The sequence below is a fragment of the Hibiscus syriacus genome, unplaced genomic scaffold, assembly GCF_006381635.1.
Source record: "Hibiscus syriacus cultivar Baekdansim isolate YM2019G1 unplaced genomic scaffold, ASM638163v2 tig00110221_pilon, whole genome shotgun sequence".
In the NCBI taxonomy this organism is placed as follows: Eukaryota; Viridiplantae; Streptophyta; class Magnoliopsida; order Malvales; family Malvaceae; genus Hibiscus; species Hibiscus syriacus.
The window spans coordinates 195,695-267,783 of record NW_024062635.1 but is presented as its reverse complement, the minus strand read 5'-3'; the positions used below and the strand labels follow the sequence as shown (position 1 = coordinate 267,783).

The 72,089-nt window shown below is 34.0% G+C and overlaps 1 pseudogene; it reads left to right on the top strand.

Moving 5' to 3' along the window:
* Positions 1 to 15,592: 15,592 nt before the first annotated feature.
* LOC120114238 lies at positions 15,593 to 48,729 on the top strand (annotated as a pseudogene).
* Positions 48,730 to 72,089: the final 23,360 nt, after the last annotated feature.

Here is a 72,089-nt window from a genome sequence, read left to right as displayed (position 1 = left end):
GAGCCTAGGGCTTATCAAGAGGTAGTGTCTAGCCCAGACTCTGAGAAATGGCTTGAAGCCATGAGATTTGAGATGGATTCCATGTCAGGAAACCTAGTGTGAACTTTGGTTGAACAACCTGAAAGGGTCAAACCTATAGGGTGTAAATGGGTTTTCAAGAAGAAAATTGACATGGATGATAATGTACAAACATATAAGGGGCGATTAGTCAATAATGGTTTTCGACAAGTTCATGGTGTAGACTATGACGAAACATTCTCCCTTGTAGCTATGATTAAGTCCATCCAGATATTGCTCGCAATAGATGCATTCCATGATTATGAAATCTAAAAAATGGATATCAAACCCACTTTCCTTAATGGAAAACTCAAAGAGGATGTGTATATGACATAACCAGAAGGTTTTGTCACTCCAGGAAATGATGAAAGGTTTGTAAGCTACAAAGGTCTATTTATGGACTAAAGCAAACTTCTCAAAGCTGAAATCTTCGTTTCAATGATGCAATCAAAGAATTTGGTTTTATTAGAAATGAAGATGAGCCTTGTGTTTATAAGAAGGCTGGTGGGAGCATTGTGTTTTCATAATCTTGTATGTGGATGACATACTCATTATAGGAAATGATATACCTACTTTACAGTATGTTAAGACTTGGTTAGGTAGTTATTTTTCTATGAAAGATTTGGGTGAGGTAACTTATATCTTAGGAGTTAAGATCAAGATGATTTCTAGGTCTGAGACAAAGCACATATATAGACAAAGTGCTAAAAAGGTTCAATATGGAAGAATCCAAGAAAAGATTTTTGCCTATGAGACATGACATTTCTCTTTTGAAGGAAATGTGTCCTTCAACTCCACAAGAAAGGGAACGGATGAATAAGATTCCATATGCTTCGGCTATTGGTTCTATCATGTATGCCATGATATGTACTTGACTAGATGTATCGTATGCTTTAAGAATGACGAGTCGGTATCAGGTAAACCCTGGTAAAAATCACTGGGTTGATGTTAAAATATCCTTAAGTACTTAAGAAGAAATAAGGATACATTTCCTATCTATGGAGGTGAGGAAGAACTTAGTGTAAAAGGTTATATTGATGCCAGCTTCCAAACTGACAAGGATAACTCATGATCGCAATCAGGTTTTGTGTTTTATCTTAATGGAGGTGCTATGAGCTGGAAAAGTTCGAAGCAAGACACGCTAGCTAATTCTACAACAAAGGTTGAATACATTGCAGCTAGTGAAGCAGCAAAAGAGGTTGTTTGGATCAAGAAGTTCATATCTAAACTAGGGGTTGTTCCTAACATATCAGATGCTATAGAACTCCGTTGTGATAATAATGGAGCCATTACACAAGCAAAGGAACCCAGATCTCATCAACGGTCCAAACATATTCTTAGGCTCTTTCATCTCATTCGAGAGATTATAGATCGAGGAGATGTGGAAATATGCAGAGTACACACGGATGACAACATTGATGATCCCTTGAAGAAGCCTCTTACACAGTAGAGGCATGATCGTCACACTGAGTCACTCGGTATTTGATATATGAGTGATTGGTCTTAGTGCTAGTGGGAGATTGTTAGAGTACGCCCAAAGATCAATCATATGATGATTGTAATGATACATTTTATTTACCGATTTTATTGAATAAAGGCATTGCCGCTATTATTTTCAGTTATATATATGTGTTTAACATAAAATAGAAGATAATAAAGTCTATATAATAACATAATTGTTATTATTAAAAGATCCCTACTCAAGTATTATTATGGGTATGGACAATAATACGCTTAAGACTAACATGTTATTGATTGATGACAACGAGTTGTCATTGACATAGAGATATCAGAATTGATACATGATTATATTGTTAGATAACAATGTATTGGATTGACCCACCATAAGCATATGCCTTGGAATATTATGTGGCAGTCATAACATTGCTCATGGTGATGACTACATGTATGATCCTCATACTTGAGATCAATGTTATCTCAAAATATATTGTTGTATGTTATGATGCAGTTAAACATGCTTCGTAATTGGTTGCTTTATAAAGACTGTTATTGAATATATCTCGATATATGTAGTGGGCGTGTATGATTTAGAAAAGATTTTACCTTCCTACATAATGAGAAATATATCACAGGCCACTTGATTGAGTGAGACTAGAAATGCATGGCCATACTCGAATAAGTTGATATGATATATCACAAATTATTCGTTAATTAAAGTCTACTCTAGATATCAAGAAACAATAGATGGGTTATACAAGTGTGACTATTCTAAGACTTGTGCCTATTCTAGATATAAAGGACAAAAGTATGCAATACATAATAGAGTTAATCACGAAGATGATATGTCGAATCATATTTTCTTGTAACTTAGGTGACAGTGATATATTGCTAGATGTCACTCGTTGTATGTAATATTAGAATTGTTCTAATAATTACTGCTAACGTTACAATAACCTACAAGGTTATACCCTAGGATTGAAATGAGCAAAGATGTACAATTTGTTGTACGTTACTAATATATATATCTATAGTTAATATATGTATATTTGATATACATATGTTTTAATTATCCTGAATTTTTAATTTAAATTAAATTAATTAAATAAATATTTAATTAATTTGAAATAATAAAATCTCTAATATATTAGGGTAACTTGGATATAAAAAGGGTGTAAGGTCTAGCAGTCGTTTTTACACATTATCTTCAGTTATTTTTCTCAAAACAGTTTTGGCAAAAGCAAATGTTGTTCTCAATCGGGTGAACTGAGTAGAGGCTGAGACATGGTTTCGTGGAGTCTTACGATTCGAACCGATCGACACCACCATTAGCTGATGTTGTCCTTGTTGTTTTTCAAGGAACCCACTGTAAGTATTCATATTATTTCCTCTCGATTTCGGTTTATCGTAATTAGATCGCTGGTGAGACCGTCGAATTTTTGTTTTCGCTGTGCCATGGGGTGAGCTGACGGTCCCAACAGTTACTCTTGCACAAAGTGGGAGTAATGAGGTGAACCAGAATACACATAATGCTCAGTCGAATGTGGAGCAATCTAATTTGAATCAGCACAATATGCCATTGCAAGATCTGTCGAAATAATTTTTTTCTTAAAAGGAGCGGGTGAGATTTTAAAAACCACATCAATTTTTAATTCCTTCTTGTGATTAATTTTTTATTAAAAAGTAATTTGATTTAAACAAGCCTCGTTCGTTTTGAAAAATTTGGGATTTCCTTTATGATAAAAAAAACATATGTTTCGAAGAGTCGCCACCAATCCTTGATTAGGGTGTGATTGGGCACCCAAAAAATGTTTTGTTATTTTAAATAAAATTATTTTTAATTAAAATAACAAATTGAGGTCTATATTACCAGAAAATGAGTTCGAGAGTCGATTACACGCGAGGAAGGATTAGCACCCCCACAGAGCCCTAAATCGGTACCTGGTTGATTAATTAATGTCTTTGCGATGAAATTTACAAATTCGATTTTAATTTGATTTAAGATCCCCAACAAAACAACAACATATGAATTTTACAATATTCAAAAGCACCCAAAATAAATTAAATTAAAATTACCCTGCCTTTTAGAAAGATAAAGAATATTCGATTATTTAAAAATATCGAGACAAGATCTTAGATAAGGTATAACAACCTTTTCTCGATAATTTAAATAGTCAAACATTTCATTTTCTTCAATTCCCAAATTTTAAAGTGATGAATCAATTTTAGGTGTCACTAATGGGATACACTTATAATTTAAAATCGTTAAAAGTGTACCTCTAATGAGATAAGACAACCCACTTAAAATAATTTTAAATTAAAAGGGTATTACCCTTAATCCGATTATGTAATAATGTCGAGTTATGCATGTGAGGGTATCATACATAAATAAATAAATGATAAAAAACCTAGATTAAGATGAATTCGCAAGTACATAATAATATTTTGGGACACTTATAAACGCCTTAATATAAAAATAACGGATATTCCTCCTATTACCAAATTAATTAATTAGTAATATAAAACTAGATGTAAGGGAGCCTAGGATTATTTACAAAATTATCACATATATGCCTATTCATTCCAGTGGTCTAATCCAAAGAATCAATATATTTAACCTTATAGCCAGGGATTTTAGCCAATACACATTGAATCATGAATCGGAATAGCTTTAGTATTTCAGACACTAATATTCATAAAACTGGAAATAGACTAAAACAGATATTATGAAAACAATATGCACGAATAAACAAGGTGAATATAAGCAAACACATGATGTAGACTAAAACGGAAATCAACAAAATTACATACCAAATGTAAAAATAAACAAAAATTTAACTTGACTAGAACAGAGGTCAAAATAAAAAATGCTAAAATAAAAAGGGTATGAACCGAATTAAACCAAATAAATAAACAGGAAAACAAATATGTAAAATATCAACATCGAGACAAATAAAAAAGGACCAAATTCGAACATAGTCCTACATGTGATTGTTTTGTAAAAGTATGCTGAAATTAAGGGGACTGAAACGTGGTTTTACCCTAAGGTAGCGGTGACTAAACCATAATATTCCCTAAAGTTGCGGTGGCTAAAAATTACTTATTCCAAATGTTTTAATATAAAATCTAGCTAAAATAACAATCCTAACCTAACTCTAAACTTTGCACTTCATTCGTCTTCTCTCCGCTCACGCAGCCTAAACCCATAAACAACAACAACGTCGCTTCTCTCCTTCAACCACCATCATCTTCTATCCATTTCATTCAATCCTCACGAACGGCGCTACCTGTCACCAAAGCCTCTATCACCACCGGTTGCACCACCGGTTACACACTCCGATCACGAAGGGTGAACCAACTAGAACCCACAGCCGCTTCTCTCCTCTTTCGTTCTGGTTCAACCGAGAGCCACAAGGGCTCACGCTCACGCCAACAACAGCGTCTCTGGTGGCTGCCTTTTACTCCGGTCGTTTGCTACAGAAATCGAGTAGCCACCGAGGCCACTCTTTCCTTCTCCCCCTGTTTCGAGAGCCTCAATGGCTACCCACACCGGCCACTGCAAACCAGTGCCCACCAATCCTCCTCTCCCTCATTAACCTTGGTCAAAATCTCAACACAAACGACCTCCATGGCCTAGACCGAGATACAGACCAACCATCGCATCGTGGTGGCCACGCTCCTCTCTGATCTAACTTAAACCTGAGACCCAGACCTTCCGAGAATCAAACGAAACCAATTGAATCTAGAACCCCCAAAACCAAAAAAATAAAAAAGAACTTAGGGATTAGCTACAACCGACGAGAGGCTCCGTTTTTGCTCCAGTGACAATGGCTCATCCAAATAGGGTAAGGCTTCTTTATTTTTACTCTTTTCTCTTGGTTTCGATATATTGCTTTGGGTGATTGGATGTTGCTTTAACGCTAGACAAAACCAATGACATATCTCACATGACGGAACTCTTGACTTAGTTTGTTGTTAATGGGTTCCTGATGCGTTCTTTAGTTGCTATGGATATTTTTATGTTTTCAGTGAATCCTCTCAACAATGATTTTTTTTTATTTTGAATGGATGTAAAAAAAAAAAAAACTCATGAAGAATCGGAAAAACCGCTTTGATAATCCCATTCTAGCTTTGCATTTTCTTTGTAAAAAGAACGATTACATTGTTTTTTTCTTCGTTACAACGAATTACCTCTCCTGCTGTTGCTAAATTTCCCTCTGTAGCCAAAGACCCATGTTCGAATAGTAGCTGATAATCCCCTATATTTTTTTTTTTGAAACTACCCTCCTCTTATTGGTGATCGTTCCACCTTTTTAATGGTTTCTGAATCCTTTTTTTGTAATGGTGGTTCTATGATTGGTGGATGGATTAGTTTTAGGGTAAGTAAAATTATCCCCTGATTTTCTTTGTTAGGTATTTTCTTGACTTTGGCTTGTTTCACTGGTATTGCTTCTGTTTTACACTATTCGGCCACTGTTAATGATGATAACTTTTGGTGGTGACTTGATGGCTCAGAGGTAGCTCGTCGGTTGGATTAAATTAGGATTGTGAAACTCTATTTGTATTGGGCCGGTTTTGGTCCTCTTTTTATGCCTGATCTTGTCACTTATGTTGTAATTCGGGTTTGGGCTCATATGGGCTTGAATTGTACTTGGTCTACAAAATAATAAAACATAAATAATATTGATATTATTAATAATAATTATTATAACCCGGATAAAAATGGGTGTCTACAAGATCGAGGACTCTTTCTTCAGGTATTGGAAAATATAATCAATTGTCGAACCCGTGTGTCAGTTCCAAAAGAATTGAGGAAAATGAGAGCACCTGAATTTTGAGGCGATATAGACGTTGATCCAATGGATGTCGATCGTTGGTTGAATGATGTTAAGAACATTGAATAGGATTCCTAGTGACGATCAAGGAAATTAGAAGGTGTTGTGTCTCTACTGATGGAGCAAGTCAGTGTGTGGTGGAATATAGTCGCCGCACGAGTTTCCCCTGAGTATATCACATGGGAATTCTTTCTGAGAGAATTCAAGGAAATGTACATTGAGGATGTGTTTATCAGTGAAATGATGTAACCATTTTTGAATTTGAAGCAGTCTAGTAGAATGGTATATGAGTATGAATGTGAGTTCCACAGGTTGAGACAATTTTCATCGGAGTTTTTTCTGATGGAGAAAGCCAGAATTGATAGGTTTATTTCTGGGTTGGATCCTCATTACAAGAGAAATACTAGTGTCTCACCATTTGACTACTTTTTAAGAAGCAATAAACAAGGCTAAAGTTATGGAAAAAGTTGACCTTGAAGATATGGAGGTGAAGAAGGCTCAGACAAACAAAAGGTTTGGAAACTCCTACTCTGCACCATTTTTCAAACACAACAAGGTCTAGCAGCAGAAAAGTTATTCTTTCTTAGCATCCACAGGCAGAAAGAGATTTTTGGGAGGGAAGTCCAAGCAGACTCAAATAGTTTCAATAAGTACCCAAGGTTTGGGATTCCGTCCTATTCCAGAATGTAAGATTTGTGGAAGGAAACATTCTAGTCGATGTTGGTTCAATGAAGCAAAATGCTTCAACTGTGGGCAAGCTAGGCATTATAAAAGGGATTGTCCAGAGTGCTACCCATATTAGTTTGTAGCGGGACCTCATAAAGGCAAAGGTGGCAAAGGAGACAAACCGAGTAATCTGAGGATGCATCCAATCGTGAAGGCAAGACTACTGCTTGAATTTACTACATCAAAACTAATGATGATCGAGATACTCCTGAGATTATAGCATGTATCTTTTATCTCTTTGATAAACCTGTTTTTGTGTTAATAGATCATGGTTCTATTTATTATTGTATTAGTGCAAAGCTGGTTAGAGGTAGGGGAATATCTTTAGAACCTATTTCTAGTGATATTGTGGCAATCAATCCCCTGGGCTACAGTACGAAGATTAGTCGGATATGTAAGGATTATCCGATAAAGATTCAGGGAGTAGAATTTCCTGTAAATCTGCTGGAATTACCTTTTAAGGAGTTCGGAATAATCTTAGGCATGGATTGGTTATCTCCCTACTATGGTTGGGTAGATTGTCGTATAAAGAGATTGTTTTTAAAGGATGCAAAAGGTTCAGAGATAATAATTGTTGGAGAAAGGGCAAATCCCTTATCTAATGTGATTTCAACCATTAATGCTAAGAAATTGTTGTCACAAGGATGCAAGCAATTTTAGCGAATGTGATGGATACAAGAGCTGCTAAAGTTAAGTTGGAAGACATTCCAACTGTACGAGAGTATCCATAGGTTCTTTCAGATGAGTTACATGGATTACCTCCATACAGAGAGGTGGAGTTTGGTATTGACGTATTTTGAGGTACAACGCCTATTTCGATGGCTCCTTATTGAATGGCCCCGACATAGTTAAGGGAATTAAAGGCCCAATTGCAAGAGCTGCTAGATCAAGGATTCATTAGACCAAGTATTTCAACTTGGGTGCACAGGCGTTGTTCATGAAAAAGAAAGATGGATCAATGCAATTATGCATATATTATTGGCAGTTAAACAAAGTGACTATCAAGAAAAAGTATCCTCTTCCAAGGATTGATGACTTGTTTGATCAGTTTAAAGGAGTAGCAGTTTTCTCTAAGATTGATATTCGATTGGGATATCACCAGTTAAAGATTAAAGAGGAAGATATTCCAAAGATAGTTTTCAGAACATGGTTTGGGCACTATGAGTTCGTGCTAATGTCGTTTGGTTTGACAATTGCTCTTGCAGCATTCATGGATTTAATAAATCGAATATTTCAGCCTTACTTGGATCGGTTTGTGATGGTATTTATTGATGACATTCTGGTGTACTCGAAGACAAAGATAGAGAATGATGCTCATCTTCTTATTGTGCTCGAGATACTTAAGGAGAAAAAGTTATATGACAAGCTGTCCAAGTTTGAGTTTTGGCAGTCAGAAGTTGCTTTTTCTTGGTCATGTGGTCTCGGCAGAAGGCATAAAGGTTGATCTTAAGAAGGTTCAGCCAATAGTGGAGTGAAAACCCCCAAAGAATGTTACAGAGGTTCAAAGCTTCTTGGGACTTGCTGGTTATTATCAAAGGTTCGTGAAGAAATTTTCAAATTTCTTCTCCATTGACCAAGATCTTGAAAAATGGTGTTTCATTTATTTGGACTGAGAAGTGTCAAGAGAGTTTTGAAGCTCTAAAGAAGATTTTAACGGAAGCACCAGTGTTGGTACAACCGAAATCTGGTAAAAAGTATGTGGTATATAGCGATGTATCTCATAATGGTTTAGGTTGTGTACTTATGCAATAAGGTAAGGTTGTAGCTTATGTTTCCCGACAACTAAAGACGCACGAGAGAAATTATTTGCTCTAAAGATTTGGCGTCATTATTTGTATGGTGAGCGGTGCTACATCTACATGGATCATAAGAGTCTGAAGTACCTGTTGACTAAGAAAGAGCTGAACTTGAGACAGAGAATATGGATAGAACTCTTAAAGGACTATGACTTGATCATTAATTATCATCCCGGGAAGGCAAATGTTGTAGCAGATGCACTTAGTCGGAAAACTTTTGCAAGCTATGGATGTGTGAGTATTTTTAAAAGAAAACGGTGCACTGTTTACTGAATTAATGATAAAGTTGATGCTTCTAGATCGGATAAAAGAGCTACAAAATAAAGACGAGAGATGCTTGGAAAAGATTGCACAAGTGGAAAAGGTGGGACTAAAGACTTTGAAGTCAAGTCTGATGGATGTCTGTATTATCGAGGAAGAATATGCATTCCACATGATGATGAGTTGAAGAAAGATATTCTTTCTGAGGCACATAATAGTCTACTGACTATGCATCCAGGTGAGAGCAAGATGTATCAAGATTTCAAGAGTTGTTTTTGGTGGCCTGGTATAAAAAGAGCCATTATTGAGTTTGTTGATGCATGTCTGACATGTCAATAAGTAAAAAACTTAACATCAAGTGCCTTTTAGATTATTGCAACCGATTTCTATTCCAAATTGGAAGTAGGAAAGAGTCACTATGGATTTTGTTACAGGGCTACCTTTGACACCAAATAAGAAGGATTTCATTTGGGTGATAGTTGACCGATTAACTAGGTCGTCACATTTCATTATAGTGCGAATGGACTATTCTTAGATAAGTATGCAGAGTTGTATATAAACAAGATAGTTCGACTATATGGAGTGCCAATATCGATAATATCTGACGGAGATCTAAGGTTCACATCAAGATTTTGGAATTCTTTGTATAAAGATTTGGGTACTCGATTGAATTTTAGTATGACCTTTCATCCACAAACAGATGGTCAGTCAGAGTGGATTATTCAGATATTAGAAGACCTGTGGAGGGCATGTGTGATTGAGTTCAAGGGATCATGGGAAAAGTACTTGCCTCTAGTAGAATTTCCCTACAACAACAGTTATTAATCGAGCATCAAGATGGCTTCGTATGAAGCTTTATATGGGGAGAAAATGTTGAACACCATTAATTGGTTCAAGTTAAAAGATCAGAATCTTATTGGCCTAGATTTATTGAAATAGGTTGAGGATAAAGTGAGGATAATTCAAGATAATCTCAAGATGGCATCTAATCGGCAGAAGTCCTATGCAGAATTGAAGCAAAAAGAGATTGAATTTCATGAAGGCGATAAAGGTTTTCTTAAAGTATCGCCTTGGAAAAAGATATTGTGTTTGGGGTGCAAAGGAAAATTAAGTCCTAGATTCATTAGACCTTATGAGATCTTAAAGAGTGTCAGACCGGTGACCCACCAGTTAGCATTACCTCCAGAATTGGACAAAGTTCACAAAGTTTTTCATGTGTCGATGGTTAGAAAGTATCGATCGGATCCTTCACATGTCATTGCACCGGAGAAAATTGAGATTTAACCAGATTTGACTTATGAAGAAGAACCAGTTAGATTTTGGCTTGAGAAATCAAAGAACTACGTAGCAAGATGATTCTTCTAGTCAAAGTGCTTTGGCAAAATCATAAAGTCGAGGACGCTACTTGGGAAAGAGGTGGGACATGAGGAAGCAGTATCCACACCTCTTCACATCAGGTATATCTTAAAATTCGAGGATGAATTTTATTTAAGGGGAGAGTTGTAATACCCTAAGTTTTGGATAATGACCAAAATGAAATTGTGAAAGTTAAGTGACCAAAGTATAAACTTTGGAAAAGCTCAAGGACTAAAATGGCAATTTTTAAAAATTACAATATGGCCCCGTAAATAAATGGTTTACCTCAAGAATGAAGTTTATATGGGAATAAATTTTGTACGGATTTTGTATTAAATTTATAAAGCGATAAAGTTTGAGAAAAAATTCGGTAAATCGGATCGAATAAAAATTTTAGAAAAACATAAAGGATGATAAATTAGACCTAAAATATTATTTTCACATTTTAAAATGTTGGAAAATAATAAACCATTATATTTGAGGATTTAATTCCATGTTAAATCTGGACAGTTGGATTAAAGTGGCAAGATTGTAATTTTTGGGAAATTTCAAGGGAAAATCGGTAAAGTGTGAATTTGTTTGTTCATCTTTGACTTTTGGAAGATGATAAGGTTGAGGTGTCTTGGTTTGATGATAAATATGAAGTTTCATTAAGGGTAAATTGGTATTTTCCCAATTAAATGAAATTAATTATCATTAAAGCTTAAATTAAAGGTAAATTAGCATGAAATTAATCTAAAATTTCATGCCAACTTATTCATCTTCTTCTCCATTTCTGTGACACTGTACGCTTCAGGATATTATACGAGACGAAAGGTCCATCAAGGACAACAAGTGCTGGAAAATGTTACGGGATAAGTTACTGCTCAAGCGAACCGCTTCTACCTGGACATCCTCGTCCGCATCCCGACTTCCAATGTTAATGTTCACAGCAGTCGATCTCTTGGCTTGGAGGCATTGGCGGAGGAGAGACCATTGTCGGCAAGGGAAGCGATGGCGGCACAGGAAGCGCGGAAGCTGCAGCGACTGCGGAGGAGCCGGCGAAGATGTCATTGATGGAGTTGTTGGGGAGACGAGGTACTCGATGGACGAAGCCGGTGACAAGGAGGAATACGATAACGAAGCGGAAGAGGAAGATGTTGTAGTGGCGTCATCATGGAATGGAGGGATGGAATATACTTGATGCGTTTGCATGGTTAAGCACAAAGGTTGGGTGTTCATTCCATGTTCGCATACGTTTTGCCGGCTTTGTTCGAGGGAGCTCATGGTTCAACCAGGGAACTGCCCGCTTTGCGCTGGCTACGTCTTGGAATTTCTTGATATCTTTTGAAAATTTTCTTTTCTTTTCTTTTCCTGATTATGGAGTACTCAAATAGTGTGTAAAGCAATAGCACTTCCTAATACGTCACGGTCGAATTCCAAAAATTACATGGATCATATAGATTATTATTCAAATTTTATTGTCATGGACGACTCCTATCTGATCATTCAAGCAAATACGTGCATAAACGAACGTGGAACTACACATAAACGTCGTTGATCATAGCATTCTCATTCACTTTGAGAGGTACAAGCTTATGCTTTCCCTACGCATACCATGTGAATATACAACTGGTTAACAGAAGTTTCCATACCATCTTTTCTAGAAGGTTTTCCTTAAAGCCCCAAGCCTTACCACAATATGCTATGTCCTGTTATTTACTACCAGAACATCTGTTAAACGAAATTATTGAGATTATGCGTCGTTATTGGTGGACTGGAACATCGAATAAAAGAGGATGGCCTCTTATGGCACGGACCAATATTTGTAAACCAAAGAGGGTAAGCGGTTTAGGTTTCAAGAATCTCAAGTCTTTCAATCCTGCAATGTTAGGTAAACAATTGTGGCGTCTTATTAAAGATTCGTCTTCATTGTTTTCTAGGCTGTATAGGGTTAAATACTATTCAGACGGTGATATTCTACATGCTAAACTGAAAGACAAAAGCTCCTATGTCTGGTGAGGGCTACATAAGACTTTACAAGAATTATCACCAGCGTTATTTTGGATAGTGGGTTGTAATAGCAAGCTAATTTGTTCTCAGATTCGTGGGAGGTACGAAACGGGTGAACCTTATAGGTACCTACAACTTCTCACAGTTTAGGAATATGTGCTGCGGAGATCTCATGCACCGGGACCAGTCGCGTTGGGACCACTCCAGGTTGTGATATCCTGTCGGGATCATATGTGGATATAGTGCTACAAACTCTGATAGCGCCATGTACGAATGATAGTATTATTTGGGTGAATCATGATTCATTCGATTCGATCTACATATTGGTGGCTCTAGAAATGATATCACAACACAATTCACCATCCTCCTTCTAGAAGACGATTGCGAAGTTGAGTGCCCTTCCGAAGGTACTTATTTTCTTGTGTCGACTTGCAAACGAAGTCTTACCAGTTGGTAGCAGAGTACTGGCAACCGGGTTAGATGATGGAATTTGTCCGTTATGCAAGGTAGAGGTCGAGACAACGATTCATGCATTTCAGGATTGCCCATATGTGAGGGACATTATCCGAATAACAGATATATCAGGTGCGTTCCTTAATTCAATTTATACTTCTATGCTATTATGGCTGGAAGTCGCATGTGCTATGCTTGGAGTTGATTCTTTTACATGTGTTTTTGGTGCTTCTTTGGAATGTTTGGAATAGTCGAAATTTACTAGTGCATGAAGGAATGTTACAACCGGCTTGGGTGATTGTGGCCAACGCCAAAGCTTTGCTTCGTGACTTCATTAATGCTCGCCGAAATCAAACCCCTTAAAGGGTTAGTGTTCCCAAGGTCAACCGATGGAGGTTAAGTTAAATGCTGATGGTGCTTACAACCCAACGATTAAAATGGCAGCGGTAGGTGTTATTGCTCGCGATGCAGGTGGTTCGGTTCTGGATAGTTTGGCTACTACTTCCAAAGGTATCTATGTACCGGTTTTGGCTGAGTTGCATAGTCTAGTTGCGGCTATCAATCTTGAAATTGAGGAGTAATGGCGAGACATTATTATTGAGTTGAATTCTACTACAATTGTTAATCTTTACAATGATACGTTTGGTGATGAATCTACTGTGGGTGTTCACATGGCAGCTATTCGAGAGAAATGTACAGTGTTTAATAGTTGCTTTGTGTCTTATGTCAGTCGGGAAGCAAATAAGGTTGGTCATAAGTTAGCTAAAAGAGCCCTTGATTGTAATGTGTCCAATTTTTTTAGTATGATGTATCGACATTCATTGTGTCTGATGTAAGACATGATTATTTGATGGTTGATTAATGGATTTTGGGCACTCTTTTCCCCTTACAGGAACCCAACCTTTAGGTTGGTAGAAGGGATTTTTAATGAGGCATATATTTCGTAAAAAAAAAAACTCTACGATCACATATAAACACACTTCCTCGTGATAAAATCGAAAAAGAAACCTTCCTTCCCCTAGTTCCATTATTGATATTCCTCAAATTTGATGCCATACGTTCGCCAATATTGTTCTCATGGCTTGGAAGTTTATTTGACTAGATGTGAGAAACAACCGTACCAAGCAATTTTCAAAGGATATATCATTACCATCCTCTTATATAGTTAATTCTAATGCTTCTTCTTCATCCTCTTCTAGATTTAGATGAAGTAAATCCGTTTTCCAGACCTGCCATTCAGATTACTTATTGTTCCAAATTGCAACGAAAATCTTGAAATTTGAGAAAACCAGGGCAAAACCCTAAAACAGCCAAGCGGCCGAGAGAAAAGAATGCAAAAACCCTTAATTTACAAAAAAAAAAAACACGTAGTAAGATTTAGTTTAAATAGGGTTAAAAGATGTTGCCTGTAACAAATAGCATCTTTAAGAATATATATTATCACGTCACTATGATATTTATTATCTATACTTGAATCTGTATTATTTATTGAATTTATGCATTAGATAACAATTTATTCAAAAAAGTATTAAAATAAGTTTTCTTTTAAGTAAAATTAAATATTTTTAAAGCTGTACAAAATAAGCCATTCAATTTATTAACATGGATGTATCATTTATTGATTGGTAATTTTAAATAAATTGTTAATACAAAATAAGTTTATTCTTATGATTTGAATAGTGGTGGAGTTTATATTTTATGCTGGAAAGAATTAAAGACATGTGATAATTAATTTTTTAAGTGTGATTTGTCTAAACAAGTCTGTAATAATATTTAGTAAATATGTCAAATGTAAAGATTTATTATGTATTGGAATTGAGAATTATTGTAGAATAGCTACATATTGGAAGAGAGATATCTACTTTCTACAATGTTGAAATTGGATTAGAATGGATATATGTCTTTGGTTTGAAGAGATAAAAAATGCAAGACTATTCTAAACATTTGAAACAACAAAATATATTGTGAAATTGAAATCAAGAGATTATATCAATAGTGCAAGACAAGTGAATAGAGCAATTTGTGTAGGATGAGATCTAGACATATAAAATTAGTCTATGCTGATATAATTTATTCTTTTCAGACTATAGTTTGCTGTTAATGTATTTTGTAGTAGATTTTTACTTTTTAAAATATATACACATTCATTTAAAGATATTAAATATTATTTTAATACAATATTTATCTTTTCATATCTTATATAATTTTAAATATATTAATTAAATCGATTTTTAATACGATACATATAAAATTTGTCAAACCAACAACCCGTTAATCTAGTGAGATAAGTTAAAGGTGTGAGGTTTTAATTGTAACGATTATAAATAGAGTAAATTAAATTAGGAGGATCGTCATTACTTCTATAATATTCTATTTAAATTAATAATTAATAAATTAAATATCAATAATTATAAAAATAAACTAGTCATATTTATGATTATAGTCGATAAAACCTTAAAATATAATATATATATATATAATACTTTGTTTCATCGTATGGGCTTGAAACCGCAATTGACTAATATCCTATGATCGACCAGGAAAAGGGGGGAAATGAAAATGCTCTACGCTCGTCGGGTATTTTTTTTAAAAGCTTCGTGGACTGATGCTTCCATGGCGGATTCTCTGTGCCTCCTAGTAGCGTAGTTCCAGTTTGTTAAAAATAAAACCCAGTAATGGCCCTTCTTCGAAGACCACTTCTCCTGCTCCTTATAGTAAATCATCAATTCTTGCAATTATGGATTGCTTTCGGGTCGGTCAATGAAGAAGACCAAAAACAACAAGAATTCTACGAGGAACTTCTCTTGAATCCATTGCCAGATCGCAAAGTGTAAACCCATTTCTATTTTCAAAGCTCTGCCCCTCCTACCTCGAATGGCCGCCACCACCACTTATTTCCAAAGTCATTCTCAGTTGATACTTTCCCGTTTCGTTCTTCATTTTATTTTTCTTTTGGGTTGCTAGGAAATCTTTTTTTTTTTTTTAGAAAGCATGCATTTTTTTCTGGATATTGCTTTATTCCCCTTGTTGCTTTTGTTTGAATGGTGTTAGAGAAGTTAGCTTAGTTTAATTAAGTGGATTTCTTTTGTTTCTGAATCTACTATTAGTTTAAAAACAAAGCAAAAGAACCCCAAGAATTGAGTATTGGACCACTGTATGCCGTAAGGTCTTGGGTTTGCTTGATTTTTCTCTACTTTTACCCGGATGTTGAATTTACATTTAGGGTTCGGAACCAATGTATGGTGTTGACAGCTCAGGCTGAGTTAATTTATAGTTATTAGACTGCATCAAGTTACCAGACAAAGGATTTTAAAAGTTTGATATATTAGCTTTTGTTTGATGGTGAAAGATTGATATAATATATTTTGTGGTTAAATATAATCATTATCTCAGGAGCATTCAGCTTGGCCTAGTTAAGAAAGTTTCACAAGGATTCTTTGTTTTTCGTTTTCCTATTAGCTTCTACTGTAAAAATGTCACTCAAGCTGTCTGGTTTATTCCAATGTAAGATATCGTTACTTCATTATTCTTAGGATTCATGAGGATGAAATATTCTCACTCAATGTTGTCTGCAATTTTATGTCTAACATGAAGTATAAACTTGGCTACAAGTTTATATGATAAATATTATGCACTAATTATACATGTGTTGCTGTAAATTTTATTTCTTTGTTAGGAAAAGACAATAGTTTTATAAATAGTTTTTTGTAAATTTTAAGTAACTACTGATTAAGATAAGTGGCTATGTTGTATATGTTATAGGTTAAAGTATACTCTAGGTTTTTTATAGGACCACTTCCTTTCCCTTGCTCCAAAGGAAAAATAATGGATGAATAGTTGTCTTTGCAGTATTTGAAAACAGTGGATAATTATGAACATCTTTGAGCAGGTTCAGAAATTTCTAGTTAAGGAAATGGAGCTGTCTTTCACGCAAGGGTGATGGAACTATGAAAGCTGGGGCGGATTTGATTCCATACCAAGCAGCAATGCAAAGCCCCCTGGGGTTGAGTTATGGGCTGTCTTTGATGTCCCACAACATCTGATTGATGCTTTGTGGAAGAATTTAACTCACTCTTTCTGGTCTTTTCTGCGCCTCAATCAATTTCCTAGAATCTAGTACAGCTTATTCTGCCCCAGAGTGGAGTTTTCCACCTGCTTTGGGCAATATGAGGTATGGTACATTGCCCCGTGAAGCTGTTTGCACAGAGAATATAACTCCGTGGCTTAAATTGCTTCCTTGTCTGGACAAAGCCGGGATTTCCACGTTACTAGATGGGCCATCAATTTACAGAAGGTTTCATCTTACCTCAACCAGATCTGGTTCTGAGGGGATGGATCTAGGTATCATATTAGAACAAACACTTACAGTTGTCCTCCAGCCTAATAGTCAGAGGGCCAGTCTGGTCGTGATAGTGAAAAACATATTCAACCAAGTTGGTCTCTTAGTTCAATTTTTTGGAAGCAAGTTAGTGGAAAATGTGTTCTTGCATAGACTAGTAATGTGTACCTTCTACTTGAAAAGGGCTTACTTGAAAAGGGCTTAGTTGCTGAACAGGGACAAGTTGGTCTCTTAGTTCAATTTTTTGGAAGCAAGTCAGCTGAAAATTTTTTGACATCTGAGAATTTTTGGACTAATCCCAGCTTTGAGTTGTCTGCTAAACCAGACAGGATATTTATAGAAGAAAGCAGTTTGCTTAGCAAGAGCTCTTCTGTTTTGTACAAGTTTGAAGTTGAGAAATACAGTGAATCTGAGCCATTTGATCTTGGCTTAACTTGGAAGATTCCTGTAGTATGGTTGTGTCAACAAGCGCCATTACATGCTAGAAGGTTCTTGATGGGAAGTGGAAATGAAAGGGGCGCCATTGCTATTTCCTTAAAATCTACACAGTCGACTGAAGGTTTCATGGGTGCTCATTCCAATGATGAAAGGTGTGAATTGCGAGTTGATGTTTTTCAAGTTGTGCCTTTGTATGTTATGGTATATTTCCATTCTCTGCAAGTGATTGTTGTAGACATCAATTTTTTCATTTAAAATTATTATTATTAAAATTATTATTATTATTATTATTAGTATTATTATTAGTATTAGTATATTATTATTATTATAATTATTATTATTATTTATTATTATTATTAATATTATATATTATTATTATTTAAATATTACAAAGCCCAAATCACAGCCCAATTACATTCAAATATCAAAACCCAAATGGAAACCCTGAATCAATTTGGGTTTCAGCTAGGGTTTTCAAACCCTAGCCCCCAGCCGCCATCCACATCATCAGCCGTTGGATCTGGCAAGATCCAACGGCCCAAAAGGTTCCAGATGGAAAACCCTAGGTTTCTAACCCTAGCAGCCAGCCGTTTCCAGATGCGGCGCCACCCCTGAAGCCACCCCCGACGACCGACTCTCTGATGCCAGATGGTCCAACCAGTTGCTGCCGACGCTGCTGCTTCCACGACGCCGACCTCGTCGAGCTTTCCAGAGGCCAGCTGCCTCACCAAATCAGTGCTCTATGGTGAGTCACCGCCATAGCTTGGTGACTCACCAAAGATGCTAGATCGGACCGGTCCGAGAGAGTACACTGTGGTGGCTATAAAAGCCGCCACTGAACCTGCAAGAAAAAAGGGAAGGACAGCCACAACAAAAAACGAGAGAGATGCAGTAACGAGGAACACATCAACAGAAACCAAAACAAAAAAAAAACTAAGAGAAAAGAGAATAGAAGCATTTACCGAGGAAGGAGCATGGCCATCGGAACCTACACGAGCCACTAAAGACGCCGAAATACCGAACGTATTTCCATAGATCTAGGTAATTTTACAGCTTTTTAGAAGAAAAAAGTTTGGAATCGGTCTTAGGGTATTCATAGCTTTAGTTTGGGGGTATTTGGGAGTTCCGGCCACCGCTCACAGTGGCCGGCGATGGTGGTGGTCAACGGCCGCTATCTCTCTGTTGAGAGAAACTAGAGAGAAGGAGAGAGTTATTTTTGAGAGAGAGAAGAGAAAACAGAAATGAGAAATTTGGCCCGTAGGGCCGGCCATTTTGAATATTTAAACTCCTCTCCAAACGACGTCGTTTTGGGGAGGGTATCTGTGTAATTTCCATCATGGGTAAACCATTTCCGCAGTCACTATAGTTTGTAATCCTTACGATTTAGTCACTGAAAGTAGTTTTTGATTATTTTAATTTAGTCTTCTAATTTTATTTTATTTTAATTTAGTCCTTATCAGAATATATATATATATATATATTTAGGTAAATATCAAATTTAGTCCCTCATGGTTTATTAATTATTATTTTAATACCGATTTTATATTTTTTAATTTATTTTAATTTATTATCCGAATTTTATATAGTTTTATTTTAGTCACTAAATTAATAAAATAAGAAAATAACATGTTTAAACCCTATAATTTTGATTAATTATGAATTAGGTTTTTAATTTTAATTTTACTATAATTTAGTCACTAATTTTAAATGTTTTCATTTATTTTATTGCTTTTGAATATATCGTTCTAATTGTATTTTTATTGTTTTAATTGTTTATATATTTAAATATTTTTCTATTATTATATAGTCATAAATATATATGATAAATAATAATTTATATTTTTTTTAAAATAAATTATTTTAATATTTTTCAATATCGAAGAAAAGGACAGTCTTAATATAACTGGATGTCCTATTCTGGTATTTTAAAATTAAATATTATTAAAAATTATTATTTAATTTTATTTAAAATCAATTTTATTAATATCAAAGAAAAGAGCTGTCTTAAGGCACCTAGAAGTTCTTTTCTAATATTTTTAAATAAATAAATAAATATTATTTATATAATTTTGAAATAATATGATTATAAATTAAATATATTTTTGAATTTTTAATTTTAATACTAGAGACAATTTATAATTAAAAAGTACCAATTTTGGGCGTTGTAGGGGTGTTAATCGTTCCCTAAACGTAACCGACCACGAATCCCTTTTTATTATTAAAAAGAACGAATTTTTGGTTAAAACACAGATCAGTTTATCTTTTAATTGATGTTTTCTTAAAAACTCTTTTAAAAGATATTTTTTAGGTATTCGACCTACCTGACCCAAAAGGCCGATGGCGACTCCTAAATTATTTTCAAAACCATTTATTCACATCAATTTCACCGCCAAATTTTAATATTTCGTGCCCGGACGAAAACCGGTTACGACAGCTTGGCGACTCCGCTGGGGACCGGTCAAACTTTTAAAAATCAATTATAAATTGTCTCTATTAATTAAAAATTAAAAATTTATATATTTAATTTTTTCTTTCAAATTTTTTATTTATTTATTATTTTTATAATATTTATATGTTTTATTTTATTTGCAAGTATTTTATTTCATTATTTATTTTTTTCTGTTAGAAGTTTGAATATTTCTCCTCACACACAACACTTGCATTGCATAACATAAAGCTCTATAATTGAGTTTGTCCCTTTTAAGTGGGAGTGAAAGCGACGTCTTCGTGAGAATTTATTCTCCGTGTCAGACCTAGCAAGTAACTTTCGGGGTTCATATGCTCTATGTCTTCGTGAGAATTTATTCTCCGTGTCAGATATAGAGAAATGTATCCCCTCGAATTGAACTCGATCCGCTTAAAGTCTGTAATGGACTAGGATTGAGGGTTTTGACAGCCCAAGGGGTTATCAACAAGGACAATTCGAGTACCTTTACTCCTAGAACTAAAACCCTACATGTAATAAAACTTAGAACTCCTCCTGATCTAAGACAGTACTAAACCTCTGTCTTTAGGTGTACACAAAGGAGAAATAAGCTTTAGCTTTTATTTTTTTTAATTTATTATTTTTTATGAATAAATGCATGCGAACTAGAAATCATGCGGTTAAGTTAATTTTTCCAAACAAAGCATGGAACTAGAAAGCATGAGGTTAGGATTTATTATATACCATGATAACCATTTTATTTTATTTTTTTTATTTTCCCATGTATGTTATTTTTGCTCTAATTTGTTTAAATTATTTTCTTTTGTTTGCATTGCATGATCATGACCAAAAGTGTTTACTTGAAAGACTGTTCATCATATTGGAAAGAAATCGTAAATGGACAAAAGTTCTATGATCAAACAAAATATGATGCGGCCAAGAAAAGACATCCTGAGGAATTTTGAAGATAGAGAAGAGCTATTCACCCAAGATTGTATGCCCATTGAAGCAAAAGGAGATACGAGAAATAAGAGAGCAGATGACCAAGATGATGGATAGAACATCTGTTTTGGCCAAAGGAAAAGAGATTCCTACACAGAAAGAGAGAGAGCTCAATGAACCTAACCCTGCAGTTTCAGATACACAAGGGACTTCGATTCTTAACCAATTTGAGAAATTAAATACAGTCATCATTCGTATTCACAAATCGTTTGGAGATACCAAAGAAATGGTGACGACTGTACAAGTTCCCAGAAAAGAGAAGAAATCATGTAATCAGAAATCATCAAAGTTTGGTCTGCTCCCGACATCTAAAATTCAGGTTCAATCCAAGACAAAAGGCGGTTCTCATCTTGATACTATCCCCATATCATATAAAGAATTGTATGAGAAGCTACTTGAAGCACGAGAAGTGGATCCATATTATATAAAACCATTCCAACCTCCGTATCCGAATTGGTATAACATCAACGTTCATTGTGAATATCACGCCGGAGCTCAAGGACATACCATCGAGAATTGTCTTGCCTTCAAACGCCGAGTCCAAAGTTTCTTAGATCATGGAACCTTACAATTTATGGTAAATGATCGATCTAGTTTGGTAACCGAGGGTCCTGATAGATTAATACCAAAAGTCTTCAAAGGTAAGAATATCATTAGGGGCGCCCAGAGAGAAGAAGATTTGTTGAAGTTTGAAGCTCAAATATGTCATTTGAAGATTGAAAACGATAAATTGAGCACCAAAATGGGAACCATACATGAAGACTTCCAGAAGGTCAGTCAAGCCTTTCAAAAATGCTGGTATAGGAAATACCCCAGAAGAGTGGATAGCAGGGGGTCACCAAACTGAAAAAGAGTTGCAACATACATGAAGATCTTGTCCAAAAAACCTTTTGAACACAAATGTTCTCTCGCAAAGGAAAATGATCAACTCCAAGAATTAACATAGGAGATGAAAGAACCCCAGAATGTCATGAAAGAAGCTGCAGTCCAGACAAGCAATATGGCCCATAAGCTGATAATCTAACTTGGTTTTAGAGAAGAAAATGGGAAAGTTATTCCCTATATGTAAAGTTTTGTTGAAGTTAGGATTAAAAGTTGTCCCCTACATGTAAAAGTTTTGTTTGATATACTGAAGCTTTTGTGTTCAATGAAATCTGTTCTAAGATGATCACTCTTAAGTAACACCTTTTCATACATGCATTTACATTTTGTATCTGTGCATTTTCATTTTGTATTTTTACTTTTTATATCTTTGAATTGCACATTTTTCATTCTTATTTTTCCATTTATGCATTTTTCACATTTTTATTTAAGTACTGTCATGTACTTTAATTATAAAAACATGTTAATAATTAATGGAAGGTTTTTGTAACAGTAAAACCAAGGTCGTTCATTCATTCATTTTACTTTACCATCATCATTGAAAACAATGGAGCAATCTTATGAGGGACTACAAGACCAGTGGCCAAAACAATTAACAGGGTTACCTCGGGATACAAGGAAAGAAGCGTCAGATTCAGTACCAGATGAATCAGATCAAATTATTCAGGGAATGGAATCTGATAAAGAAAAGATAACTGCTAAAGAGAAATCGTGTTACCAGATTGAAGAGTCGAGACAGATAACATACCCTGGGGCATCCCACTCAAACCCAAAAGAATAGCCTCATTAATTATTCACAATATGAGGAGAAAGTCAAGAGGACAGAGAAAGCAATCAGAAATATGAAAGATGTTAGTACCTACCACAAAGAATTAGAAGCAAGAGAGCTTAGCTTAGTTCCAGATTTGATTATTCCCCATGAATTCAAAATGCCTGATTTTGAGAAATATGATGGCACCAGTTGTCCCTTAATCCATTTGAGAATGTTTTGCAGAAAAATGGGAGGATATTTAAATTCTGATGACCTGTTAATTCACTCTTTCCATGATAGTCTTGTTGGCCCAACAGTAGTCTGGTATAATCAGTTGGCCCAAGAACAGATCAAGAAATGGGTAGATCTAGCTGATGCATTTTTGAGACAATATCGGTATGTTAAAGGCTTAGCTCCAACACGTATGGATCTTCGAAGAGTAAAGAAGAAAACCAATGAAAGATTTCAAGAATATGCCCTAAGATGGAGAGGAATAGCAGCACAAGTTCAACCTCCCATGTTAGAAGAAGAAATATCACGTATGTTTCGGGATTCTATTCCCTCCTTTCTGCGAGTTAATACAGGCAAATCCGACGAACGAATTCGAGAATCTTGTGACAAGTGGAGATTTAATTGAGAATGTAATCAATGAAGAAAACTCAAAAGTCACATATAAAGCCCAACAGATCAAAAAGCGAAAGCTGATAATGTGAATGTATGTCGCATCCAGAATCCCCGCAACTGCAAAAGAAAAAGAGTAAGTACTGTTCGGATCGACCAAAGAAAGTCATGCGATCAAGAAAAACTTTAGAAGTGTTCCAAACTTCTATTACAGACTTATACCCTCATCTGGTTAAAGGTCAGTACATCACACCAAGACCAACTAAAGTGACATCAAATCCTTCTGCTCAGAGCTATGATCAAGATAGAGTTTGTAATTTTCACTTGGGGGTATCCGGGCATTCTACAGGAAATTGTAGGCCACTGTTAAAAAAAATTGAGATGCTTGTTGACAAAGGGGTTTTGACACAAGAAAATAATCAAGAAATGGGGGGCAAATAAGGATGAGAATCCTGATCCTATTACATACCCAACATTAGAGGAATAATGAGGCATGGATGTATAAACAAGTGGAAGTGTTATCTACCACTATAGTACCTTTCTATTTTCAGCATCTTGTTTGAACTTGTTTTTTGTTCCTTTCTCCACCTGTTGTGCAATAAATAAATGTGTGTTTCTTTTATGGTTATGAGCAAGGAGTCAAATTTTAATCTTGTGATTATTGAGTATCAAGTAGATTAAATGTTCTTTTAATTTTTCAAGAGTTATAGATCTATTGGCAAGTGGTAAAATTATATCTTCAATATCCCATCCAATGCCAATTACTCGAACCAAATTCTGACACTACATTTATCTGAGACTCTGAAGAAATGTCTCTACCTGTTTTTGAGACACAAACTCTAGATGTTTACCTTCTCGGGTAGAGTCGATTGATTGATGATACTACATTCCACCATATACATGACTTCAAAAGTCATACATTTGTCTTTTCGAACACAAAACCATCATAAATCAAAAGACCTCAAAAGAACCAAACTTTCAATTATCCATGAATTTTACTGCAAGAAGAGACGAGATGAGGTACCATGGACCAACTCATTGAAGATGATTTCGGATGATTAGGGCATACTAAAGAAGAAGGGGAAAGTGATTGATTGAAATAAATATATCATGCAATAATTACATTTTTTCATGTAAATAAAGTTAATCTTGAATATTCATCCCCCTGTGGATACCTCTTTTTACAAAGGTTTCTGTGTATGAGATGATGAATGGCATTGTTTCATTTATCCTTTAATATATATATATATATCCTTTGTTGTCCCCATTTGAGCCTGAATAATTTTTCTTCTAATTCAACCCTAACCAAGGATCACTCTCTACATTGGGGGGGCAAGGTAAAGGATATTGGCTCACAAGAATAAAGATTGTCAATACAGTTTTATTACGAAGACAAGTTTCCATGAAGTCATGAAAGTTTTGAACTACCAAGTATGTCAAATACAGAGTGCTTGAAGATCAATCCAATCAAGAATAATGGAAAACCTCCAAAATGCAAAAGGAAAAGGAGGTGATCAAAGCAATTGAAGTATTATAATCATCCAGCAAAGAAAGAAAAAAAAGAAAGAAAAAAAAAAGAAAAAAAAAAAAGGAAAATTGAATCAAGATGGGTGACTTATTGAGCCTCAAGTTACAAGGTTGATCAAGTACAAACAAGAAGAGCAAGAAATGCTGGAGATATGATAAAATGGAAATGAATCCAAAATTTGGCAGTCTAGAGGGATCCAGTTGATGGAAAATTCCCCAGCAAGACAGATCCAAGTCAAACAAAACAAGATTGATGTCATCAGAATGAATTGATCATTGGTTTGATTACCCTTAAACACTTATTTGGGCCTTTTTATCCCTTTATTTTGTAACCATAAGCCATGGCCTACGTTACGTACCTGAAAAGTCCATTCTAATCATACATAGATTTCTAAGTAAAAGATGATATCTTTAGAATTCATTCCGCCTTCCAAGATTGATTTTTATTACAAAAATTAGTTTTTAAAATCTTTAATGCATGATATGAAAAATGATAAAGGTGGTTCAAGATATAAATTTTTAAAAACATCTTGAAACCAAAGGAGGATTCGAGTTGAAAACCTGAAAAGGCGGCTCGAATATTGAATGGTGCAACAACGACATAAGAGACGATCTTAAGCTCTTAATAAGCACACACATCTCAAAAACGTTCCTGAGATTCTGGAAACGAGAAGCATCTCTACAAGATGAGCATAACAACCATTTCTTCAAGTTAGTGGAAGCCCGAAGCGACATACTGAACCAACTTGAAAGAACCTACTTTACCAAAATCAACCTACACCTCAAATCAGTCATAATTTGACACTTGCCATAGGACTATGATTTTTGATGATTTAAAAGTGTAGTTGATTTATTGATATTCATTAAACTCCTTGTTTATGATTCGATATATTGTGAACCTGAAAGGGGTAATACTTTGCAAAATTCTTTCATTCTTCAATAAGAAAGGAGAAAAAACATTTTCAAACAGTACAGTCTCAAATGAGGAAGGTTCTTGAAGTAATTGTTATCTATTCTACCTCTATTGAAGAGAAGAATAAGTCAGGCCAAAGGATGAAGCATTCTTGAAAGTAAGTAGTCCAAAAAGCCTGAAAGTTTGGAGAATTGAACTTATGATGCTCTTCCGTGAAATTATCAGCAACTTATCAAGAATGATTACCTTATCTAAAGGGAGATACTGAAGCCCATTTCAACTAAACCTTTCTATGGTTCGGGAAGAGTGGGATATGTAGGTGTCTATCTTGAAGCAGCATGAGAGACAGTCACTTTAGTAGCCATTACAAGAAAATGTGCTAAAAAAAAAACTTCTAGTTCATCCTGATGATGTTTATTTCTTCCAGTAAGGTTGTTACGATGGATGCCACTTACAACAGGTCGAATTCGCAAAACTACTCATCAATTGCTCCACCGATCATCATTCAGTTCTTGCACATCTGTTTCAAAAGTATGCCAAGACAGTAAAAGGCAACTTCTGCATCATTGATCCCAGAGAAAAGAGACAGGACATTGATATCACTGGGAAACATATCTCTAAACAGATCCTTATGTATGGTTTTTAAGGAAACCTAGAAGCATTTCCACCTCATCAGGTTCAAATGAAGCAACTTTATTCCTTCCAACACATACTAGATTCCATTTTCAGCACTCATCAAGAACATACTTCTGAACACTCGAAGTTGGCTCATTGTCATAAGCTTCAAGAGCTTTACAGATCCTTTCTGTCAATTTGGTACTTCTTGTACATGTTTATAAACGGTTCAACTTTGTTCTTGGATCACATGAAAGCCATCATTTCTTTGTCAATGGAAAAACATCAGCACATGGAGGAAGCAGAATAAGAGAAACTCTGTTCTTAATTGGCAGAATTATGAATATAGTCCTTTTCAGTGTAGTATGATGGAAATGCTTCGAATCTACAAATTCTGGCTCTACATCGAATAAGCATTATGATATCCTAGTCCAAACATTAACTGGAACAAGAATAATGTGCTCAATAGCATCTTCTGGAAGTGTTCTTTGAGTTATCTGATCTGGTTAGACAGAACCAATCATTGAATTTGGAAGATGAATGTGCTCAATAGCATCTTCTGGAAGTGTTCTTTGAGTTATCTGATCTGGTTAGACAGAACCAATCATTGAATTTGGAAGATGAATGTGCTCAATAGCATCTTCTGGAAGTGTTCTTTGAGTTATCTGATCTGATTCGGTAGGAACCCCAGAACCGATCATTGGAATTGAAAGATGAACTGCATGATCATCTTCATTAAGAAGCTTCTTTTCAAGCTTCCTCTGCTTCTTCCTTTTCCACAAATCATAGCCCAAGTTTCGCCTTTGCTTGTAATTGGGATCATTGCATAATGACTTCCTATCTTCTACCATAAGAAGTGCATCAGTAACCTTAGCCATTTGATCAGCACATATAAAATCTGTCAATTCTGCAATTGATGAAGAATGAGACATTGACTTGAACAAATATTTCCAATGAGACATAAATATATGAAGAATGAAAATGGTGAAACAGTGACAGTCTAGCTGACTATACATAATTGCTTCGTTCATCAGGCAGTTACATTATGATCATGTTGTTGAACAAATGTTTACTCAGCAAGCATGTTTTCAAATACCTAATCTTCTTAACCGTATGTCACATGATAGTATGTTCTTTGTTAAGCTACATTACGGTTGCATGAATAAAGATGGTCCCCAGGTAGACTACTCGTTCCAAGGTTCAGTTCCTCAAGATCTCAGCTTTAAATTTGGCCTTTTGTGTGTCAGTGATAATTGAAAATATTTCTTTGAGGTTCCTGGCAGTTAGTTTCAACCATACTGTTGGGATTATGAAGTTGTTTTTCACATCAGTTTTTACTTGCTTGATGACGTTCTTCTGAGACTTGACTCACTTACATTACTGTTATTCCCGTTGTTACTGGGGTCATTATTGCTAGCCAGGCAGAACTGAGTTTTTATCTATTTTAGGTTATCATGTGCGTTTTATCCCCAGCAGCAAGAATTTCATGAACCTCTTTCTGTACATAAATCCTATAGCGGATGTGTTCCTACTTCCTACAAAGATCATTATAGAAGAAAATGTGATCAGTATCACATTTGTCTTTGCCTGAGATGATATCAAGATCAGTTAGTGTCTCCTATTCAATTCAACACTAGCATATCTTAAGAAATTGACCAACTTTTGGTCATACCAACATCACACTTGAATCCCCATGGAGTTTTGTTCTCAAATGGTCTTGGGACATTATACAAAAGTTTTAAACACTATGCAAAGAAGTTTCTTGACCGGCAATCCAAGCAGAAGCCACATGAGATGATGAATGTGTTGTCAAATGTTTTATGAACCAGTGATTATGGTGTTGAACCAGGGTTGCAATCATATGGTTTCCATTTATTGACCCAAGATGAATTTTGTCTTCTTCAACTTCAAGATTAAAAGTGAGATATAATGAAGACTTCTTTCCACAGAAGGAGAGCTGAAAATTTTGACAACAAGAAACTATTGGAGCCAACTAAGATCAAACAATAGGTTGTTGTTAAACATCTTTACATGATATGGTTTGAGTTGCTTTGTTCGAGATCCAATTAGATGTGGAGACATGAAAGGAATTGGAATAAATCCTCCTTGTGATAGGTTTCAAGAGTCAAATCAGAACAGGCTCTACTCTCCTAATTAATCCCTGCTGAGTCAGGCATATCTACATCTACATTCTTCAAAGATGATAGATTCTCTTTTTAAAGATGATAGATTCTCTTTTCAAAGATGAAAGCTTTATGGGATTTCTACACAAGTCCAAGCAAATAAAGTTGGTTTTATCCAAGACAAAATGGGGCATCAGGGTCATAATTTTGACTACGACAAGAGTTCCACAAGTGAAACATTTCTTCTAAGACTTTCATGAAGCAAAGAAGACATAAAGATACAAGTTGATCAGATGGTTATTCAGAAATGCAAGCTTGATAGCATAAGTTGCTACACTGATATCCAGAGGTGACCCTGGCAATAAATGATGAAGTGGAGGAAAACCGAGTTCACCATTTTGAAGTTAAACGAAGATCGCATCAACATTCATGCATCATATTTAGACATTTGTAAAATAGGAGTATTTTCATTCATTTTATCCATGTTGAATATTTGACAGGAATTTCAAAGATTTTAGCAAAGTTCAAATCCATCATTTAATGGATCAACATTCCAGGTCGAGTTCATAATGAGAAGAACTCATCTGAAGAAGGAAGAAGAAATTCATAATGAGAAGAATTTGTTCAACCTTTTGCTCAAATCCATCATTCGATGGATTGACATTGCCAGAGAAGTTCATAATGAGAAGAACTCATATGAAGAAGGAAGAAGAAGTTCATAATGAGAAGAATTTGTTCAACCTTTTACTTGAATCCATCATTTGATGGATCATCATTTCCAGAGAAAGTTCATAATGAGAGAACTTATCTGAAGAAGGAAGAGAAGTTCATAATGAGAAGAATTTGTTCAACCTTTTACTTGAATCTATTATTTGATGGATCATCATTTCCAGAGAAAGTTCATAATGAGAAGAACTCATCTGAAGAAGGAAGAAGAAGTTCATAATGAGAAGAATTTATTCAACCTTTTGTCTGAATTCATCACTTGATGATTATTTTGCCAGAGAAGGTTCATAATGAGAAGAACTCATCTGAAGAAGGAAGGAGAAGTTCATAATAAGAAGAATTGTTCAACCTTTTGCTCAAATCCATCACTTGATGGAGCAGCTTTTCCAGAGAAGTTCATAATGAGAAGAACTCATCTGAAGAAGGAAGAATAAGTTAATAAAGAAGAATTTGTTCACTTTTTGCATAATTCTATCACAGAAGGATAGATTAGCATCAGCCTTTCTAGAGAAAGTTCATAATGAGAAGAACTCATCAAGAGCTTATTCAACTTTTTGAATGACTCTATCACAGGAATAGGTCAACATCATCCCCAGCGGAAAGTTCTAATGAGAAGAACTCTTCTAAAGAAAGAGAAGAATTTATTCAACATCTCCATATTAATCAAGTGAAGAAGAGATGGATGCAATCCACAAGAATGAAAATTATCTTGAAATTGGGGCATGTTACCCAATCAACATGTTATTTTGAAAAATAATGAGAAAACGATTTCCATAGTTTCTCATTCAATCTTTTCTAAAAAAAAATTGTTGAAAAGTAAGAAAACGATTTCCTTAGTTTTTTTACTTAGTAAACTATTTCCCTCATCTGTAAGTCCTTCAGTGCATGATGTTTCCAAAAGCCTTCGGGAGCTTTTTGATGTTTTTAAAGCCTTCGGGTCATCTGTAAGTCCTTCAGTGCATGATGTTTCCAAAAAGCCTTCGGGAGCTTTTTGATGTTTTCAAAGCCTTCGGGTCATCTGTAAGTCCTTCAGTGCATGATGTTTCCAAAAAGCCTTCGGGAGCTTTTTGATGTTTTTAAAGCCTTCGGGTCATCTGTAAGTCCTTCAGTGCATGATGTTTCCAAAAAGCCTTCGGGAGCTTTTTGATGTTTTTAAAGCCTTCGGGTCATCTGTAAGTCCTTCAGTGCATGATGTTTCCAAAAAGCCTTCGGGAGCTTTTTGATGTTTTCAAAGCCTTCGGGTCATCTGTAAGTCCTTCAGTGCATGATGTTTTCAACATTTCCATCTTGTTCAAACAAAAGCCAAATGAAAAATTATTGTCTTTTTCGTCTTTGCTCTATTCTTGTTAACACAAGAATGAGCAAAGAGGGCAGCTGTAGACATCAATTTTTTCATTTAAAATTATTATTATTAAAATTATTATTATTATTATTAGTATTATTATTATTAGTATTATTATTATTTAATTATTATATTATATTTATTATTATTATTAATATTATATTATTATTATTTAAATATTACAAAGCCCAAATCACAGCCCAATTACATTCAAATATCAAAACCCAAATGGAAACCCTGAATCAATTTGGGGTTTCAGCTAGGGTTTTCAAACCCTAGCCCCCAGCCGCCATCCACATCATCAGCCGTTGGATCTGGCAAGATCCAACGGCCCAAAAAGGTTCCAGATGGAAAACCCTAGGGTTTCTAACCCTAGCAGCCAGCCGTTTCCAGATGCGGCGCCACCCCTGAAGCCACCCCGACGACCGACTCTCTGATGCCAGATGGTCCAACCAGTTGCTGCCGACGCTGCTGCTTCCACGACGCCGACCTCGTCGAGCTTTCCAGAGGCCAGCTGCCTCACCAAATCAGTGCTCTATGGTGAGTCACCGCCATAGCTTGGTGACTCACCAAAGATGCTAGATCGGACCGGTCCGAGGAGTACACTGTGGTGGCTATAAAAGCCGCCACTGAACCTGCAAGAAAAAAAGGGAAGAGGACAGCCACAACAAAAAATGAGAGAGATGCAGTAACGAGGAACACATCAACAGAAACCAAAACAAAAAAAAAAACTAAGAGAAAAGAATAGAAGCATTTAGGAAGGAGCATGGCCATCGAACCTACACGAGCCACTAAAGACGCCGAAATACCGAACGTATTTCCATAGATCTAGGTAATTTTACAGCTTTTTAGAAGAAAAGAAGTTTGGAATCGGTCTTAGGGTATTCATAGCTTTAGTTTGGGGGTATTTGGGAGTTCCGGCCACCGCTCACAGTGGCCGGCGATGGTGGTGGTCAACGGCCGGCTATCTCTCTGTTGAGAGAAACTAGAGAGAAGGGAGAGAGTTATTTTTGAGAGAGAGAAGAAGAGAAACAGAAATGAGAAATTTGGCCCGTAGGGCCGGCCATTTTGAATATTTAAACTCCTCTCCAAACGACGTCATTTTGGGGAGGGGTATCTGTGTAATTTCCATCATGGGTAAACCATTTCCGCAGTCACTATAGTTTGTAATCCTTACGATTTAGTCACTGAAAGTAGTTTTTGATTATTTTAATTTAGTCTTCTAATTTTATTTTATTTTAATTTAGTCCTTATCAGATATATATATATATTATAATATATATTTAGGTAAATATCAAATTTAGTCCCTCATGGTTTATTAATTATTATTTTAATACCGATTTTTTATTTTTAATTTATTTTAATTATTATCCGAATTTTATATAGTTTTATTTTAGTCACTAAATTAATAAAATAAGAAAATAACATGTTTAAACCCTATAATTTTGATTAATTATGAATTAGGTTTTTAATTTTATTTTACTATAATTTAGTCACTAATTTTAAATGTTTTCATTTATTTTATTGCTTTTGAATATATCGTTCTAATTGTATTTTTATTGTTTTAATTGTTTATATATTTAAATATTTTTCTATTATTATATAGTCATAAATATATTGATAAATAATAATTTATATTTTTTTTAAATAATTTTTTAATATTTTTCAATATCGAAGAAAAGGACAGTCTTAATATAACTGGATGTCCTATTCTGGTATTTTAAATTAAATATTAAAAATTATATTTTTTATTTAAAATCAATTTTATTAATATCAAAGAAAAGAGCTGTCTTAAGGCACCTAGAAGTTCTTTTCTAATTTTTTAAATAATAAATAAATATTATTTATAATTTTGAAATAATATGATTATAAATTAAATATATTTTTGAATTTTTAATTTTAATACTAGAGACAATTTATAATTAAAAAGTACCAATTTTGGGCGTTGTAGGGGTGTTAATCCTTCCCTAAACGTAACCGACCACGAATCCCTTTTTATTATTAAAAAGAACGAATTTTTGGTTAAAACACAGATCAGTTTATCTTTTAATTGATGTTTTCTTAAAAACTCTTTTAAAAGATATTTTTTAGGTATTCGACCTACCTGACCCAAAAGGCCGATGGCGACTCCTAAATTATTTTCAAAACCATTTATTCACATCAATTTCACCGCCAAATTTTAATATTTCGTGCCCGGACGAAAACCGGTTACGACAATTGTTGATCAACAACCTAAGGTTGTTTCAGATATTATTGAGAAGATACATGTTTCGCCTTCCAAAGACAAAGTGTCTCCTGGTGTGATGGAGTTGGTTCTGAAACTTCCTTGCAGTGTGAGCTCAACTGTGTTAACAATAGAGTTTGATAAGGGCGTTTTCCATTATCTTTATTTAGCTAGTAGTTGATGCAGTTTAATAAGTCCTAGTCGTTAACACAAGTTATTTGTTTTTACCTGAGAAGTTAATTCATTATTAAGGATTTGTTAGAACTTGAAATATGGTACTGTTACATAAAGGTAATATGTTAGACTAGGTGATATCAACATTGAGTATGGTGATTGTTTCTGCTACTGGTGCATTGGAGAACTTTTTTAGATTAAGAGTTAAGATGGAAAATCTGTTTTTGTAAAATCTATTTCTGATATTAACAATAAAATATATCTGAGCTCAGAAGTTGTCCATAAATGTTTTTAAGCTTGAACCAAAATGTTCAACAATTTCATTTTATTATAGATAACATTTTAACACAGACCTAGCCCAATCTCTAGTTTCTCAACCCACTGTTTACTCAGCTTGATGCATATGATGAAACTTATTAATGCCTTAAAACTAGATCATCTGTATGTCTAAAAAGAGGAATAGTTCATCACAGGTTACGCTTATCATCTTCACAAGAATAGTATTTCATCTTATTAGCTGTCTTATAATGTATATTTCATTGCAATGTTACAAAACCTTGTATTGCAGGAACTGTTGCTTCAGTAGAAATTGGACAAGTAGCTGCTGACCTTATATACCATTATCAGTCTAAGGCATTCTCCGTTTTTGGATGACACCATCTATTTGAATGAAGTTAAAAATTTTGAACTGAATGAAGTTAAAATTTTTGAACTGAATGAAAAATAGCATGCTTCTTGCATGATGGGCCAAACTTTACATATTGATGAATATCCCCCTGATGCTATTCAAGGATTTGGCATACCATCAGCTATTGTAAGCTTTCCCAACTTACATGCAAGCATGATTTTCCTTGAAAATGACTCTTTGAACAAGTCACCCTTGTTGTCAAAGTTTCAGGTATTAGCTTCTCGAGATTTCTGGTCTTAAACCTGATCAAATTGTGTTATTCTCATTTGGCATTTGCTTGATCTGTCATGCAGGAAAAGAGTCATGTCCACAGAAGTATTATTGGTACCTTTGACAACTCCTGATTTCAGCATGCCTTACAATGTTATCACAATCACATGCACAGTGTTTGCATTGTATTTTGGATCGTTGCTCAATGCACTACGAATGCAAATTGCTAAGGATGAGAGATTTCTTAAAGATGAAGGTAAGTTTACTTAATGAAATATGTCATATATGTGCTCATGACAATGTGGTTTTCTTATTTGTTGTTTTTGTTGAGTTAATCGATTGACGGAATTGGCCAAGAGGGGAGTGAATTAGCAATTAAAAATTTGGTGGAAGCTTTTGCAGAAAATTGAAAGTAATTGCACCGCGATTTAGAGTGGTTCGACTTTCTCAATCAAAGTCTACGTCCACTACCTTAGCTATCCACACTAAGGATTTTCCACAATTCACTAATTTGTTCTTTCTTTGAGGCTAAAGAGATAACCTTACACCCTCAAGAATATACTCCAATTCTTGAGAACACTCTTTCCAAAGAGAGATTACAAATTTGCAAACTTACAAGGAAAATCTCACAAGGTAAGATGTTTGCACAATTCTAGAACAAGAAAAGAACACTCACAAATAATTACAAATGAGCACAAATGATGTTCTTTGAAAGCAAGATGAATATTGAAAAGAAAATTGACTTGATTTGCACAAACTTGGTGTTTGATGCTTTCTTTCTTGTTTCTCTATAATTTCTTATTGATCAAAGGCTTCAGAACTTGTTTAAATACACCTTGAATCACTTATGAACGTTGGGCATGATTAGTGAAGATCATATAGTCGTTTTAGTGTGAAAATAATTAATAAAACAGCTTGGAGTGTGGGGGGAATCGGTACCCCCTATGGGGAATCGGTTCCCTAAGTGTAAAATTTAAATATTTCGACCGTTATACAAGGGGGGAATCGGTACCCCCTATGGGGAAATCGGTTCCCTCCGAGCATTCTGGAAATCTCGGAGCCAAACCATTCAGGGGGGAATCGGTACCCCCTTAGGGGGGAATCGGTTCCCTCTGAGCAATCTGGAATTTTTGGCTTTGAAATGGTTCGAAATATTTTGTAAAATTATTTTGAAATTGTTTTAAGATTAAAACTTAATTTTACACTTTGAGTAAGGATTAAAAATGATCTTTGAAAGATTTGGAGTAATGTTTTGATATTCGAATAATTCTATCGAATATACTTAGAAAATCATTTAGAAAATTTTAAAATTCATTTAACTTAATTTGTTATATCGAAATATCAAAATGTTTTCAACAATCATCCCCTTTTTGATATAACAAAAACATTTTAGTAATTTTAAGATTTTGAAATCAAGTTTTGAAATTATTCCCCCTTACTTTAACACTTCTCTCATTTATCATTTAAAAACACTTTAACATTTCTCTCCCTTTTTGTTAAATCAAAAAGACATTTTAAAGAATTTAAACAAGGTTTTGAAATTAGTTAGCCAATTGATTATATATAATATAAGCTGCTAAGATCATAAGCAAGAGAAACGTTAGCCATTAGTTTTCATAATCAATATTCATAATTAATGTGAAATGGCAAAATTGGTCATAATGCAACTGATATGTAAATGATGCAAAAATAAACATTAAGCTCAAAATGAAAGTGAAAATCAAACCAAATATATAAGCATATAAGTTCAAATATCCATTTATCCAACAAATTCAAACACCCAAAATAAAACAATCCATGGACATCAAAATGTTTCACAATTAAAAGTTCTGAGTTCAGGACGATAAACCCATTGACCCAAAGACCGAGTTTGATAAACAAATTACTAAGGAGATAACCATAAACCAAGGTTTCTATATTCTTGGAAGGAACAATGTTTATGGAAACTCACTAAAAATGATCTGTGGCAGATAAATCTTCTTTTTATGTTGGATACAATATATCCACCATATATCTATGTTCCTAATGGAGGAGTACCTACCTCCGGATGGTCTAAACCACCAAGAGATCAAATAATGAAGGAATCTATCACGATGAGTTCTTAGGGTACTCTCACTATCCTTAGACTTATAGGGTGAATCCACAGTCTCTTTTTCATTAAACCTGAGATATCTAGTCCAAAATGGGTAGCGATTGTGCTGGAGTCAATAAAAATGAATTGTCCTAAAAGATAGGATCAAATTCCTATAGTTTCAGATCGGAGCTCGTTTTGGACACATACCATATTGGAATAGAAAAATACGGACTAATTGATGATAAACCAAAGGTTTGAGTTAAAAGAGTTCATCAAACTTCTAGGATTTAAGAGTAGGAAGATATTGGAAGTCCATATCTTCTATAGCTTGGATCGAAGGGATACACTCTTCCCATATTTTATATGACTCAAAACAAGTATGGTACATATGGTATAGATCTTGTCCATAATCAGGTACGTTGAAACAAGAGTTCATAATGGTCATATTTTGGTTATTTGGATTGGGTGGAGGAATAAGAGGTCGGTTTTGACTTGAGCGACTAGACAATGTCCTAGGTCGTTTAGGATTTGACATGGTTTAAGAATCGGAATAGAATATGTAACCTGCAAATTTAAAAAAAACACATGTATGTAATTCAATCAATCCCAAAACTCAATTGAGTCATCAATATTTCAAGGTTCTCTAAATCAATCCTAATGGGCAAAGTTTTTTAAAACTTTTGAAAAATACGGTTTTGAGAAACAATATAGTTTTCATAACAACAACATAATTCAATCAAAACACAATTAATGCCCGATCTAAAGTTCATCTTAGAACTAATTAAAACTAGTTCTATGTTTATAAATTGATGAAATAGAAGTTTTGGAAAAATACCTTGAAGGATTTCGGATTTGAGTGAGATTAGATGAAGTTTGCACATTTTTTTTTTATGATTCCAACAGGTTTAGAGGATGATATTTGAAGTGAATTCCGATTAAAAACATTGATTTGAGGCAAGAATGGAGATTTGAGAGAGTAGAGGTAAGAAACGGCGTGAAGGAATAAGAGAGGGTTTGAGCAAATATTGGGTTCTACCCTTTCTAAAACCAGAACCCCAGGGGGGTATCGATTCCCCTGTGGGGGGAATCGGTTCCCCTTCAAAGGGGGAATCGGTTCCCTCAAGGGGGGATCGATTCCTTCTGCACCAAAATGCTAAAATTCGATTTTAAACACCCAAAATGCTAAATTAATTTCCTCTAGTGGTATTGGCAACTCATATATTGAAAATTAATCATGTTCAAACAATTCAATTAATCTTTAAACGATATTTGAACATAAAATTAATTTTTTATCAAGAATCATAAACTCCTCCTAACTAATAGCAATGAATGCAATCAAAATTTACTATTATAAGCATTTTTCATTTATTATTAAAAGTGCTAAAATTATTTTAAACACTCAGTGAAGATAGATTGGTCAAACTTAATTCTCTCCTAAGTGTTCAAAATCGTTCCTTGTCTAAAGGTTTTGTAAAGATATCCGCTAATTTGTGCAAAGTATCAACAAATTCTAGAACTACATTTTCCTTAGTGACATGGTCTCTAATGAAGTGATGTCTTATTTCAATGTGCTTAGTTCTTGAGTGTTGGATGAGATTTTTAGTGAGACAAATAGCACTAGTATTGTCACACTTGATAGGAATGATACCTACTTAAATTCCATAATCAAAAAGTTGTTTCATCCATAAAACTTGTGCACAGCAACTACCAGCTGAAATGTATTCGGCTTCAGTGGTAGATAATGCAACACAATTTTGTTTCTTTGAAAACCAAGAAATTAGCATATTTCCAAGGAATTGGCAAGTACCGGATGTGCTTTTCCTATCTAATTTGCATCCTCCATAATCCGCATCAGAAAAAGCATGCAAGCTAAAGCTAGAGTCTCTAGGATACCAAAGTCCTAAACTAGGAGTGTCCTTAAGGTATCTAAAGATTCTCTTAATAGCTAGTAAATGTGATTCCTTAGGGCATGATTGAAATCTAGCACATAAGCAAACACTAAATATAATGTCCGGTCTACTTGCAATTAGATAAAGTAGAGATCCAATCATTGACCTATATAATTTAACATCTACACATTTACCTCCTTCATCTAAGTCAAGCTTTGTTGAAGAGCTCATTAGAGTGTCATGAGGTTTTCCATTTTCCAGTCCAAACTTCTTGAGCATATCTTTGACGTACTTAGCTTGATTGATGAAGATGCCATCTTTTCTTTGCTTGATTTGGAGTCCCAAGAAAAATGAGAGCTCCCCCATCATGCTCATCTCAAACTCACTTTGCATTAGCTTAGAAAATTCTTGGCAAAGAACATCATTAGTAGAACCAAATATTATATCATAAATATAAATTTGAACTACTAATAAATCTTTACCTTTATGCTTCAAAACAATGTAGTGTCAACCTTCCCTTTTGAAAAACCTTTTTCAATTAAAAATTTGACAATCTTTCATACCAAGCTCTAGGAGCTTGCTTTAAACCATAAAGTGTTTTTGTCAATTTTAAAACATGATCCGGAAAATTTGAATCTTTAAAACCTGGAGGTTGTTCCACATACACTTCTTCTTTTATAAAACCATTTAAAAATGCACTTTTAACATCCATTTGATATAATTTAAATTCATTGAAACATGCAAATGCTAATAACATTCTAATTGCTTCCATCCTAGCTACGGGAGCGTATTTTCATCATAGTCTATGCCCTCTTCTTGAGTATACCCTTGAGCAACAAGTCTAGCCTTGTTTCTCACTATATTACCACTCTCATCAAGCTTATTCCTAAATACCCATCTAGTACCTACAGTAGTTTTATTACTAGGCCTTTCAACTAATGTCCATACTTTACTTCTCTCAAATTGATTTAACTCTTCTTGCATAGCCATAATCCAATGTTCATCATTTAATGCTTCTTTAATATTCTTAGGCTCTATGCATGAGATAAATGCAACATAATTATAAATATTTCTAAGAGAAGATCGAGTTGTTACCCCTTTAGATGGATTACCTATAATTTCACCATCCTTAACATAGTTGTACTCTCTTGGATAAGATACTTCCCTTTCTTCAATGGTTGGATTCTTAAGAGGATCATGAGTTTCCTCATTTTTTGTTTCTTCCTTTGATGATGGTTCTCTAACGTCATGTCTAACGTCATTTGTATTTATAACACCTACATCATCATTCACACAAGAATCCTTCCTCGGAAGGGGATTATCATCGAAAAAAACATGTATAGACTCTTCTACAACTAAAGTTCTTTTATTAAATACACGATAGGCTTTAGAATTTAAAGAATAACCCAGAAAAATTCCTTCATCACTTTTAGCATCAAAATTGCCAAGGTTTTCTTTACCGTTGTTTAAAACAAAACATTTACATCCAAAAGGATGAAAATAACTAATGTTAGGCTTTTTATTTTTGAAAATTTCATATGGAGTTTTCTTTGAAATTGGCCTAATAATTACTCGATTTACAATATAACAAGCAGTATTTGTGGCTTCCGCCCAAAAATATTTTGGTAAATTATTTTCACAAAGTATGGTTCTAGCCATTTCTTCTAAAGTTCGATTATTCCTCTCAACAACTCCATTTTGTTGAGGGGTTCTAGGTGCTGAAAAATTATGGCTAATACCGTTAGAGTTACAAAATTCAGTAAATCCAAGATTTTCAAATTCAGTTCCATGATCACTCCTAACACTAGTTATAGAGTAACCTTTTTCATTTTGGATTACTTTTGAAAACGTGATGAATTGTTCTAATGCTTCATCTTTAGTATTTAAAAATAGAACTCAAGTATATCTAGAATAGTCATCTATCAAGACAAATGCATATTGTTTTCCACCCAAGCTAGTAGTTCTAGTTGGCCCAAAAAGATCTAAATGGATCAATTGTAAAACTCTACTAGTTGATACATCATTAATGAATTTAAAAGAAACTCGCTTTTGTTTTCCTTTAGCACAAGCATTACATATTTTATCATTATCAAATTTAAGCTTAAGCAACCCTCGAACTAAATCACCTTGAATTAGCTGTTGCAAAACACTCATACTAGCATGTCCTAGTCTCCTATGCCATAACAAATCATCATACTCATCCCTAGCAACTAGACACAAAATAGTCATATTAATAAAATCTAAATGCATCATGTATATATATATATCCCTATTTTATGACCAACAAGCATAATCGAAAATAGATGCAATGTTAATCAATTTTGCAATCATTTAAAATAAAACATTGTATCTTTTATCAAATTTATTTTTCAAAAGATTATGCTTTTAACCCATTCACATATAAAACATTATGCAATGTTGATTATATAGATTAAGAGAACATGCATAAAGTTTTTGAAAATGTTATGCATTAAAACTTTATAATATTTAAACAAAAAATCTATGCATAAACATTAAGAAAAAAAATTTAGGTCAAAATTTTGCAAAACCAAAGTTATTGAAAAATTGATATCAATTGTTAAATAGATATCAATTACTTTTTAAAAACAATTTTGACCAAAAATTAATATGATGAACTAGAGTTTATAAAACATTACCATAATTTACCATGTTCATCATACAATATTTTTCAAAATACATGAGATAAAACATAATTCAACATTTTAAAACCTCATGCATGCATAAACTAAATGAGCAACCAAATAATAAAAACATTAAGTTTAGAGGTTACCCATTCCCTTTTTATGTGTGGCATAGAGCATCTTAAATATCATCATCTTTATCACAATTGCTCTCACACACCTACAAGAGACATTTAAGTAGATTTTGGTATCCAAATTGCTTTGGATCCTTGAACATTAGTTTCAATACCTCTTGTTCCTTTTGGAAACATACTTGTCTAATTTAAATCGTTTTCCTTTCTTTAAAGGACAAGTATGTACCTTATGACCATGATAATGACAATGTGAACATATTGTCATTATTGAACTAGATGAATTATTTAGAATGATCTCTTTTTCTCTTGTTAAACATTCAAGTTTATCTTTCAAATTGAAATTTTCTTTTTCAATACTTTCAAATTTCATTTTTGAGAGTTCTAAATCCTTCTTCAAGATTTCATTTTGATTTTCAAAATCCATTTTCATTTCTAGAAGAAGTTTGTTTAATTTGAAAATTTCTTTTTCAAAGTTTTCAGATTTTATTTTTGAAAGCTCTAACTCCTTTCTCAACATTTCATTTTGATTTTCCAAGTCTGTTTTAGCTTTCGAAAGAAGATCATTTTTAGCAATAAATTTAGAAATCAATTTATTGTATTTGGAGTTCATGGTCTCAAACTCTGAAAATAATTTATCATAAGCATCTTGTAACTCATTAAAAGATTTTGAATTTGATATATTTGAGTTAGAAGATACCTTTGGCTCTGTGAGAGCTAATAGAGACATCACTTTTATTGGTTCTTGTTCTTCCTTGTCTCTATAGATCTCCTCATGCTTATCCCACATTTCCTTGGCACTTGAACAAGAAGAAACTCCTTTATATACATTAGGATCAATTGCACAACACAACATGTGCATAGCCTTTGAGTTTTGTTGAGCTTCCTTCCGTTCTTGAACACTCCACTTCTTTGTCTTCTTAGTAGGAGAGGAATATCCTTTCTTGATTATCATCCAAGCTTCCATATCAAATGCTTTGATGAATATCATCATACACCTCTTCCAATGACGATAATTTGTTCCATTGAAGTGTGGAGGCACGTCAATAGGTCTGGATTCTTCCATGGAGAATGAACCGGAAGTGGACGCCATCTTTATCGATTTAACTCTTCCCGGATCAACTCAAGAGGAGATTAAACCTTCAAATGAGTTAGGCTCTGATACCAATTGTTGAGTTAATCGATTGACGGAATTGGCCAAGAGGGGGATGAATTGGCAATTAAAAATTTGGTGGAAGCTTTTGCAGAAAATTAAAAGTAATTGCACAGCGATTTAGAGTGGTTCGACTTTCTCAATCAAAGTCTACGTCCACTACCTTAGCTATCCACACTAAGGATTTTCCAACAAATTCACTAATTTGTTCTTTCTTTTGAGGCTAAAGAGATAACCTTACAACACCCTCAAGAATATACCCCAATTCTTGAGAACACTCTTTCCCAAAGAGAAGATTACAAATTTACAAACTTACAAGGAAAACCTCACAAGGTAAGATGTTTGCACAATTCTAGAACAAGAAAAGAACACTCACAAATAATTACAAATGAGCACAAATGGTGTTCTTTGAAAGCAAGATGAATATTGAAAGGAAAATTGGCTTGATTTGCACAAACTTGGTGTTTGATGCTTTCTCTCTTGTTTCTCTATAATTTCTTGTTGATCAAGGGCTTCAGAACTTGTTTAAATACACCTTGAATCACTTATGAACGTTGGGGATGATTAGTGAAGATCATATAGCCGTTTTAGTATGAAAACAATTAATAAAACAGCTTGGAGCGTGGGGGAAATCGGTACCCCCTATGGGGAATTAGTTCCCTAAGTGTAAAATTCAAATATTTCGACCGTTATACAAGGGGGGAATCGGTACCCCCTATGGGGAAATCGGTTCCCTCTGAGCATTCTGGAAATCTCGGAGCCAAACCATTCAGGGGGAATCGGTACCCCCTTAGGGGGGAATCGGTTCCCTCTGAGCAATCTGGAATTTTTGGCTTTGAAATGGTTCGAAATACTTTGTAAAATTATTTTGAAATTGTTTTAAGATTAAAACTTAATTTTACACTTTGAGTAAGGATTAAAAATGATCTTTGAAAGATTTGGAGTAATGTTTTGATATTCGAATAATTCTATCGAATATACTTAGAAAATCATTTGGAAAATCTTAAAATTCATTTAACTTAATTTGTTATATCGAAATATCAAAATGTTTTCAACAGTTTTAAATCATAACATTAATCTCCTACAATATCATGGCAATTTCCCTTTAAGGCTAGTTGGTCAATACCACCAAAGTCCAATTTGAAAAGTTCAATGTGTAGAAAACAGACTGTAGAAAACAGAATAGTCTGTTATGTTTTCTTATTTCATTCAGTAGAGTATATTACATATTTATATACAAAAAATGCCTCTAAACTAGGAAACTCTAAGTTAGGAAATATATTAATCCTAGGAGATGCAATCCCTTGAAACAAGGGATTGAAAAACAAAGCATAATTATAGAATCTCTTAATTTAAGGAATTGAACAACTCATTTCTATAATTCCTACAACTTTACATAACCTACACTCCCCCTCAAACTGGTGTATATATGTTGTATATACCCAGTTTGAATGATAACTCATCAAAAGTCACTCGTGGAAGGGCTTTGGTGAAGATATCTGCCAGCTGTTTCTTCGTCGGAATGTATTGTAGTTTTGCAACTCCATTGTTAACCTTCTCGTAAATAAAATGTATGTCTATCTCAATATGTTTTGTTCTATCATGTTGCACTGAGTTTTTTGCTATACTCATAGCTGATTGACTGTCACTAAAAATCTCAAAATTCTTTTTGTCATCTAAGTCCAGTTCTGTGAGCAGTCTTTTAATCCACATTCATTCACATATTCCGAGAGCCATTGCTCTAAACTCTGACTCGGCACTACTTCGAGAGACAACGGCTTGTTTCTTACTTCTCTAAGTCACCAAGTTACCCCAACGTAGGTACAATAGCCACTAACTGACCTTCTATCAGTTAATTCACCTCCCCAGCTTGCATTCGTATAAACCTTCACTGTTTTGTCTTGATTTTTTCTAAATATAAGTCCAGCTCCTGGGGTAAACTTCAAGAACCTTAAGATTTTGTTAACAACTTCCAAATGTTCTTCTCGAGGATCACTCATATGTTGGCTGAAAATACTCACTGAATATGTAATATCAGGCCTAGTTAGTGAAAGGTAGATCAACTTCCCAACTAACCTTTGGTAGGTCTCCTTGTTTACTGGATTTCCAATCATTTCCTTGCAAAATTTCAAGCCTGACTCCATTGGAGTTTCAACTGGTTTGCAGTCGAGCATCCCAGTTTCTGCAAGAAGATCTAAAACATACTTGCGATGGTTTATGACCAGCCATTCCTCGAACCTTGCAACTTCCATACCCAGGAAATACCTCATACTCCCTAAATCCTTAGTTTCAAACTCTTTTGCAAGGTTCATCTTTGGCTTTTCTATTTCTTCTATATCACTTCCAGTTATAATCATATCATCTACATAGACAATTAAGAGGGTTATCTTACCACTCGGTGCAATTTTTCTGAATAATGTGTGATCCGCTTGGCTTTGTTTGAAACCATTCTATGTCATGGCCTTAGCAAATCGATCAAACCAAGCCCTGGGAGACTGTTTTAAGCCATATAAGGATTTATTGAGCTTGCACACAGTTTTCTTAGTGACCTTTCCTTCTAATCCGGGGGGACCTCCATGTATACCTCTTCTTCAAGGTTCCCATTCAGAAAAGCATTCTTTATGTCCAGCTGATGTAATTTCCAATCCATGTTAACAGCTACTGATAACAATATTCTGATGGTATTCAATTTTGCAACCGGTGCAAAAGTCTCCTGGTAGTCGATGCCATAGGACTGAGAAAAACCTTTAGAAACCAGCCTTGCCTTGTATCTTTCCACACTCCCATCCGAATGATATTTGACTATGAATATCCACCTGCATCCAACATCTCTCTTCCCTTCTTGCAAATCTGTCAAACTCCATGTCTTATTCTTTTGCAACGCTTTTATCTCCTCTTCCACGGCATTTTTTCACTCAGGAGATTGAAATGCTTCTGTCACATTTCTTGGGATTTTCGCACTGTTAATGCTGGCAGTGAAGGCCCTGAAATTAGACTGTAATTTCCCATATGCAACATACTTATTTATGGGATGAGCAGTGCATTTTCTTACCCCTTCTTAATAGCAATAAGAAAATCATCAAGATCAACAGTAGTAGCATCTTGGGAACCATCATTACCTTCTGTTCCAGCTGTAACAGGATCCGAATCTGGTTATTGGCAAATGCTAGGCTGACTAATTTCTTCAGCAACATCTTTCCTTCTTCTTGAGTAAACACTGAGTTGTTTCGATTGGGGAGTTATGGTTTCAGGGTCATTGTTAGGAGCATTTTTGGTAGTGGTGGAAGGTGTTTTGCACGGACTAGAGTGTTGAGATAAGGAGGAAGATAATTCATCAGAGTTATTTAGGTTATTCCCATTATCCTCACTAGGAATTGGGACAGTGCTAGACGGCTTTGGAGAGACAGTAATAGGTAAAAAAAGGATAGGTTGTAAATGAATATCGGTTTGGACAGGCTGAAATTCCTTGTAACTCTCCCCCTGAATTTCTGTTCCTGAAAAATAAGGTTGGTTTTCAAAAAATGTAACATCAAATGAGACATAGGTCTTTTTTGTGGAATGTGAGTAACACTTGTAACCCTTCTAACTCGAAGAATAGCCCAAGAAAACACACTTTATGGACCTAGGATCTAATTTCCATCTGTTGTGGATATGAACAAAGATTGTACACCCAAACACTCGTGGAGAAAGACTTGAGTTTAAATGTTTAAAATGGGGATAAAGCTGAAACAGAACCTTAGTAGGAATTTTGAAATCTAAGGTCTTACTTGGCATTCTATTGATGAGGTAAGTGGCTGTAAGAAGAGCTCCCTCCCCCCAAAGATACTTAGGAGCATTAGCAGCAAACATAAGAGACCGAGTAACCTCTAGAAGATGTCAATTTTTCCTTTCTGCTACCCCGTTTTGTTGAGGTGTGTTGACACAAGAAGTAAGGTGAACAATGCCTTTTTCCTTGAAGAAATACCCAAGGGTTTTATTCAAATACTCACTCCCATTGTCACTCCTTAGAATTTTGATTTTTGTGTCAAATTGGATTTCAACTTTTTGATAAAAAAATTTAAAGAGAGACTCAACCTCAGACTTTTCTCTCATTAAGAATACCTATGTTGTCCTAGAGTAACCATCTATAAAAGATACAAACCACTTATACCCAGAAATACTTTTGACAGGAGAAGGGCCCCAAATATCACTATGGATGATGGAAAAAGGTGTTGTTGGTTCAAATTTGGCTGCAATATATGGTTTTCTGGTGTGTTTGGCTATTTGATAAATTTCACAGGAAAACAAAGAAGGATCTTTATTTATAAATAAGTTTGGTAACATTTTGGAAATATAGAAAAAACTAAGATGACCTAATCTAGAGTGTCATAACATAATTTTATTGGTATTGAGATCAGAAGATAAAACTGGTTTTCTAAGAGCACTGGATAAGGCATGATTTTGAGATGCTTGACCTCTAACGGTGTACAATCCTTTGCCCAGCCTAGCACTGCCAATCACCATCTTCGAGTTCTGTGCCTTAAAAATACAACCACCAGTACCAAACACAACATTACAACCATAATCTTGAATTAATTTGCTGACTGACAACAGATTGCATGCAAGTTTAGGAACATAGAGGACATTATGAAGTAGTAGATTTTTGTTTAATGTAACAGAACCACTCCCTTTGACTGTAGTGAGAGAGCCATCTGTTATTTTTATAGAGGTCGGTAAGCTGCTTTCACTATATTCCTCCAAGAGATCAACGTTTCCTGTCATATGATCTGATGCACTCGAGTCTATTATCCATTGTACTGAGGAAGTATATGAATGATTACCTTCAGTAGCAGTATAAGCCACATTGGTAGGTTTGGCTGTCATACTGCTCAAAATCTGTTGCAGCTCCTCTATCTGTTTCTTGCTAAAACTGCTGGAGGAATCATCTTGAGAGGCAATATGGGCCTCTTTTTGAAACCAGGACCGTGTGAGCTGCCAATCGGCTAGTTTTCCGTGCAACTTCCAACATTGATCTATCATATGGCCTGGTTTCTTACAATGTTCACACCAGGGGCGATTTTTCCTCTGTTGGTTCCTAGAGGTGGAACTAGTGACAAGTGCAGAAGCATCTGTTCGCTAAACTGGTGGCACCATCAGAGATCGTCGGCTTTCCTCCCTCCGAATCTCTGAAAAAACTTCTCGGACTAAAGGAAGGGGTTTGGTGGAAAGAATCCTTCCTCTTGCTCCATCGAACTCTCCATTCAGTCCAGATAGAAACTAAAAAATTCTCCTCTGATTTGTCTGCTTGTTGTAGAAGTTGTTGTCTTCCTGGCACTTCCATTCATTCTTTTCATATAAGTTGATTTGCTGCCAATACTTGTTGAGAATTCCAAAGTACTGTGCGACAGTAAGGTCTCCTTGTCTGAGATCTTTAATGTGATTCTCAATCCCAAAGAGCTCCAATGTATTGTCAGCATTGGAATAAGTATCTCGCGCTGCATTCCAAATTTCTGCAACAGTTTGGTATAGCATGAAATTCTCCCTTAGTTCAGGAATCATGGAATTTATTAACCATGACATTATCATGGTATTTTCACTCTGCCATGTGCTGTACTTTGGGTCTGTCTCTTCTGGAATCGGCATTGAGTCAGAAAGATAGGCGATTTTTATTCTTCCTGTGATATATAGCCGTACAGACTAGGACCATGGTAGGTAGTTGTTTCCATTTAGTTTGTAGGAGGTTATCGGTGAAAGAGAGAAATCTGAAATCTGAAAATCAGATTCATAGGGGCTGATCTGGGAAGTGATTTCAGATGCTGAGGGATCCGGATTAGCCATGAAAAAAAAATAGAGTTGAACAGGAACTGATTTAAAGAGAAGTGGAAATCGGATTGATCGTTCTAACCTGATACCAGTAGAAAACATACTGTAGAAAACAGAATAGTCTGTTATGTTTTCTTATTTCATTCAGTAGAGTATATTACATATTTATATACAAATAATACCTCTAAATTAGGAAACTCTAAGTTAGGAAATATATTAATCCTAGGAGATGCAATCCCTTGAAACAAGGGATTGAAAAACAAAGCATAATTACATAATCTCTTAATTTAAGGGATTGAACAACTCATTTCTATAATTCCTACAACGTTACATAACCTACCCAATGCAACTTTGGTAACATCTTGTAAAGGTCATGTATATCCACTTATTTAGTACTTAAGTCACATGGTCAGATGAGTATGTTTGGAGATGAACTTGACATGAAAGGTTTGGAGATGAGTAGGATTGCACTGATAGTAATCCTTCTTCAATTTTGTGGTACTCTAAAGTTGTTTAAAAGATTGCATGCATGGTGTTTTTGAAGGATCGAACTTGGTAAAACATACTGAAATTAAAAGAAGCTTCAAAATAAATGAAAAAAGATGAGAGAAAACAGTGGTTTCTTTTATCGTTGTAGCTGAATTCATCTGTACATTGCATGCCATTGCTTTGAATGGTCCTATCCTAAGGATCCATCATCTTCATCCATCTCCCCACCATATCTGAAGAAATTTGGTTATGGAAGGTAATTAAAGGGAGATCACAATCAACTACCTTAAACCAAATGTGTTATGATTTGGTAAAACAGTATTCATGTTGTGATTGCAGCTTTTGATTTTTCGACTAACTCATCTTCCTCTTTCTAATGTTTTCTTTTATTTCTCGGCTTGCAGCTGCCAAGAAACCTGGTCAGCTACCTCTGCTGCTGTCAAAGTTTTCGGCAAAGCTTAGAGGTAGGAGTTCGAAACCTCCTCATTCATCCCCAGTTTCATCATCCTTCATTAACTCTAAATTAGTACTTGATCATACTCGTAGTTGGACTCGCCGTATGTTGGCAATACTACTTTTTATGAAGATATAGAAGTTTCAGTGTACAATATGAGCAAAATGGAAAAAAAAAAAGGGATTTTGTAACAGTTTGGGCTATTGATTATTTTGTTTTAGTCTTTGAAACTTAGAATATGTGAAGAAATTAACTAAACTTTGTTGTGCGAAATTATGCTCATTTGCATCAAGTCGTTGAATGTAAGGGCTTGAGCAATGATATATAGGGTTGGATAAAGAAAATTGACAAGATTTTGGAATCTGTCATGTTTTACTATTATGGCTTCTTGATTATGTTACGTATGTTACTCAGTAGTATAATAGCTAACCTAGAATGACATATGAATATGATAAACACAAGCATTCTAGAATATATGGTAATAAATAGTAGGTACATGCATTATCATAATCAAGTGCCACTTACGGTTCTTATAACCTATCAACATAGAAGTAGTTTCATACTTCCGTAATTCATAACTAAGGCCTAGCAGTGGCCATACGTTAAGTCTCAAACTTCATTATCATATCAATCATGCATCATTATGAGTACACACAACCCTACACAACACGGTGATAATACTCAACGTCACACAATCATCAAGTACTAGTCATACAATAAGTAAGCATCATTGTGTAGTTCAGGGTCACATCAGCATCACGGAACTCATACCCCTCTAGCTTACGACATACATACTTTGGGTAAGACATGGGTCACAAAGCATCAACATCATATGCCCAAATGACCCACATTGCCAAGTACCTAGGGTGAGATATGGGTTACAAAGCATCAGCATCTAACACCCGGTTAGTATACTCCTCTTGAGTAGGATGTGTATGGATCACGAAGCATCAAAGCAACATCCAACTAGCATTTAAAGTGATGTCGCACTAGCTTGGATATATCTAGATATTTCTTAAACAGTTGGACGATCCTCACATACACAAGTAACTCGGGTGTCCTCGTTGTTTCCCGAGAAGTAACAAAGACATGTCTTATGGAATCTTATCTCATAAGGTTCTTATGATTATCACACATAATATTGTTATCACATTATTATCTCCTTTTTATTATCAAGCTCTCTCATAGAGCTAAACATCTAGATACACATCAATCAATGCCACACAATGGCAAACATGGTAACTCGGTAACTCATTATCGAAACTTACCATAACCAGGAGAGGTCATCCCCTCACTCACCACTATCTCGCTTGCTCTTTCATCTAGAACGTTATTCAAGAGCTTATTAGTCTTTTAGTGTTTTATGCCCTTAAGGTAATTAATATTAATCTAGTATATTATTTTTAGCTCGACACTCAGTTTAAGGTTGGTTCATTGATAACGACTCCCTAGTCGCTCTCATTACACTTACATCGATTTATCCTTGAACCGATAGTGATTTATAGCATTCACGTGGTACTCGATTTCTTCTTACACTATTCACGTTGTTTATTGTCTCACCCGTTAAAATGTCATTCTTAATGATCCTTCATTTGCAATTACCCGATACATGCTCAATTGAGGGGTACTTGGAAGTATTTCGTCTCTGTAAGGTTATCCCGATCATAACCCACTCCTAAGAGTGTATCTAGTCATTTTTACCCATTTAAGCCTCTCTTAGGCTAAATCACACTATTACAGGTCATGCCTCATTCATGATCGTTTATTACGTGCACCTTCATTGGGTATTTTTGAAGTTTATTTCTCATTAAGGGTATTTTGGTAATTTATGCCATCTAGAGGGTATTTGAGTCATTTCATAAATTAGTATCCTTATCTAAGTCTAGTTGTATATTTCACAAAAATCTATAGACATTTGGATGCAACAAGCAATGTTTTGAATCTTTTGGTATTAAACACTATTGATACTCCACTAAGCAATATAGGTATTACAATAGTCTTGATACTAATAGTTTTGGCACTACAATATTATTGGTACTAATATTACATATTTGTAAGAATAGTACAAATACTTTAAGAATAATATCGGTACTATAAGAACAGTGTAGATACTAGTATCGATACTATAAGAACAATATCGATACTACAACCTAGAAAACCTTGAATAAGGCTTACAAATCACCCAAAACCCTTCTAAACATTCTAGTTTAACCCAAATCAATAAATAAAGCTTAAGGAGTCTCATAAGGTTATCTAACACCATAAAAACACAACCTTTACAACAATAACATCATCTAGGACATAAATCAAGCAAAAACCCTAACATGTTTAAAAACTAAAATCTCAACAAAACATCATGATTATGGAAGCTGTAACACCACAAAGGACTAGAAATACACTACCTTGATGCTAGAATCCCGAAATAAAGCTTCTTGCTTAGCCACACCCACTTCGTCTAAGACTTGGATGCTAAAGCCCCATTTTTTATAGTCAACATGGAGACCAAGGGTTTCCTTAGGACTAAAATGGTTGTAGAATGGATTAGAGACATATTTAAAGTTTAAAGTAACTATAAAAAAGACTTAAGGAACTTACCTTTAATCTAGAGAGCTTGGGGGAAGAAAGATGCAAGGAGGACATAGAGACGGGGAAATAAAAGCCCCCATCATTTTTCTTATAAAACCCACGTCAAAACCAAGGAAACCCTAAGGGAAATCAGCCTCATTTTTAGAAATGGTGAAATTAAACTTTTGGTCCTTCCTTATTTTTTTACTATGCAAAAATCTCATTTTTCAAGGTCGATCAAACCCAACAACTTGACTTACAACTTCACGTGGTCCACACATATCTCGGGTAAACCCGAAACTACTAACCTATAATTTAAGGTATTATATAAGTTTTTTTTTCTAATAAACTTTCAAAAGTTACAAATTGATCACCAATGTTATCAAATTATAACAAAACGGTCACACGATGTTAAAAGTAGTTAACTTTGGTGATGAAAAGCTAAGTTAAACCGTTAAACGCTTATTTAAACCGTTGAGTGCCACGCTAAAGAATCCATTCGACTCTTCTTGGCCGATGTGTAACACTCTAATTTTGTCCAAGTATTTTAAACGAGTTTTAGCAATCGATAATTAAGTCAGAGCCAGATAATTAAGTCAGAGCCATTCGCAGTCACACAATCGGAAGTTGTTCTTAGTTACACAATGGGAAGTGTAGTGATGAGATTAAGGTGCATATGCTTGATGGGTTTACAATAAAATTTAAAGTCCGTAAAACATTCACTCCTAAATCGACACTGACAGATTCAAATACTAATTACCTAAAATAATAGATAAATGTCCAAAGTCCATACAAATACAAAATCAATTTACAAACCCATTTGTTCAAACCATTTACACGAACAATTCTCCATACGCAACAACTATGTAAAACCCAAGACCCATTTTATAAAACCTGTCGCAGACCATTTAGCCAAATAAACCATTACAAAGACCATTTCGTTGAAACCAAATGAATCACCGCCTCAAGCTGAGGCTCTCCACATTCCACCAGCTGCCAACACTTCACGTGAACAGTCCTAACAAGCATCCAGCAGCCACATCGACAACCTCCATCGAGTACTAAGTCAACTGGTCCCCCTCTCTCTCATCAGAATGAAGCATTTAAGGTCTGGTTCAGGTGTCTTTTGGCCTCTCTATTATCATCGGTGGCGACGGTGGCGAACGGAAATGAACCACCACCGAAATACGATGGTGGAGGAAGCAACGATTGGGTACTTTATGCTTCAGTCAAAGGGAAAAAAGGGGTTTCGAAGAGATTTTAAAGCGTTGTTTGTTTTAGGACGGTTTAGAGTCGTCATCGATCGGATTTGTTCGGGGTTAAATTGAGGCATGGCCATCGATGAACGGTGGTTGATGAGAGGCTTTAAGAGCTAAAAAGATGCGGCCGTGCGAGATAAAGGAGAGGGAGAAAGACATTTTTTTTACATGTTAGGGCGTGATTGGTTGGGGGAATGTGGGATTCCCATGGGAATTGAATCCACATTCCCTCATTTGGTTAGCTATGAATCTCATTCCCGGTAATGTAAGATTACCGATAGTTATTTTTTTGGGTATATTAGCGGGAATGTCATTACCTCCCTTTCCCTAAGTATTGTTGGATTACCGGTGTTTTGGACTAAAATGCCCTTAAATTTTTTTTCTTCAAAAATATTATTCTTCTGTCATTGAATAATAAAAATTCTACGAAGATTAAATTAAAAATTTATCCTTAAACTATTTTAAATTTACAAAAAAAATATAATTAAAATTTTATATGAAGTTTAGGGGAAAAATCTATAATTAAAATTTTGTATGAAGTTCAGGTGTTAAAATAAAATTTTACCCTTTCATTAAACCTTTTTATATTTTCAATTTTGTAAAAAATATATATATAAAAATTTTATGAATTTAAATTTTTAAAGAAAATATATAAATATCTTATAGTAATATTATAGTAGAATTTAACTTGTTAAAAAAACAAATATATAATAAGGACAATTTGGTCAAATATACATTCCAATAATTTTTTATTCCTTTAACCAAACACGGTAATCTTACATTCTTGTTAAATCAACCAAACACAAAATACAACATTTTCAGTAATCTTATTCACTGGTAATCTTTTATATTTGAAACTTGTAAATTGGGATAGTATTTAAATTTTGATCCTTTTGTTTTTGTTTCGAATTTTATCATGTCACACATAATTATTATCATTATGAATAAATAGTTGTAATAATGTGTGATTTCACCTTGTTTTAGACTTTTTACTATTATAACGTGTTTGTTTCTTGGTCGAAGCAAATGATTGTGAGTTTCCTCTCATACATCCTGATCATTTGAATAGATTGAGCATTTTATATGTGCTTTTTCCTTTTAAGTATGGATGAACACTAAGCTTACGTGAGAGAAATTGTGTTTCTCCGCATGAGTTTTAGCAAGTAACCTCTATGGTGCATATGCCTTATGTTTACTAGTTAAAATTGAGTTTCCTCATATGGACATAGAGAAATGTATCCTCTTGAATTAAACATAGTTTGCTTAAGCCTATATTGGGTAAGGACCGAGGGTCTGGCAAGCCCAAGTGGGTACCAACATGGAGAATTTGAGGACATTTTAGTAGTACGAAACTCTACCCATTTTTTTTACTGAAACTCCACCCATTTTTATATTGAAACTTTATCCGCAGATTTTCAAGAAGTCGCAAAGAGGAAACGCACTCTAACTTTTCTCATATAGTAAATTTAGTTAATGTATAAAGCATGCAAACTACAAAGAAAACTGTTAGGATTTATTTTTCTAACAAAAACATAAGGGTAAAAATCATGTATGGGTAGGATCTATTATACCATGTTTGGATAGACAGCATGTGAGGGTAGGTTTTACTTGTTAATGATATTTTTTACTATTTTATTTAATTATCTTATTAGTTATAACCTATTTTCTGTTTTGATTTCCTTTCTTTCTTGCATTTGCATCATCATGACATAGAAGGTGTTGATTCACAAAAATGGGACCAAAAGTAGAAGGTTTTCATATTGGTACAAGGGTTCCATATTTGGGTAGTCAGATCCAAATGATCGATGATATACAAATGAGACTTTCATAGAAGGCACAAATATCGAGATGATATCAAATAGTCAAATGTTAGTTGCATCAAGAACGAGAAGACCCTTTACGAGATACAAAGGCCATTTTCTCAGAAAAAACTCATAGAAGAAGAGATCTAAAGATTTCACGATCATAGTATGTGATGGCTAACATCATCAAATGGAAGAGGTGATTCAACATCATGATTGATCCAACAACGATCATGAAAACATCAATGTATTGTGAAGAAGACCTAGCTTAGAGACATGGAGAAACGAAAGTTTGTGAAATTTGAGTATCTAGTATAAAGAATACTTGTGTTATGATGAATATTTTTCTAATGGAAGACACTAATTAGAATTAACACCATTTGCATTATACATTTCATTACATTGTTTTAATTTATTTAAGCATTTTTATAGGCATTCAATCATGAAAATAAGAAAGATTCATTGAGGGCTATGACAGACGCCATCTCATACCCCGAGAATGATAATAACCATATATGAAAGGTTAATTGAGTTTGAGAAAAATCAAAAAGATTTACAAGATCAGATGACCAAGGCACAATAAGAAATGATGAATATGTTCTTGAAGTCCCACAATAAGATGATGAAAAAATTGACTCAATTAATAGGAGTAACAAATGTTGACCATGTTAGTAACTCGTTGGATGAAACTCATGTCTACTTACCTGTAGCCACTTTAACTTGCTCAAAAGTATAGATTCATAAAGCTAGTGCTTCTACCCATGCCCTATGAGATTAGATTATGCCAAGAATATTTCTCCTTTTGATGGAATGACTGAAGTTGAAAGGCCTGAAAAATAACTCTTGAAAAAGATTGAAGAAATTGTTCAAATTCTGAAATTAGCTAATGATTTTCCACAGATAGATACAAAAGAGCTAAGTTGACCCAACGCTCCCACCTAAGTTCAAGATGCCTAAATTTTAGAAGTATATTGGAATCAATTGCCCTATCAAACATCACATGATGTTTTGTCGAAGGATGTATGGATATACAACAATGATCAAATGTTGATTCATTGTTTTCAAGATAGCTTTATTGGATTCACTTCCAAATAGTACAATTAGTTAAGCCGAACTCATATCAAAACATGGAATGATTTAACCAAGTCTTTCTTAGAGAAATATAAACATATGAAGAATAAGACACCTACTCAATTCATATTGCAAAGCATGGAGAAGAAGTCCAATGAAAGTTTTAGACAATATGCTCAGAGGTTGAGAGACGTAGCAGTGCAGGTTCACCCTCCTATAGTTGAAAAAGAGATAACAATGCTCTTTTTGAATACCTTGAGAGCTCCTTTCATATGAGATATGATAAGAAATGCCTCCAAGAACTTTACTGGCCTAGTTACATCATGTGAGATAATTGAAATAATTATCCAAAATGGTAGAATATGGAGAACTAGAAGCACTAATACTGAGAAGAATGTTGAAATCAATATGGTGGGATCTTGTTCAATTAGCCACCAAACTAAATATCAAAGGGTGATATGAGAAAATACTCATATAGGTTCAATTCAATGACATATAAAGAATTGCTCCCAATCTTAGTTGATAAAAACCTTGTGAACCCAGTTTAGTCCAAGCCAAAAGAACCCCCATTTTTTGAAGACTATGATGTTAACGCGATGTATAACTGCCACATAGGAAACTCAGGGCACACTACTGAGGATTGTGGGGCATTTAAGCGTAAGGTCCAAATTTTAATTGACTTAAGGGCATATACCTTTAATGAGTAATGGGGCATTCTGATGTGAATCGAAAAGTAGCCATTCCAACCACCATAAAACATAGTTGCACTTTGCATGAAAATATATTGTTTGTTTGAATTTATTTATTTTTATTTTTTTGTCATTTCTTAGCTTTATTGTATGTTTCAAACATGTTTAAATGAACATATGTTACTCTTCATATTATGAGCAACGAAATAAATTTCTTTTTGAAGTTAAATGAATATAATAAAATGTTCTTATAGTTTTTGACAAGTGACAAGATTGAACCCTTTTAAAACAATAACCTTGATCATGCTTCATAGATTACACTCGAATGGTATACCTTTTGTTTTTAGACAGATATTCATGTACTACCTTTACTAAAGGAGTATATGAAGCTTGAACAAATGGAAAATTTTAGAGAACCGGAATATAAGTGCTCTAAATGATCTAGAAATTGAATATGATAGTCATTTTTTTTGTATCCAATTGAAATGCTAAGCCGAGACAAAGGGGCATGTCATAATGTTTACAATGACCGAGAAAGGAACTACAACTCAATGTTTGAAACCTTACAAAATAAGATGTCAACCAAAATACTAACTCATTGATCTTAAAACTTGTCAAAGGGTTATAATTTTTGTTAAAAATAATAAGAAAATAAAAATTCTTGATTTACTCAATATTTAATGAATTAATGATTTATTTCAATTATGGGCCTAAAGTAACATGCACCATTTTGTTTTATAAAATTTTTCATTCTTTTCAATTCTAAGAAATAGTAAAAGGGAGGAAAAACATTTTTTAAACAAGATAATTTCTCTGAAAATATGTCTTGGAAATTGGTGAATATCTCTCAGGATTATAAACTCAAAATCAGAAATTGGGAAAAGGAACTGAGCCTTAGTGTTGATAGGACACGAAGAACAGGTTACTATGAGATAAGAATTAAGATGATACACTCTACTGTGAAAATGAATGAAGAAGAGTTAATAGGATAAAAATGTTGAGTATCACTTTTGTGGCCATCAATTAAGAAAACATACATCAACATCATTAATCTGCACATTACATGAATTTGTATTTGTGCATCAAACATTCATCATTGCATTAAAGGCATGAAAAAGAAAAGCTTTGTCTTCCCTCTAGAGAGACAGTTTTAAAATTCTATTTTGAGAAATCAATTTTATCTTCTTTAAGATAGTTTCCCTAGAAACCTTAGCATCATGTTTCTTAAGATTGTTTCTCTAGAAATCAACTTTGTCTAGTTAGGATCATTTCTTTGAAAATCTTAATTTCGTCTTACTTAAAGACCTTTTTACCTCTCATGAGGGCACTCCCCAAGGAGTAAGGATATGTATGAATCACTTTACTGCATTCATGACAACATTATTCAGACATTTTCACCTTTCATGAGGACACTCCCCAAAGAGTAAGGATATGCATGAATCGCATTACCACATTTATATTCAGGCCTTTTCACATCTCACGAGGACACCCCTCAAAGAGTAATAATATACATAAATCACATTATCGCATTCATGAGAGCATGCATAAATAATTATATTGCACATTCAATATGAACAATTTTACAAGTTTTTCAAGAAATTGAAGATTTATGGTGACAAAACCCTTAAGAAGAGAAAATCAAATTTAAAGATATATCAAGTTCGATGTGGTAGAACCTTAAGAATAGAGATGTCCAATCTACAGAAGAGTTAACTTTGAAGTTGGGTATGCTCTTGATCATTATGATGTTTGAAATTAATTTTTGAAAAGTCCAATATTCATAGGAGTGGGACTAACCAAGTAAGAAGATGTCCAGATGAAGTGGCAGTTCATTCGATTGAAAGTGGAGGAACAAATTAACAGAAGATTGAGGAATGATGTTTGAGCCATATGGTGTTACAATCGAACCAGACAAAATTAGACAATTATTTGTCTTTGCTACATTCTTATTTTCACAACAACGTGCAAAGAAAGACAGCTCTAATATCTTAATTTTGTCCGAATATTTTCAATGAGTTTTGGCAATCGAGAATTGAGTCAGAGCCATTCGCAGTCACACGAACGGAATTTGTTCATAGTTACACGATGGGAAGTTGAGTAATGAGATTAAAGTGCACATGCATGATGAGTTTACAATCAAATTTAAAGTCTGTAAAACGTTCACTCTTAAGCTGGACACCAACCAAGTCAAATACTAATTACCCAAAATAACAGATAAACATCCAAAGTACATACAAATACAAAATAAAATTACAAAAACATTCGTTTAAACCATTTACACAAACAATTTTTCATACACAACAACTTTATAAAACCCAAGACCCATTTTAAAAAACCTTTCGAAGAAAATTTAGCCAAATAAATCATTACAAAGACCATTTCATTGAAACCCAATGTCAAAATAGCCCAACAAGCCCAAATTACTAATGAACTCAAAAATCCCTAGGGCTTCTATGAACCGTCGCCTCCAGCTGAGGCTCTCCCTATTCCAGCAGATGCCAACGCTCTACGTGAATAGTCCAAATAAGCATCCAGTACCAGTAGCCACATGATTAGGGGGTATTAAAATGGGTAATTCGGTTAATCCACGGAACCAAATTATCTAAATTTTATTAACCAAATTTTTTTCCCTTTAACCGTTAATTGAATCAAATTTTTTTTAAAAAAAGTTAACCAAACCGAATTAAGTTTGGTTAATTGATTGGTTAACAGAATTAACCAGAATTTATTAAAAATATATAAATAATATATATTTAATATTTAATATTTTTGGTTTATTCGATTAATCTGGTCGGTTAAAATCGAGTTTAAACACACCTAAAGCTAAATAATATATATATATATAATATTTAATATTTAATAATTTCAATTAAATTGGCAAATTAACCGATTTCGAACTGAATTAACCGAAACTAAAGTTTGAAAAAATCATTAACCTTTAACTTATCTAACCCAAAATTAACCGACCGATTAACAGATTGAAACTTCATTTCGACCGATTAATTCAGTTTTATGCAAACAATGAACACCCTTGGCCCCACATTGACAGCCTCCATTAGGGATGTAAAATCGGGTAATCGTTCAAGTTTCAATCGGATCATGTCAGGTCGGGTAAAATCGTTCAAGTAAATTTGATGCTTCGACTCGGATTAGATCGGGTCCAGGTCAGGTCATTTTCAGGTTGATTTGACTCCAGGTACATTTCGGGTTCAAGTCGGGTTACTTTCAGTTCGGATCGATGGCAGTTCAGGTCTGGAGCAGTTAAAAAGCAGGTTAATTCAGGTACGGATGAACTTCGAGCAGATCTCATTCAGATCGGGTCACATCATTGGCAGATAAAATTCAGATCAGATCTCTATCAGATACGTATTGAGTTCAAAACGGGTTAATTTTTATTTTTGGATTAATTATTTTCATATTTTGCAAACGTTGAATTGCAATTTGTAATTGTATATGATTTAGAGTAAATTACTAAGAATATAAATAATCATGGTTCAATTTTATTAAAAATATAAATTTAAGAACTAAATTGAATAAATATGAAATTACAAATAAAAATAAAAATAAAATAAACAACACACATTGATGAGGGATCAAATCAAAATAATTTTAAATTGTGACGTTTAAATTAATATAAAAAGTACTAAATTATACCCATTTAAAAGTTATGGGCCAATTAAAATATAAATAAGTAATAATTATGGGCCAATTTCAAATGCAAATATAATTTTAAGGACTAAATTGAACAAATATGAAATTAAAAATAAAAATTTAAATAAATTAAACAACACACATTGATGAGGAATCAAATCGAAATAATTTTAAATTGTGAGGTTTAAATTAATACAAAAAAGTACTAAATTATACCCATTTAAAAAGTTATGGGCCAATTAAAAAAAAATAAATAAGTAATATGTATGGGCCAATTTCAGATGCAAACTAATTTTAAGGACTAAATTGTACAAATATGAAATTACAAATAAAAATTTAAATAAATTAAACAACACAAAGGGATCAAATCGAAATGATTGTAAAATGTGAAACAAAACTGTAAAATGGACTAAATTGCATTCATTTCAAAAGTTAAGAAAAAAATTGAAACAACTATAATATATATATATAATATAAACTATATAGTTTGTATAGTTTATATTTATATTATTATATACTATATATAAACTATATATTATATATATATTATGTATAAACTATATATATCATGTATAAACTATAATACTATATAGTTAATATATGAACTATTGAACTATATATAAACTACATAGCTTATTAATATAAATTATATATGAATTATATATAAATTATATAATTTATATTTATATATTATATATAATTATAAATAATATATATTGTATAATTTATATAGTTTATTAATATAAACTATATAGTTTATAGATAATAGTATTTAAACTATATATAAAAAATATATACTAACTTATACTATATGTAAACTATATATACTATATAGTTTACATATGAATATGTATAAACTATATAAACTATATATATGAATTATGTAAACTATGTAGTTTACATATGGCCTATTTATATAGTTTATTAGTGAATTATATAAACTATTTATATAGTATATACTATATATATAAATTATAGTTTATATTTATATACTACATACTATAGTTGATATTTATGTACTATATATTATATATATAAATATAGTATATATAGTATAATTTACATATGAACTATATATAAAAACTATATAAACTATATATATAAACTATATAGTTTACATATGAATTATATATATAGTTTATTAGTGAACTATATAAACTATTTATATAGTATATACTACATATATAAACTATAGTTTATATTTATATACTATAGTTGATATTTATATATAAACTATATAAACTATATAGTTGATATATGAACTATAGTTTACATATGATATGAATTATATATAAACTATACTTAAACTATATAGTTTATATACTAACTATAGTTTACATATAAACTATAATTGATATTTACATATGAATTATAGTTTACATATGAACTATATATATATAGTTTATTAGTGAACTATATAAACTATTTATATAGTATATACTATATATATAAACTATAGTTTATATTTATATACTACATATTATAGTTTATATTTATATACTCTATATTATATATATAAACTATATATACTTTATAGTATAATTTACATATGAACTATATATAAAAACCATATAAACTATATATTATAGTTGATATTTATATACTATATAATATAATTTATACTATATAAATTCAAAGTATATATTATATGTATGAATACTATATAGTTGAATACATTAATTAATAAACGATTTATATAGTATATACTACATATATAGTTTATATATACTATATAGTTTACATATGAACTATATATAAAAACTATATATATAAAGTATATGGTATATACAAACTATATATTATATAGTTATTAGTATATGTAAATTATATAATATATATAAACTATATATTATAAAGTTCATTAGCATATATAAACTATACATTATATAGTTCATTAATATATATAAATTATATAGTATATATAAACTATATATTATATAGTTCATTAGTATATATAAACTATATATTATATATAAATTATATATTATATAGTTCATTAGTATATATAACCTATATATTAATTTATTAATATAAACATATATATTAATTGAAAGAATTAGAAAATATGTAAGGATCAAATTGAACAAATTTTAAATATGAAGCTTAAATTAATAAATTGTAACATTAAATTTGGACTAAATTCAAGAAATTTGAAATATCAAGCTTAAATTAATATATTGCATCATTAAATTTGGACTAAATTAAATAAATTTAAAACTAAAAGACAACGCTACAATGCCAAATGAAGTTAAAAAAACACGAGGGTCAAAACCCAAACCCGAAACCCAAACGAACCCGTATAAAAGGCAAAATATTTCATTTTTTGGTCATTTTCCTTTCTTTTTCTCAGTTTGTTATTTTCTCTCTCTCTATCTCTCCGATTCTCTCAAAATCCTTTGCCTTCTCTCTAGAAATTCATTTGTGTTCATAACTTGTTCATCCGTGCTCATCCCAAAAACCCTTATTTGATATTCAAAAACACCAAAACCCAAACCATTTCATGTTTTTTTCGATCAAACACCCAAAAATTCATCTCGTATTCATCCGTGTTCATTCCAGTTCTTCCCCAAACCATTATTTGATCTTCACAAACACCAAAACCTAAACCCATTCCTTTTTTTTTATCAAACACCCAAATGTTCATCCATTGTTCATCCGTGTTCTTTCCCAAACGCTTACAAACACCCAAAACTTAAAACCAACTTAGTTTTTTCGAACAAACACCAATCCCAAACATCAGTTCATCCTTATTCATCCCGAAACCCTTCTTTGATCCTTACAAACACTGAAAACCGAAACACAAGTTTTTTTTAGATCAAACCTACCACTGTTCATCATCTCTATCCCCTAATCCTAACCCGAACCCTAACCAAAACCCAAACGCAATCTCAAACCTGAATTTAAAACAAACCATAAACTTGAACCAAAATCCGAACCCAAACCCAATTCCGAACCTAAACCCAAATTCGAACCCTAACCCTAACCCAATCCAAACCCGAACCCGAATCCAAACTATTTGAAATCTTTATATTTTCTACGGTTTCATGGATAGTTTGTTTTACGAGTTGAATTATGCATGTATTTCTCATTCCATTTTTTCATTTTTATTTTAATATTCAAATTAATATGTTCTTTATTTGTTTTGTAGGAGAAAACACAACAGATCAGAATGAAGAACATTCTGAAAGAGGTAAACTGTTCATTCTTTTTTTTTGTATATTCTTTATATATATATATAAATACACTGGTATAAAACTGTTGATATAATTGATATAATGTCAGAAGCAGTTAATGTAAACTAACCCTGATTTTTTTACAATATGATGTAAATGATATACTGTCAGAAGCAGTTGATATCAATAAATCATCTAAGAGGAAGGCTAAATGTTCAACCGAGTTCGGGAGAAGAACTTCTCCTGTTTGGGAGCATTACACCTTCATCAAATCTGTCGATGGTTCTGTTTATGCCGAGTGTAAATATTGCAAAAATAAAAGGTATAAAGTTTGTTAGGATTTTTGGAAGCTCGAAACGACAATCGGAACGATTTGCAAAGAGGGGTCGGAACAGTTTTGTGTTTAGGGAGTAAGGAGATTGAAAGATAGAGAATTGCACAGCGATTTATAGTGGTTCGACTTTCTCAAACAAAGTCTACGTCCACTACCTTAGCTCCTCACCAAGGATTTTCCAACAAATTCACTAATTTGTTCTTTCTTTTGAGGATAAAGAGTAACCTTACAAACTCCCTAGTTTTTCCGGGCTAAACTAGAACCTTTCCCTAGCTTTTACACGGGATAAGCTAGAACCTTTCCCCTTTACAAAAGGATAAAATAAGTAAACAAGAAAACCTCTCTAAGGTAGGTGTTTACAAGATTGAGCTCACAAGAACAAAATATTTACAAGAGAAAGATGAAATAAGATTGAAAAACTATTCTCTTGTGTTTGATTGCTTGGATAGTTGTTCTCTTACTTCTTCAAGTGTCCTCAGCTTGTATTTATAGCTTGGAATGAGTTTGAAGTCGTATATAGCCGTTGGGGATGTTTTGGAGCCGTTTGGGGATGATTTTTCTACTCAAAAAGGTTGCCCAGAATGGGGGGAATCGGTACCCCTTCATAGGGAATCGATACCCCTTCATAATATTCAAATATTATGATCGTTGGGCTGATGAACAGTGAGGGAATCGGTACCCCCTTGGGGGGAATCGGTTCCCCTTTTACAAACTGGAATTTTTGAGCCTCGGGTTACTGTTCAAACAGTGATTTACTGTTCAAATAGTAATTTACTGTTCAAATAGTAAATTACTATTCATAAAAACATTTTTGTGCTCAATTTTAAATTAAAAGAACTTTGAATTATTTTTGTAAATTTTGAATAAATTCAATTAAGTCCAAAAACATTTTGTAAATTCAATTCAAGTCCAAAAACCATTTTGTAAATTCAATTCAAGTCCAAAAACCATTTTGCCTTAAATTGTTATATCGAAACATAGTTCAACAAAGTTGATTCTTATATTGGTACATCTAACCCTAGAAGGCATATTGAGAAATGTCAATCTTATAAGGAATATCTTGATGAAAATCCTGCTTTGGTTAGTTTTTTTTATTTATCAAAACAAGTACTGTGAATTGTTTGTTGAGGCTATTCTGTGTCATGGTTATGCATATAGTATTGTTGAGCATGAAAAACTTAGGGATTTACATCATTACTTTAATTCATCTGTTAAAGATATATCTAGGTATATTGTTACTAAGTATTGCATGTTGGAGCATGAAAAGCATAAGAAATTGCTACTTGAATCAATGCATACTGTTTCAAGCCGTGTTTGTTTTACATATGATGGTTGGTCTGCCTGCACTTAACATTCTTATTTTACTCTTACTGCTCATTATGTTGATAATAACTGGAAACTTCAGTCTAAAATACTTAATTTTCGTCGTTTTCCTCCCCCTCATAATGGTGAGTCAATATTTAAGTTTGTTAAAAAGATGATATGTGAGTGGGGTCTTGAAATTACCATTACACTTGATAATGCTTCTGCAAATGATAAAATGGTCAGGAGAATGAAAGATGATTTGAATATCATTTTTCCTCTTCCCGGCAATGGTAAGTACTTCTATATAAGGTGTGATGCCCACATTTTGAACTTGATAGTTCAAAAAGGTTTGAATAATTGATTCTTTTGTTACTAAACTGCGTGAGATTGTTAAGTTTATTTATTCTTCTGATTCTCGACTTTGTGCATTTGAATTAGCTGTTAAAGATTGTGATTCTTCTTTATCTGGTAAGCTAGTATTGGATGTTCCTACTAGATGAAATTCTACTTATTTGATGGTTCTTAGGGCACTTGAGGCTAAGTTAGCAATTAACTTGTTTATTAATAGGGAAAATGAGTTGGATTTCATTACTAATCATAAGTGGGAAATTGTTCAAACAATCTGTGATTTTCTTGAGCCTTTTTATGAAATTACTACTCTGTTCTCTAGTTCTAAGTATTCCAATTCTAACTTGTATTTGGCTAACGTTGTTGCAATTTAAAAATTATTGTGTGATGCTCATAATGATCCATGTGAAGGTATTTCTGTAATGGCTAAACCCGTGCTTGAACTATATGAGAAATATTAGTATGGTCACTCAATGATTCTGTCTTTTGTTGTTTTACTTGATCCTCGATATAAATTACAACTTCTGAAAGAGTTGTACAATGTTCTTTATGTTGAGGACGAGGTTCAAAAGAGGGTAAGTCTCATTTATAACGAGTTTCTTGAGTTATATGAATTTTATTCAAAAAAAAATGCACCTTGTGGTTCTTCCTCTTTTTCTTCTGTCCAAAGTAATACATCCTTAGGCAGAAGTGACTCAAGTTTCAATCGGCCTCGAACATTTAGAAAATCAGATCTATTTCAGGTTAGTTATTACAATTTTAAGTTGAATTTTATCTGATTTATTTCTTACTTTCATTTACTAATATTTGTCTTTTATTTTTCAGACTTTTGATGCCAATTTAGCTGCTTCAAGGAGTGGATGATATGATGTTGATTCTTACATTAGTTTTCCTCTTGCCCCTCATACTAGAGAAACTGACTTTGATATTTTGGATTATTGGAAAAATCAAAGTATTTCATATCCGGGACTTTCTTATATGGCGAGAGATATATTGACTATTCAAATTACTTTTGTTGCATCTGAATCGTCCTTTAGTATGGGGGTCGAATTTTGACAAATTCAGAGCTAAACTCTTACCTAAAAATGTTAAAATTTTTGTAACAACTCGTAATTGGTTGAATGGTTTTGAGTCGGAAGATAAGGATGAAGAATACCTTACTATGGTTAATGAGTCTTCTATGTAAAGGTAATCCAAATTGTTTTTTATGTTAATGTCATTAATATTTCAAATTGTTTATTTTCTTTTAAATTTTTAGGGTGTTTAATGGTCTTTGAAATCATTGGAATTGGAGATTTTGTCTTCTTTGTTCCCTTCAAATGTAACTTAATATTTTATATTTATTATGTTTATTTAGTAAAAGTTTCAAATAGTTAATTAATAATTCTTTTTTCTTGTAGGGTGCCTTACAAGAAGCAATACCTGGTGCTTTATTCTGTTTTATATTGTTTGCTTCTGTTTGATAATGTTTGCTTATACTTGATATTTGTATGGGTTTGGTAAAGTTGGAAATGTTTGGCACTGTTGGCCATCGAATTCTCTTTGGCTTTACCATTGATTGTATGCTTTCTTAATGCAGGATGCTTGCCGAATTGATGCAATGATGCTTGCTGAATTGATGCAATGATGCTTGCTGAATTGATACATTGGTGCTTGCCAGTTGTTGTTGTCTATTACTCACTAATGTCTTGTAAATTATTGTTGTTGGTCTAACTTAAATCAATTTTTGAACCTTATAAATTCTTATCTAAATATTTACTCATGTGGAATTATGTTGGTGGAATTTTGGCTTTTAAAGCTAGAAAGTTGCCCATAATTAAACATGTTGGCAACACTTAGGTATAAAGGCTCGATGATGATATTTCTGGTAGTATAGTTAGGCTTTTAGCCTTATAAAATGGCGTTTTTCCCGAAAAATCACCGGTGACCAGTATATTTATCGATCTAACACCGGTCAGACTAAATTTCTTGATCTAACACCCTTTGCTGTAAAGCGTGCCCCCTGCACTGCGCTATATGCTGATTTGGCGCTACGTGGGGTAAGGCGCGCCCCCTGCACCGTACTATATGCTGACATGGAATACACGTGGGTATACCGCCACCCCTGGGGCGCACCTTACGCCACGTAGGGGTATAGCGCGGGTCAGGGGCCGCGCCTTACCTTTAATTCTGACATAATTATATATAGCGCGGGGCAGGGGCCATGCCATACCTTTAACTGATATAATTATATAAGGCGCGGTGCAGGTACCGCGCCTTGTATAATTATAACTTTTCTCGGCTATAAATACCCTTCTCCCCCGGTTAAGTTCCTCATATCTCCTCACATCTCTCCTCTCAACTTATAAATTAATACAACGAGTCAATAATTCTGACAATTTTCTCATATTTGATTTAGAAGTTCGTGCGATTTTTCGTTATAGGGTAATTTTGTTATAATTTTTTTATTATACTTATTGTTTATTATGATTATTTGAAAAAAAATATTTTACTAATTATTTTCAATTAATTTTTGTGTTTGTAAAATTGGAAAGCGGAAGGATACGTCGAAATAGTTTTGCGGTGCAGGTAATAATATAAAATTATATTATTTAAATTATTTAATTTGATGTGTAAAAATTTAATTGTGTTATATTTTCGTTCATATATTATTTATTTAATTAGGTTTGTTTCAGTTATTTTTTTGCAGTTATAATATTGTCGCACTTTAAACTCAAAGAATGTTGCGACTTTCAGCTATTGTTTATTATGATGGTGAAATTCGAGAAGATGAAACCGGAGTTGTTTTCGTATCAAATGAGCGTGTTAAAATATCATTCAAGAGAAACATAACTCTTTAGGAGCTGATAAAGAAGATTTCGAGGAAGATTCATGTTGAAAGTAGTAAAAGAATGTCGTCGTTGCAATACAGATTTCCAACATCATTGTTGCCATTAACTTATACAGCGTTCGAACTTTCGAACAATGATGATGTTGAAATGATGATTGAAGCTCAAAGTAATTATTCAGACGCCGATATTAAGATGTATGCACATTTTGTTCAAGTGTGTGTTGTTCGGGGTCAATCATTAAGCTCCCACTATGGGTTGGCTGAACAAGTTGATCAAGTTGAGAGCTCGACTACAGTAATGTGTAATGATTTTGATGCCATAATGGGGAGACATTCATCCGCAACTCCTTACGATATGTACCGAGATGGGTCTATGAACAATCCGTATGGAAACACCGCGTCCAGTTCAAGGGGAAGGCATTCATCTACAAATTGACCATATGGAGATGCCATCGACACAACCATCTATGCAGTTTCCATTTGACACGATGGCTTCAAGCTCCAGGGGAGGCATTCGACTGCGAGCTTTTTCGATCTTAATGTCGATATGCCTTCTAGTTCAAAGGGAAGGCGTGCAAGTAATAGGTTCTTCGACCTAAATGTGGAGCACATGGAGGAACCATCATCTCCACCAGAAGAACCCCTTCGTGAGCCTGGTGCGGATGATGCTGAGATTGGACTATTCATTCACCCAGAATCACCGCAATTCAACTCTGATGATGATGAAGTTCCAGGAAATGTGGGACAAACTGACCCTCCTGCACACATGTATGAAGCTGATTATGGTGCAATGTACGGGCCAGAATTTGTGGATATGCCTCATCTCGGTGACTATGGATATTACTCATCAATAAATAATGGTGAGTTATCTTTAGGCATGGGGTTTTCAAGAAAAGAAGAAGCGGTGATGGCTATAAAAAATTACAATATCCGTAATTCTGTTCAGTCCAGAGTCAATCGATCCACGACCAAAAAATATGTATGCTACTGTGCCCGACGCGAAAACAGATGCAATTGGATGGTTCGCGTATCAAAAATGAAGAGGAAAAACAACATATGGGAACTAACAGTATACAACGGTCCTCACACATGTTGTGCTGGAGGGGTCAACCAAGATCATCCCAACTTGAACTCTAAAATGATATGCCAAGCCATCATGCCCATGGTAAAAACAATCTCTCATATAGTTGTTGCAGTGTTGATTTCAGCTATACAATCGCAGTATGGGTACACTGTCTCCTATAAAAAAGCTTGGTTGGCAAAACAAAATGACATTATCAAACTTCATGGCGAATGGGATGCATCTTACAATGAACTTCCAGGTTGGTTTAGGCTGGTGCGGACGTTGAATCCTGGGACAATTGTGGACTTCAAAACCTTTTATGCATACCATAATGATCGAGTTCTTCGCGATCGATACCAATTCTACCGGGTTTTTAGAGTTACCCACAGTGCGTTAATGCTGTCAAATATTGCAAGCTTGTGGTCCAGATCGACGAGACTTTCTTGTATAGAAAATACAAGAAAGTTTTATTATTGGAAGTTGTCCAATATGGCAATCGCAATATTCTTCCAGTTGCTTTTGCTCTTATCGAAGGAGAAGATACAGATTCTTGGGCTTTTTTCCTCCGAAATTTACGTGCACATGTTATCACGAAGGAAAACATCTGTGTCATTTCAAATCGCGGAGCTGTGATTAAAGAACCAATGGAGTCTTTGGGTCCAATGTGGCAACCACCTTTGTCCAATATAGGTATTGTCTCCGACACATTACTGCGAACTACCATGGAAGGTACAAGAAGAATGATGAGTGTCAATTAATTGTGTGCATGGGTAAGTGAAACTGATGTAGTTTGTTTTCTTTCGATCGTTTTAATTTTGCAAAGAAAGCAAGTTAGTAAGTTATACATTTTTTATCAGGTTACGAACTACTTCCTCGAACGTTTGAATCAATGCTTCAAGATTTACGGGCGAAGAACGAGGAAGGATACGATTACATCAGCCTCATCGATAAAGAAATATGGACGAATGCATATGATGGTGGATATCGATATGGACACATGACGACCAACTTGGCAGAGGCAATCAATTCAAACTTAAAGGGTGCACGTCACTTACCAGTAGCAGCTTTGGTAAAGACTACATATTTTTGTTTGGGAGCACTTTTTTGCAAAGCTCAGGGGACAAGCTCAAACATGGATGTAAGGCGGTCATGTTTATCACCCTAGATTAATTGCAGATCTACATAAAAAATTTATGCATCAAATGGAATGTCTGTAACAAGCTTCTCTAGAAGGAATGAAATGTTTCGTGTAACAGAGTTACCGCAACCTCTTCAAGGGATTAAAGCTGTGTCGTTAAGAGTAAATCTAAGGGACATAACGTGCGACTGCGGGTTTTTTCAAGCTCTGAAGTATCCATGCTCTCATGTGATAGCAGCTTGCTCGCATACACGTCAAGACTATAACCATTTTGTGGATCCCGTATACTTACTATCTGAAGTTTTTAAGGTATACGAATTTGAGTTTCCCCCCATAGGTAATGACAAAGACCCTAATGAGGTTCAAGATTGGCTTCCGATTGTACCAAATCCAAGTTTATTGAGGGAGTGTGGTCGTCCAAAATCCTATCGAATTCATTGCGATATGGATGTTCGAAAAAGATCTAGACAAGACAGAATATATGGGCATTGTAGAAACCCAGAACACACTAGAAAAACATGTCCACTTCTATTGCCATCAAGTAACAATTGATGAGGAAATGATGTATTTATTTATCAAATAATAATTCTTGTACTTTAATTTGCATTTACTTCAAGTTAATGTCATTCGATAATCGCTGATGAAGATTAAAAAAATGATACAATAATACGAGATTGGACGTTTGCGTTATATGTGATTATAATAAAAGAGATAATAAGTGACAAAGTTAAGAAAGTTATCGAACACAATCATTAAATTTTATCAAACTAATAACAATTTGGTATTTCAAAATAATTTTAAATACAACAAACTTACAATAAGTATTAAATGGTAAATGATAACCAAATTACAATAACTGATATTAAATGATAATAAACAAAATTAACTTAAATACATTAAAAAAAGTCCAACAAATTTAACAAAATAAAGTAAGTATTAAATGAGAAATAATAAAAAATTACAATTAAAAAGTTCAATAAACTAAATACAAATATAATAAAAAAACAAAATCTATCGATGCATGCGACGTGAATGTGTTCCGTAGGGCGGTGGTTGTCGGTCTCGAGAAGGATTTCTTCGTATCACTAGTTGTGACTCCGCGCTGTCATCATCATCACTATCATCGTCGTCGTCGTCGTCGTCCTGAGTAGGTACATTAGGTTGATGAGGATTTGATGACGATGAAGCACCTCCATAGAATAAGGACCCTGGAGGTGTATGACTGACTATCCCACCGGCCTACGAAAACTGAGAAAACTCATAAAACCCAAACATCACTGAGTGTGAAAACTGTACAGGAGGTGTCTGTGCTGCGACCATGGGTGATGAGGTTGAACCCGCTAAATATCCAATATATGAACCCCAAGTCAGATCTGCAAACATAGACCCATAATAGCCTCCAGGAGGGGTCATCTGTGACGGTGGCAGCGGCGGGGTCATCTGGTAATGGAAAGGCGATGGCGGCATCATATATGGCTGCGGTATGTAAGTCGCTGGATATGATGGCTGCTGTGAAGGTCTTGCTGGTGCAGCTAAGGATGAACCGGAAGCACCTACTCTCCGTCCACGAGTCAGGGGACGATGGTGCTGTGTCGGTGAACGTCTCCGTCGACGTCGCGGAAAGGTCTGCCCTCGTGCATCCTCGGGAAGCAGAAACGGTTTCCCGTTACTGTTGAACCACTCATAATAACCGTCAGCAACCATCAAGAGGTCAAGTAAAATGGGCTCTCTACGGGGAAGGCGCCGATGTCGATCTTCCCACAACATGACCCACTCATGATGCCTTACTAGCCAATCTGTATTTGTCTTGCTGCATCTATCTATGCTATGCAACTCGTCCATATTACGAGGTGCTTCCGGAATTGGTTGAAAACAACCAAAATACTAGAGCACGCGATCAATGTAGTGCCACTCGACGGTCGCATAACAGATCAAGGGGATCATCGCCATCCGAACATCTGATAGGCCTCTCAACTCATGTGGGATCACCGCCCTCACATCATCAGTAGAATATGGCACCCATTCAAACTAAAACGTATATATATAATTTTTATCAAAATAATAATCTAATTATATAACTATAATCTAAAATTGATTTTTAAACATTAAAATTCATATCTGTGTGCCAGCCTTCTAATCGATTAGCACCATAATTTTTTCTAAATCATCAGGTAGCTCTTGATGATTTTTCCTATCAGTAGACAGCCTATTCAAGGAAAAAAATTATTATACGCTTTATAAAATTATTAATATACGAAATCAGTTTTATAATTACCTCAGGAGTAGTGGAAAT